Source organism: Cajanus cajan, chromosome 5 (genome assembly GCF_000230855.2).
Source record: "Cajanus cajan strain Asha chromosome 5, NIPB_CcT2T_4, whole genome shotgun sequence".
Lineage (NCBI taxonomy): Eukaryota > Viridiplantae > Streptophyta > Magnoliopsida > Fabales > Fabaceae > Cajanus > Cajanus cajan.
Window position 1 is genome coordinate 55,114,216 of NC_138521.1, and position 72,089 is coordinate 55,186,304.

Genomic DNA, 72,089 nt, shown 5'->3' on the forward strand with positions numbered 1-72,089 from the left:
AAATCGATTATATTAATGACTTTCAATAACTAATCTCTTTTGTTTGATAATGGGAAAAAGTAGACGAAGAGCAAACAAATACGTAAAATATAAAAAGGTGAGCATATTTAGCATTAAAAAAGTATATAAATAAAAAAGTATGCAAATACTAGTTATTTTTATCCACTTAATTATTTTTTCGTCTTTCTTGTATATCTTTTAAATTAAAGGCTTAATTTTTTTTATTTTTTTTATAATTTCATGATAATTACATTTTAGTATTTATAATTAAAAATATTTTATGTTAATCTCTAGTACATATTAATTTTTTTTATTTCCTATTATTTATTACTATAAGATAAAATTCATAAAATTATAAATATAGAAAAATAAAAAATAATGCATAAAAACTAAAATAAAATATTTTTAATTATATAAACTAAAAGGTTATTTTAACACGAATGAAACATTTAAGGAAGGCAAAAAGAAAAAAAAAGAATGGGGCTGAACGGAGCGTGGAAGCATCCAGAAGGAAGTGACATGAAACATAGAGAAGTATGAGGTATGTAGGTTCCAACTTCCAACTACCCCAGTGCATTTTCTTCTGTTAGGTAATAGGTGGAGTATAATAAAGAAGAATAATTGCACCAAAATGACATTTCTGAGGTCCGTAGCCACAACTGCAACTGCTGTAGCAGCTATCCCTGCAGCCTTCGCCTTTTATTCTCATTCATCTTCTTCTTCTTCTTCTTCTTCTTCTCTTCCTCGCTCTTCCCAATCCCCCAAATCCTCCAACAAATTGGGCCTTGTCAAAACATTGGCTACCCCTCCCTCTGCCCTCCACATGGCCCACGACCTCTCTTCCCAGGTTCGCCATTCTTTCCTCTCCCCCAAATTACTTAATTGCCCTCTCGTCTCTAATCTTGTTTCACTCTCTTTCTCTCGCAGCCTCAAGCTCTCTTGCCCGAGCTACTGGTCAGTTTAGTGCGACTCTATATCTTACTTGCCTCACTTTAATCAAATCTTAATTAATTCCTAATTGTCTCCTTTTTTTTTTAATTGGGTGGTGAATTTGATGATGTCAGACGGAGTACATGGTGGATATGAAATGCGAAGGTTGTGTTAATTCTGTCAAAAATAAGTTGCAGGAGATTAATGGTAGGTGTTTCGGCGAAGTGCTTTTGCAATTTTTTTTCTGCTTGCAACGTTCAATCATGAATGAATGGAACTGAATTTATTAATTTGGATGCTTTCTACAAATTAAATCAAAACAATTCACAAATCTAATGGTGATGTCCATCTTCATGTTATTCCGGTTGTTTCAGGAGTTAAGAGCGTAGAGGTGGACTTGAGCAATCAGGTTGTTAGGATTCTTGGTTCAACGCCGGTGAAGACTATGACTGAAGCACTGGAGCAGACTGGTAGAAAAGCCCGGTTAATTGGACAAGGAGTGCCAGAAGGTTTGTAGCTCGTATTCTTGCTTTATTCTAGTTTCTCATTGTAAATTTTACTCTATTAATGACTATGTGATTGCTCGGTTAGCATCCAAAATCAATTTCACGCACTGTGCTACACATTTTATATTTGCGCGTGAGATTAATTTAGACACACATGCCAATCGTTTTAATGTAAAATTAACTCTATCATAATCAATTTTACCAATATCCAAAATATATAAATCATAAGGTAAACAATTCCCAATTAATCATATCTAGAATAGGAAATCCTAAAAGATATTAGCTGTATCAAAATAACAGATCCTAACATATTCTATCAGATTCTCTCTAATTGTTAGTTTCTGCGTCCACTCTTTTCTGGTTTTGCCCTACTTGAAGACTTATAACCAACGTGGGTCTAACATCACTCCCCTCTTACATTTTCACCTTGTCCTCACGGTGAAACACCAAAATTTGAGTGTGAACAATGCCGAATGGTTCCCAAATCTGCTCAAAAGAAGGCAAGTCTGACCATTAAATGAACACCTTTAGCTTAAATTATCTCTGTCTGATGCACCCCTCTAACAAATGCTGGTTTCATCATCCACTCCATGTCTTTGGTCCGTAATGGTGGTAGGGGTTGAACCTGTGGTTCTTCCAACCTGCCCAATCTCAATTCAGTTGGGAGATGTGAAAAACATGAGGGATTGCAGCAGACTCCAGAAACTCCAGTCTGTATGACACCTTCCCAATTTGTACTGCAAGGACAATGGCCAATAATTCCTAGTGCATTAATGAGGCTGAAAGGCATGACCAAGAACTTGTAATGGCCCTCAGCCCCTCATTAGTGCAGAAAGCTGTCTTTTCCACTTCAAAAACTAAGAAATTTTCAACTAAAATTCCTTGGATTTTGTACCGTCTAGGTAAAAACCCGACTAGTATATTGTCTAGGAAAAAACCCGACTAGTGTACCGTCTAGGTAAAATCACGACTAGACTCTCTACTCGTCTAATACCCGACTGGACCGTCACAGGGTGTGGCAACTCGGCTCTAACCCCAGTTACATGCACCCGCGAGGGGATTCGCCGTTTTCCCGACAGGTCCCCTTGTAAGGGCATTCTCGGTAAAATACTGACTTGACTAACAACCACTCACCCCCATGGCTTCAGGATAAGAGTGCTTAAGGAGAATCCCGATAATCTCGGGGCCCACGAAGCCCATGAATAGAAAAGTATAAAACCCCAAACCCTAGCGCTAAGAAGGCAGATTACACTTTTGAATGCTCTGGCTCGGAGGCTTGATCTAGGAAAAAACCCTAGTCCACTCTTTGGCCAGAACATTTTGGCGCCCACCGTGGGGCTACGGTAAAACTCTTCCTACGCCCCAAGTCCCAGAGAAGAATCGGCGATCTACCATGGCAAGAGGCGGCAACAACAACAACAGCGCACAACCTCCAACGATGGAGGAGATGATGGCCATGATCAATGGCTTAAGGGAAGAGAATGCGCGTTCTAGGGAGAGAGAGGAAGCCATTCAACGTGAGAATGAGGCGATCAGGAGGCGAGCGGATGAGATGGAGGCCAGGTTAGAAGCTAGCGCCAGGACGGTAGAGGAGGATGTCATGCTGGAAGTCCCTAGGGATTTTCGACCTTTTTCGGAAGCTATAGAGGCCGAGGCCATCCCTAGGGATCATCGCATACCTCAAGTGGAGCCCTTTGACGGAACTCAAGACCCTAATCAGCATTTGATGGACTTCCGTGCTCAAATGCTGATCTGTGGAGGAAGCATGGAGGCGCGATGCAAATTGTTCATGGGCACACTCAAGAAGGCAGCGCTTGACTGGTTCAGCGGACTCCCGGACCGATCAATCACAGACTTTGACATCTTTAGCCGGCTCTTCATGGCACAATTCGCCGCTAACAAGAAGAAACCGCCGATCACGTCAGACCTGTTCGACCTCAGGCAGCAACGCGAGGAGTCGCTGAAAGACTTCCTGCAAAGGTTCAACGAGGTTGCGCTGAAGATAGCGTCGTCGGACGAGAGGATGGCGGTCATTGCATTTCAGAAAGGTTTGAGATCGGGAGCTTTCGACATCGCACTCGAAAGAGCGAACTGTCAAACGATGTCAGAGGTGAGGGCTTTCGCCTTGAGCCACATCAAAACGGAGGAGAATCAGATTATTAAAAGGGCAGCGGAGGACCGAGAAGCAGGGGGCAGCAATAAGGAGGGAAACAAGCATCTTCGACCGCGCTCAGACTGGAGCAAACGGCGTGACCGATACAACATGAAGGAGGGCAGTTACAGGCAGGCCGAACAAAGTGGTCGGGCAAGGGGCGAATGGACACGCAACAATGAGGAAGAGAGGTTCACCCCACTTACTATTCCCAGGCGTCAGATACTCCGCGATGTCAACAGCGCATCGTTGTTCGAATTTCCGGCGGCGACGGAGCGTCAGTTGGGGCCCTCGAAAACCGACTGGTGTGAGTTTCATAGGGCTCATGGACATTCTGCGGAAAATTGCTTCGTCCTAGGAAGACAGATCGAACGCCTGATCAAGGAGGGACGACTGAGGGAGTTTGTGGCGAGAAAGCAAAAAGGAAGCTCGTCCGATAGGCGGTCTAGGCGCACACATGATGACGCCAGGAGGGATAGGCGTAGAGAGAAAACTCCTCCCAGAGACTCGCCAACAAAGGTCTCGGAAACTCATCAGCAGCCCATCCATGGAGATTTCAACACCATAGCAGGAGGTTTTGCCGGCGGGGGACCTACTTCTGCAGCCCGAAAGAGGTACACTCGGTCGGTGTTAACGGTCTCGGAATTCAGGCGACCGTCTCAGCCTGAGATTTCGTTCTCAGATTCGGATTACGAAGGAGTAGCGCCTCATGAGGATGACCCCATCGTCGTGTCGGCGATTGTCATGGCGTACAATGTGAAACGTGTGTTGATTGACCAAGGAAGTTCCGCGGACATTTTATTCTGGGAAACCTTTGAGGGGATGAAAATTCCTAACGACCGACTAATTCCGTATGCAGGGGCTCTAGTGGGTTTTGCAGGGGATCAAGTCATTGCAAGGGGATATGCCGATTTGGAGACGACCTTTGGCCAAGGAGCCCAGATGAAGACGGTGGCTGTTCGATATTTGGTGGTCGATGCTCAGTCGTCGTATAGCATACTGATCGGAAGGCCGACTTTGAACAAGCTAGGAGCGATCGTTTCCACTCCCCATCTGAAGGTAAAGTACCCGTTGCCAAGTGGTGCTGTGGGGGTTCTCAGGGTAGACCAGGAGGTTGCTCGAAAATGCTACGGGGATAGTTTAAAGACACGAAGACGACTGTACACTACGCAGGTAGAGAAGGAGATTCATTCTGTCGAACTGGATCCTAGGATGGGACAATTTGACCACCGACCCGCCCCAGCAGAAGACGTCAAGGAAGTGGAGGTAATGGAAGGAAGAAACGTAAAGATAGGTACTTCGTTGACTCCAGAAGACGAGGAGAAATTGGTGAGGGTTCTAAAGGATAATGTGTTAGCATTCGCGTGGCATTCCAGCGACATGCCTGGGATCGATCCAAATTTCCTGTGTCACAAGTTGTCCATTGACCCTGGCGCAAAGGCAGTAATTCAGAAGAGAAGGAAATTTGGCGAGGAAAAGTGAAGGGCTATCGCGGAAGAGATGCAGAAACTACTGATGGCAGGACACGTTCGAGAAATCCAATACCCGACCTGGTTGGCAAACGTGGTCATGGTGCGCAAGAGCAACGGGAAATGAAGAATGTGTACGGACTTCACTGACCTTAATAAGGCTTGCCCAAAAGACTCGTACCCGTTGCCGAATATAGACTGCCTGGTGGATGGGGCATCGGGATACGAGTTACTAAGCTTCATGGATGCCTATTCGGGGTACAACCAGATCCGAATGCATCCTACAGATGAAGACAAGACCGCCTTCATAGCCGATCAGGCCAATTTCTGCTACAGGGTTATGCCGTTCGGTTTGAAGAACGCAGGGGCGACCTACCAGCGACTGATGGACAAAATCCTTGTGAATCAGCTCGGTCGGAATGTGGAGGCTTATGTTGACGACATGGTGGTGAAATCGGAAAGCGTCAGTCGGCACTTTGACGACTTGCAGGAATTGTTCGACACCATCGGCAAATACCAGCTGAAACTGAATCCTGAGAAGTGCTCTTTCGGCGTCCAGGCGGGAAAGTTCCTCGGTTTCCTGCTGACTCACCGCGGCATTGAAGCGAACCCGGACAAGTGCTCGGCGATCATCGACATGAGGAGCCCCTCTACAGTAAAGGAGGTACAACAATTAACGGGAAGGATGGCCTCACTCTCCCGATTTATATCAAGAGCGGCGGACAAAGCCCTGCCTCTTTTTCAATGTTTAAGGAAGAACGACCGGTTCGCTTGGACGACCGAGTGTGAAGAGGCTTTCTCCGAGCTCAAGAAGTCGTTGGCATCTCCGCCGATCCTGACAAGACCACGACTAGACATGCCCTTGTTGGTATACATCTCGGCATTCGATCGTGCTGTCAGTTCAGTTCTGGTGCAAGAGCGTGAAGCTTCCCAAGTTCCTATTTACTTTGTAAGTAGGGTCTTGCAGGGAGCAGAGACAAGGTATCAGAGAATCGAGAAACTGGCCCTCGCGATACTGATCACTGCGAGGAAATTGAGGCACTACTTCCAGAGTTACGAGGTGATAATTCGTACTGATCATCCGATTCGACAAGTCTTGCAAAAACCCGATCTGGCTGGTAGAATGATGAAATGGTCGGTTGAACTCTCAGAATTCCCCATTAAGTATGAGCCGAGAGGAGCGATCAAAGCCCAGGTATTGGCCGACTTCCTGATGGAGTTAACCCCTCCGGTCGAGGAGGACACGGTCGGTGAAACCCAATGGATTTTATCGGTTGACGGTGCGTCAAACATAGGAGGAAGTGGAGCTGGAATCGTCTTGGAAGGCCCGGGCGGAATCCTGCTAGAACAATCACTACGATTTGAATTCAGGGCAAGCAACAACCAAGCCGAGTACGAGGCGTTATTGGCAGGGATGAGTTTGGCCAAGGAGATGGGGGCGACGATTTTGTCAGCCAGAAGTGATTCCCAATTAGTCACCGGACAAGTGGCGGGAACTTTCCAAACCAAGGATCCTCAATTGGCCAAGTACTTGGAAAGGGTCAAACTGTTATCGGAAAATTTCCGAGCGTTCACACTTAGCCACGTGCCGAGGGAGCAAAATTTGAGAGCAGATCTCCTCTCCAAGTTAGCCAGCACGAAGAAGCCAGGAGCCACTCGGTCGGTCATCCAAGAAACTTTAGCTCAGCCGAGTATAAATGAGCCACTGGGGAGTGTTCTTTGAATCCAAGAGGAACTCAACTCGTGGATGGGACCTTATATCGCGTACCTGACTCGGGGGAAATTACCAGAGGATAAAAGGGAAGCATCGTTGATACAAAGAGAGTCTGCCAGGTTTGTGGTCATTAGCGAGAGACTTTACCGAAGGGGCTACAGCTCTCCTCTTCTAAGATGTCTGACCATGCCACAAGCAAAGAGAGTAATGGACGAGATTCACAGTGGAATGTGCGGAAGCCATATCGGAGGCCGAGCTCTAGTGTATAAAGTTGCCCAAGCAGGATATTTCTGGCCATCCCTAAAGAACGATTGCGTCAATTGGGTCCAGAAATGCGACGGATGCCAAAGACATGCCCCTTTGATCCATTCCCCGGCCGAACGACTGCATTCAATTCTGTCTCCATGGCCTTTCCACAAGTGGGGGATTGATATTCTCGGGCCATTTCCGATTGCGGTAAGGCAACTGAAATTCTTGATAGTGGCGGTCGATTACTTCAGTAAATGGATCGAGGCGGAACCAGTTGCGACCATCTCAGCAGAAAAAGTAAGAAATTTTCTTTGGAAGAATGTGGTGTGCAGGTACGGAGTCCCTCAAATGATCGTTTCCGATAATGGGACCCAGTTTGCAAGTACAAGGGTTCGTGATTTCTGTAAAGAGGTTGGTATCCGAATGGCGTTCACGTCCGTCGAGCACCCACAGTCTAATGGCTAGGCAGAGTCGGCCAACAAAGTAATCCTCTCAGGTCTGAAGAAACGTGTACAAGAGTCAGGCGCGTCATGGGTGGAGGAACTTCCCCGAGTACTATGGTCGTACCACACGACTGTCCACTCGACGACTCAAGATACTCCCTTCAATCTGGTATACGGAACTGACGCCATGATCCCGATAGAAATCGTGGAACCATCAGTCCGCACTACAGCTTTTTCGGCGGAGGAGTCTGACCAAGGCAGACGAGTCGATTTAGATTTAATCCAAGAGACCAGAGAAAAAGCAAGAATAAATCAAATAGCGGCCCAGAGAAGAGCAGCCTTCAAGTACAACACAAAGGTGAATCCGAGAGACTTCATTGTAGGCGACCTAGTTTTGAGGCGTGCTCAGCCAACGCAAATGAGGAACAAGCTATCAGCCAAGTGGGTGGGTCCCTATAAAGTGGACGATGTGGTCGGCAAAGGTGAGTACCGATTGAGGACCTTGGACGGAGGAATGATACCGAGGACATGGAACGCTGCGAATTTGCGTTTTTATTATAGCTAATCTTTGTGTATTAGGTGCACTCTTTTCCTAACTCAGTATTTTGTCCCCGTAAAAATAAGAGGGGTTTTTGCTGAGAAGGTTTTTAACGAGGCACCATTTTTTCAATTCTAATAATAAATATTGTCTCATTCTTTCATACCATGGCTTGTTAACCTTTGTTGTTTTGAAGAACCAAGAACTCGTCACTGATCGGTAAAAGACCGACTGGCGCGAGTATAACTAACTCGAAGAACTCGTCACTGATTGGTAGAAAATCTGACTGGCGCAAGTATAACTAAATCAAAGAACTCGTCACTGATCGGTAAAAGACCGACTGGCGCGAGTATAACTAACTCGAAGAACTCGTCACTGATCAGTAGAAAATCTGACTGGCGCGAGTATAACTAAATCAAAGAACTCGTCACTGATCGGTAAAAGACCGACTGACGCGAGTATAACTAACTCGAAGAACTCGTCACTGATCGGTAGAAAATCCGACTGGCGCGAGTATAACTAAATCAAAGAACTCTGTCACTGATCGGTAAAAGGCCGACTGGCGCCAGTATAACTAAATCAAAGAACTCGTCACTGATCGGTAAAAGGCCGACTGGCGCGAGTATAACTAAATCGAAGAACTCGTCACTGATCGGTAAAAGGCCGACTGGCGCGAGTATAACTAAATCGAAGAACTCGTCACTGATCGGTAGAAAATCCGACTGGCGCGAGTATAACTAAAACGAAGAACTCGTCACTGATCGGTAGAAAATCCGACTGGCGCGAGTATAACTAAATCGAAGAACTCGTCACTGATCAATAGAAATCCGACTGGCGCGAGTATAACTAAATCGAAGAACTTGTCACTGATCGGTAAAAAACTGACTGGCGTCGACTGGCGCGAGTATAAATAATTTGAATTCGACAAATCACTGATCAGAATCCGGCAAACTATGGCAAATTGCTCAATTGTAGGTTCAATTTACCACTATGAGAGAGCTAAGCAGCTGATTCTCGGCATAAAATAGTTTCACAACTTCAGCTTTAGCAGCAAGCAACTGAAGATAAAACAGATGGGCACAATCACCAGCTAATTCGAAAATACTGACCAACCACCGACTACAAATCAGTTGCTTCTATGGTGAGATTCAAAGTTCGGGTCGCCAGATCTTGAGCTTTTGATGATTTCAACTTTCCCCCCCTAGATGACTATAGTCGTCGTGTAAATGACCAGACGATTTGCTGTTCATTTCAAATTTTTTAGAAAATTCTGAGTAATTATAAACCTCCAGATTCTACTTATAACTTGGAAAACTTTTTGTCATTCTTCCTGATCGAATTTTGGACGACCAGGTTGGAGATTCAACCGTTAACCTAGAAAAATTTCGATACTTTCCATAGTCGGATCTTGGGCGACTACATTCAACTTTTAACTTCGAAAATATAGTCGTTTTTCCTAGTCGGAAATGGGACGATTAGATGACTACAGTCGGTAAAAAAAAAAAAAAAAAATTCGGCATTTAATTTTCGGCATTAGGCACGTTGGTGATTCAACCTTAAACTTAGAAATATTTTCATCAGTTGTCATAGTCGGATTTTGCACGACTGGATGCGAGATTCGACTCTTAACTTGGAATATTTTTCATATTCGGCATTTGGGCGGCTAGAGAATGAAGCAAGTTCTTGAAACATGAAAGTCAAAATGGCTACATGCCTTAAGAAACAGAGTTTAACAAGTACAAAAAGCAGGAACGTTGCAACATTTGCCATTCGACTTTTAAATGAGAAATTTTGGCAATTCTTACGCATTCAGTACATCGGTACTTGGCCGATTTGTTGGAGAAATCGAATTTTAACTTAGAAAAATATCATATTCACTCTAGTCGGTATTTGTATGACACGCACAACTCCAAACAAAGTAAAAAGAAACCGTACTTTATGAACTTCACAAGATCGTATGAACACAGTTTGCAACAATAAAGAAAAAACATGCAACAAATGAAAATGTATGAAGGACGGCATAGTTCTTATAAACGAATTCAATCATCTTCAGGGGGGTCTACGAGTTCCCCATCCACAATTTCCTTGAAGTAGCCAAGGCCTCCAAGGTCGATGTTAGCATGAAGCAACTTCACTTGGCCTGTTGCGGCGTCAAAGCCTTGCACAAACTTGTCCAAAGCATCCATCTTAGCAGCTCCGAGCTCCGCTTGCAACTTTTCAATTTCGGCCTTGGCCAGGGCGAGGTCGCCCTCAAAAATCTGCGCCGCATCAGCACTCTTGTCCCGAGCAAGTCGAACCTCCTCCAACTCTTTCTCCATCGCCGTCTTCTCGGCAGCCCAAGCTCGCTTTTCTTCTTCGAAGGTACGACGACCTTCTAACAGATTGTCTCGTTCGCTGGATACCCATTGGCCCTGCTCTTGTTCAAGCTTTCCTCCAAGGTAGAGATCTTTTTCCCCTGCACTTTGGTCTCTCTCACTAGCCCACGAATTTTGTCTTCGTTCACCACCAAAAGGGCTAAGAGGCGGTCGGTCAGCGACTCAATCCCTTTAGATATGGAGAAAGCACTCATTTTTTCTAAGTCGTCGCGGTCACCCTCCAGCAGATCAGTCCCGCGAATGTGAGCGCTATGATTGAATTTTTCATCCCAGAAAGAGGCCGCGTCGCCACGGTCGGCGCCGTGATCAACTGGTTCCCAGTTCTCACCAAGGCAAGCACTGATGGTCCTCTCAGCCGATTGAACCTCTGTGTCGCCTTTCTCCCCTTCCGAAGCCACAATCGTGTCCAAGTTGACTACCGAAATCGGCCTCTCGGTCTCTCGGCGACGCTTATGTGAAGTTTCGCCGACGCTTTTCGTCAAGGGATTCGCGGCCACAACAACCACCCTATCGGCTGTTGACTCTCCACCACCGCCTTGGGACGCCTTTTGTTGCTTCCACAGCTTCATCATTTCACGAGTGCCCAAGCTGGCCATTCTATCTGCAAAAAGCGCACCCAGTGATTAGTAACAACAACAAAGGCCAAAGATGGTAGTAAACAACTTTAACGTTCGAACAGGCGCAAAATACCTATATATATTCTCAACTCCTGGGGCCTATTTTCTAGATCTAGAAGTTTCGCAGTGTTGAAAAGGGTTTTCAGATCTTCAAGTTTCTTAACGTCCTTTCGGTCATCCTCCGAGAGTGACTCGGGACTTAGTCCACCGAAAGAAATCGGTTTCTGCCTCCAGAAAAGAGGATACCCATCAAGTATACCCTCATGCCCAGGCAGACAACGAATGCGAAAAAAAGATCTTTTAAAGTCTTTATACGAAGACTGAAAAAGAGATAGTAAGCCCCGACCGGACACGCTACCCACCGACACCCAGCTGCTACGTTTCGAGACACGGGCTTCGAAGAAATAAAAGAATTTCCTAGGAGTCGGAACGATACCGAGACTGGAACATAGAATTTCGAACCCTCTAACAAAGGCCCAACTATTGGGGTGGAATTGGGTCGGGGCAACATCCAAGGCTCTAAGCACTCCCTTTTCACACTCGGTAAGGGGCCACCTAACCTTAAGCTTAGCAACTAGGGTAACATAGCAAAAGGTGAAACATTCAGAGGCCGAACTAACACATACTGGCTCCTTATCCACACAAGGCTCGCAAACTAGGATATTATCCGGGCTCCGGCTTACGACATGTTCATTATTAAAGCTTTCCATTGCAGCCCAAGAGTTTATACAAGAGTCACACTTCAACTTATCATCTTTTACCCATTCATAAACCTCTTTATAATTTACTAACGCCATGGATTTAAAGCCTAAATATATAACTAACTAGAGAGGCAGACAAAGAACAACTACTAAACACAACAAGTATTTGGGCGTACCTACCGGGTTTTCAAAATAAAAACACTTCCTTTCCTCTAGAAAATGCCTCAGAACCACCGTAAACCACCGCGAGGAGGCGGAGAAATAGGACAAGCGATCGCCGGAGAAGAAGCACGAAAGAAAATGGGGGGAAGAAAAAGGTGAAATGATTTGTACAGAAGGGGTATTTATAAAGGTGAAAAGTTGCGCGTGGGGAACGACGCGCGTGAAACGCCACGTCCCATAACCTTTGGGATCCCCAGTGCTTCTACGACGCGCGCTAATTGACACGTGGCAATGCCATAATGACTCCTTTCGAGAAACGGCGCCACAATAAATGCACGTCCCTTCAGGAGTAAGGTGAAGGGACAGGCCTTGGAAGCCGTTACACAGACGACACATCAAACGTCCGTCGAGCCGTGTCACTACTTCTCGTGCCTTCACGGTCGGACTTCGACCACGAGGCTGGTCGACCATGGCTAAACCAACCCTCTTTATCTTGTAAAGCCTTCTCGCCTATCACACTCAGGATTTGTCGCCAAGGTAGCTCAAAAAGCGTACTCATTTTAGCCTTTTCGTCTACACTAGATAACTTTTTGCCTCATTATTTTGAGTCGGCAGTTACCAACCATGTGGCTCGGTCACATTTAAACTTAAGAAAAATTTTCATTTTATTCAAGTGAGTGTTTGGTCGACCATTTCGTTAAGTATCGTTTTGACTTGGCTTAGTTTTTCATTTATCACGAATTGGCATTCTGGCTGTTGTTCAATTCAGAATTTCGCTTAAAAAGTTTATTTTGTGCGAGACATGGGCGACCACATGAAAAATTTGATTGTTATTGTACCTTTGGAAAAGCGTCAATCTATTATTCGGAATCTAGGCGAATTCCTCTCGAAGAACGTTCCTTAGAAAATTTTCAAGTTAATTCCAATCGGATTAGGGGCGACCACCTTTGATTTTACTTAGAAAGCTCGGAAATTTGACGAATATGCTTAGAAAATGTTCATATAACTTAGAAATTTCAGTTCAATTTTGAACTCGGAATTTGACCGAGTATGATTGGAAATGTCCATCTAGTGTTTCATTTTGACCAACTATGCTTGGAACATGTCCTTTTTAACTTAGAAATGTTTTCTAATTCACTTTTGAATCCGGATTTTCGCCGTTTAGATTTGGAACATGTTCATCTAAATTAGAAAATAATTTTCAACGGGTGAATCTTTTCATACCTGGCTATTCGGAATTTTAACGGTAACGGGAACAAGTCGGCATTTGACCGACTCCCTAATACTTGGTTCAAGTGAGATTTTTAACTTGGAATTATCTACTTCTTTAATCAGAATTTAGCCGATTTCTCGACTTAAAGGAAGCTCTCAAACTTAGAATTATTTCCTCTTATTTAATCGGAATTTGGCTGAGTACTTGATCCAAGTATGTTTTTCAACTTAGAATTATTTAATTCCACTTCTTTAAACTTTCCAATTTAACTTACAGAGTTTTCCACTTAATTACACTCGGAATTTCGGCGATCATTACCGTGAAGCTCCATCTTTAACTTAGAAATTTTTCCGTTACTTTCAACTATTATAGCAATCGGAGTTTGGGCGATTATTACCTTCAAGCTTCATCTTAATTTGAAAAGTTTTTCACATTTGCGCAACATTTTTCGGTCGGCGTTTAGGAGTGGTTGCTTAAGCCCTTTCGCCTTTCAGGCTCAGCGCTGGAAGGCAAGTGTACCGTCCCGGCATATTTCCGATACGATTCACAGGAGTGGTTGCTTAAGCCCTTTCGCCTTTCAGGCTCAGGGCTGGAAGGCTAGTGTACCGTCTAGGTAAAAACCCGACTAGTATATTGTCTAGGAAAAAACCCGACTAGTGTACCGTCTAGGTAAAATCACGACTAGACTCTCTACTCGTCTAATACCCGACTGGACCGTCACAGGGTGTGGCAACTCGGCTCTAACCCCAGTTACATGCACCCGCGAGGGGATTCGCCGTTTTCCCGACAGGTCCCCTTGTAAGGGCATTCTCGGTAAAATACCGACTTGACTAACAACCACTCACCCCCATGGCTTCAGGATAAGAGTGGTTAAGGAGAATCCCGATAATCTCGGGGCCCACGAAGCCCATGAATAGAAAAGTATAAAACCCCAAACCCTAGCGCTAAGAAGGCAGATTACACTTTTGAATGCTCTGGCTCGGAGGCTTGATCTAGGAAAAAACCCTAGTCCACTCTTTGGTCGGAACAGATTTCAAGCTACAACTTTTTTCCTTGGCTTTGAAGTGTCTGGCCATTCCCTACCGAGACCTCATACCCTCTGAACCCATCAAACTCTAACCCCAATTGCTGAACCACCCTTTCAGAGATGAAATTACTCATGGCTCAGCATCTATTAGAATCATCACTGCCCCCCACCCCTAATCCTTGATTGTGTTATTTTTCTTACACCAAAAATCCTTGATTGTTATTTTGACACAGCAGGCAGCATAGTTTGTTAGGTAAATAAGGTTGTAAACAACAGTAGTAGTGTCTTTCCTTGAGCAAGATGGCATATAATGACATTCAACTTCATGGATTCATGAAGTTTGTTCTGTTCATATGTCATACTCTTTGTTTCTTGCCAAGTTGTGACAAGTATCAACTTTGTATATTCTCTTTGTTAACCCTAATTTGGCATAGGCTTGCTTTTGCTTAGATTACAGCAGATGCTTGAGCTTTTATCAATTTATTTATCAAACAAATCTTTTTAGTTGTGTGATGTCTCCTGATTTCCTTGTATTTGTTATTTTGACACAGCAGGCAGCATAGTTTGTTAGGTAAATAAGGTTGTAAACAACAGTAGTAGTGTCTTTCCTTGAGCAAGATGGCATATAATGACATTCAACTTCATGGATTCATGAAGTTTGTTCTGTTCATATGTCATACTCTTTGTTTCTTGCCAAGTTGTGACAAGTATCAACTTTGTATATTCTCTTTGTTAACCCTAATTTGGCATAGGCTTGCTTTTGCTTAGATTACAGCAGATGCTTGAGCTTTTATCAATTTATTTATCAAACAAATCTTTTTAGTTGTGTGATGTCTCCTGATTTCCTTGTATTTGTTATAGCATTTGTTAAATCATATGACAATTGTGTATAAGTGACTCAAATTCAATTAATATGATTGTCAGCAATATGCTTTTACTTCTGTTTTTATGGTTTCAGCTGTCATATTGCTTCTGATTTAGTTAAATCTTTCTTTTTCCTTACAGACTTCTTGATATCCGCTGCTGTTTCCGAATTCAAAGGTCCAGTTATTTTTGGTGTTGTTCGCTTGGCTCAAGTAAATATGGAACTTGCTAGGATTGAAGCCAACTTTAGTGGCCTGTCGCCAGGAAAGCATGGTTGGTCTATTAATGAGTTTGGAGATCTGACTAGTGGTGCAGCAAGCACTGGTAAAATGTTCAATCCGACAAATGATGAAAACACTAAAGAGGTTTGCCTTTCCACATACTTTTTGGGGCTTCTGTTTTCCTGACATGGTGTAAACATGTTTTTTTTAAGGATTAATGACTCGTGTGTATATATATATATATATATATATATATATATATATATATATATATATATTTTTTTTTATACAAAACACTAAAACAGTTAGGTTAGTAAATTTATGATTTAGAATCAGAAATTGTATGGATGCATCACGATGTCGACAGAAGTTCACAGGATATTTCTGTTGATTGAGGCTGACTGTTTTCCTCTAAAATGTGATGTTTGATATGCTATTAGTGAAATTTCATTTCATTCTTCTACCAATTGATGTATGCAAACTCTGCCCCTACTTGTTGTCTTGATGCATGGCCATTCCTCATTCATTTAATTGTATTTTGTGTCCTGGTCTATTTGTTCTCTTTACCTTTTTTTGTTGAGTTCTGTTGTTCTCTTACTGATATAGTGATGGTAATTTTTTGAAATCTAAAGTACGTTGAGTCAAATAATTCGATTCAGAAATGAAATTTTCTGATTGGAAGTTAGAAAATAGGAACTGATATGATATATGATATATATATATATATATAAATTTTCATTAATGTTAAAATAAAAACTTATTCATATTTTGTTGGATTTGAGAGCATCTTAGTTTTGAATGGTTGAATTTGGCATTTTGAAGGTAGTTAATTCGTTTAACCTATCCTAAACAACGGTGATAAAATTAGTATTATGAAGTTAATAAAATTCTCTCTTTTTAAGTGTTACAAACATAAATTTTGATTCTAAGAATCAATTCAAATTCTATTTGTCATAATGAGTTGGAAACATGGAAATTAAATAAAATTATTTTCAATTTTTCAATGATTTCAAACCCATCTTAACGAGGCCTGCTTGATTGGATGTTCAGCCACTTGGCGACCTGGGAACACTAGATGCTAATGAAAAGGGTGAGGCCTTCTTCACTGGGGTCAAAGAAAAGCTGAGGGTGGCTGATCTTATTGGACGATCTGTGGTGGTATATGCAACTGAAGATAAATCAGAACATGGTGTAGCTGCTGCAGTAATAGCCAGAAGTGCAGGAGTTGGTGAGAACTATAAAAGACTCTGCACATGTGATGGCACCACCATATGGGAGGCCAGCGATAGCGATTTTGTTACTAGCAAGGTCTGATGACGTAATTTCCCCGAAAACAAACCCTTGTAATTTACCTCTCTTGTCGCCCAACTGCATTTCCATATTTTCAGGATTCTGTACCCTTTTGGGAAAATTATTCATCTGTCTTTAGTTTACATTGAATTTCTTCACATAAATTATCAACTTATTTTTTGGATAAGATGGTTAATTTGAGAAATCTCTTGATTCTTAATTAGGCGTAAATTATCACGTTATTTGAGGTATTATAATCATCGGTTGACATCTATAAAAATGATTATGAGACATGATATGTTAAATAATAGATTAGTGCTTGATTCAAAATGAACCTTCCCCCCATCTAATTGAGTGTATAATAGCCAATTAATAGTCAAAATAATGTTGATAAAAAATGATTTAGAGTTTTGCTGAAGGTTATTGATAATAAAATCATTTTATTTCATAGACAGTTGATAAAATCCTGCTAAACGTCAATTTGACGGTAGATAAAATCCTGTTCAAAAAATGTCTCTGCCACCGTTTGACAAATCTTCCAAATAATATATCTATTTGTGAAATGCTGATATATCAAATAATACACTTATCTCACCATTCAAGTTTTCACAAATACACATAAGTAGAATGAGATTACTTGTACAACAAATTATCAACAAAAGAGACGTGAGAATTATAAAAAAAAAATCCAGAAAAGTTAATATACACATCAATCAATGCATAATAAAATAAAATGTTGTTATAATATATCAAATTTAGTGCAATAGAAATGTGGACAAAGATATGGTGTTTGTGTGTTCACCAGTTATTGATTAAAGTAAGATTCTGATTAAATAAAAGATAAAAATATTTTTGAGAGTTTTTTTTATTGAACATAAAAAGTATTTTTGAGTAAAGAAATTTTAAAAAAATGTTTCTAAACTTTTATTCAAACAGATTCTAATTAAAGAAGTAAGGAGCACTTTACTTTTTAAAAAAACTAATTATAACTAAGAGTAAACATACTAACATTGATCGGTATAAATGACAGTGATTTATCTTTCTTAACTAAAAAATTTAGAATTTGAATCCTAACCTAGTTAAACTATGTCGGAAGAAAAATATTTAATTTTAGCAAAAATTAGAATATCATGATTACTAAAGAGTGGACATGGTTTAAATTTTAAAAATATCACACCAAACCAAACAATAAAATTGGTTCAGATTTTAAAAACAAAATCATACCTTTTTAAGAAAATCGTTTTGAATTTTATCCGAACCTGTTTAAAATTAGTTTTAGGTCCATAATTGGTTTTGAAAGTTTTAAAACCAAATTTTCTTTTAAAACCTGTTTTTCCAAAAACAATGTTTTAAAGATTGGTTTCAAAATTAAAAACATCATAAATACGTTGTGTATTAGATTTTATTTTATTTTTTATAAAATCCATTTAACACATTGTAATACTCTATTTTTAAACAGATCAATGATTGAGTTTTAAGCATCTAACTTCGTACTATAATTATTGGTCGTCTTGCACGACTTAAAAAACAAAGACAATTTTTCAAGTCAATTTCGCTCTATCAAAATAAACAAATGAAGAGGGAAACAACATTTTTTCCATTAACTAATCCAGTAAATCACTTGTACAGATCAGTTTTAAAATAAGTAGATTTTGGACTTCCTACTTGCACTGTTGCACACATCACATGTTTTGCTTCCTTTATTACTAAACCATTAAATTGCAAAATCAGTTTTAAAATAAGTTCAATTTAAATTATAAAGATATTAAAATTGGTTTTAAATCTCAACATCAGTCATAAAACAAAATTTCACAACTTTTTTCAAACAAAAATTTGAGTCATTTTTAAACCTTTAAATAAAAAGAAATACTCATCTACAATATAGACAATTGTGTGAGAAATATCAGGTTATTACTTATAGAAATAAAATAAATACACTTGTAAATTAATTTTTATCAGTTTTATATTAAAAAGTAAGTTTTATGTTTCCGCAACACTCACTTTTGGATTTCCGCACGGAGAGAGCATAGAATAGGATTATAGCAAGCACCTATCTTTCACCACCAGCAAATCCTTCCATACCCGACATTGGATTGCTTTGATAACAAACAGTTCGGTGTAGTTTTATTTATAAACGGTTTGTTTGTTAATGGTGTGGTGCAGTCTAGTTTATAGTTTTTTAACAGGCGCAGACACCAACCACTAACCCAAACGAAATATAAATGTATTATTGGAACGACCACTTGATTGTTTTCCCTCCCACTAGAGTTGATTCCACGAAATTTCCAAAGTGAGAACAGGACATTGACTATAAAATAAAGTACCACGAGTGAATTCCGTCAGAGACTTCCTATGTATGTGTTGTGCATCTCCTCTTCTTGTTAATCTTATCACTTGATGAAATCATTGCATTGCCTTTTCTGAATCACGCACCATCTCTTGCATTTAGTATTTTCCTTTTGTGAGTTAGAACCTGAAAGATGGCTGAGGCTATACTTAAAGGTGTGCTTGGAAGTTTGAGCTCTCTCATTGAAGAAGATCTGGGATTATTTATAGGTTTTGATCAAGACTTGAAAAGGCTTGCCAGCTTACTCACTACTATCATGGCTACACTTGAAGATGCTGAGGAGAAACAATTTTCAAACAGATCTATAAAGGATTGGTTGCAAAAGCTAAAAGATGCAGCTCACGAGCTCGATGACATCATGGATGAATATGCCTATGAAGAATTGGGGAAGGAATACGAAGGAGTCAAGTGTTGTCTATCGGAAATGGTACAAAGCTCTTTCTTATCCTCTTTGCATCCCATGCATGTTTTTTTCCGTTACAAAATTGCTAAGAGAATGAAAATGGTAAGTGAGAGATTAGATGAAATTGCCGAAGAAAGGAGGAAGTTTCATTTGATTGAGACGGTTCCGGAGAGAAGAAGTGATGTCATTGAGTGGCGCCAAACTAGCTCATTTATCACTGAACCACAAATCTATGGGAGAGAAGAAGATAGGGATAAAATTGTAGACTTTTTGGTTCATGTTGCTTCTCATTCTAAAGATTTATCGATTTGTCCGATTGTTGGCCTAGGCGGACTTGGAAAAACAACATTGGCCCAACTCATTTACAATCATGAGAGGACAATCAACCACTTTGAGCTAAGAATTTGGGTATGTGTTTCGGAGGAGTTCAGTTTGAAGAGAATGACAAAAGCTATCATTGAAGCAGTATCTGGGCGTGCTTGTGAGGATTTGGATCTAGACCCACTACAAAGAAGACTTCAAGTTTTGCTTCAAAGAAAAAGATATTTGCTTGTTTTGGATGATGTGTGGAATGAAGAACAAGAACGTTGGCAAAGGTTGAAATCTATATTGGCTTGTGGGGCTAAAGGTGCTTCCATTTTAGTTACTACTCGTCTTCCAAAGGTTGCAGCAATCATGGGAACAATGTCTCCTCATGAATTATCATTGTTATCTAACAACGATTGTTGGGCATTATTTAAATACCATGCCTTTGGACCAAATGAGGTAGAACAGATGGACCTTATGGTCATAGGGAAGGAGATAGCAAAGAAGTGTGGGGGAGTTCCTCTTGCTGCAAAAGCATTAGGAGGACTTTTACGCTTCAAAAGAAAGGAAAAAGAGTGGCTCAATGTTAAGGAAAGCAACATGTGGAGTTTACCAGATAATGAAAACTCTGCAATGCCTGCCTTGAGGTTAAGTTACTTGAACTTACCAATAAAACTCAGACAATGTTTTGCTTATTGTGCAATATTTCCCAAAGATAAAACAATAAGAAAGAAGTATTTAATTGAACTTTGGATGGCTAATGGATTCATTTCATCTAATGAAATATTAGATGCTGAAGATGTTGGTGATGGCATGTGGAATGAATTATATTGGAGATCATTCTTTCAAGATATTGAGACAAATGAATTTGGTGAAGTTATAAGTTTCAAGATGCATGATCTTGTTCACGATCTTGCACAATTTGTTGCAGAGGAGGTTTGTTGCATTACAAATGACAATGATGTAACCACTACTTTGTCTGAAAAAATCCACCATCTCTCAAATTATGACTTGATGTTGTCTAATTCAATCCAATTACGTCAAATAAAATCTTTAAGGACCTATATACAAGAATATAATTTGGACCAACTTTCTCCTCTTTTGTTAAAATGTTATTCTTTACGGGTGCTTGAGTTGGGAGGAAGAAACCCATTGTCATCTTCAATTGGTCATTTGAAACATTTAAGGTACTTGAGTCTTTGTTTTTCATACTTCACAAGTCTTCCAGAATCGCTATGTAATTTGTGGAATATACAAATATTGAAATTAGACTATTGTCAACGTCTGCAACAGTTGCCTAACAGATTAATACACCTAAAAGCTCTACTACAACTATCTTTGAGAGGTTGTGTCAATCTATCAAGTTTGCCTTCTCAAATAGGGAGGCTGACTTCCCTAAAGAATTTAAGCACGTACATTGTTGGCAAGGAAAGAGGGTTACTTTTGGAAGAATTAGGACAACTAAAACTTAGAGGAAATCTTCACATCAAGCATATGGGAAGAGTAAAGAGTGTGATTGATGCCAAAAAAGCCAATATGTCAAGTAAGCAATTGAACCGATTGTTCTTATCATGGGACAGAAATGAAGAGTCTGAACTACAGGAAAATGTTGTGCAAATTCTTGAAGTGCTTCAACCTGATGCCCAACAACTCAAGTCTCTAGGAGTGGGAGGATATAAAGGTTTCTATTTCCCACAATGGATGTCTAGTCCTTCTCTCAAATGTTTAACTTATTTAAAATTGGTGGATTGCAATTGTTTAGAGCTTCCATCATTGGGGAAACTACCTTCTCTAAAGAATCTTATGATATCTAACATGATTCATGTAATATACTTACACGAGGATTCTTATGATGGTGGAGTAGTTTTCATGGCACTAGAAGTTCTATCACTTGAGAAGCTGCCAAATCTAACAAACTTATTAAGGGAGTACAGGGAAAACATGTTCCCATGTCTCGCCATGCTTAAAATTACCAAATGTCCTAAATTGTTGGGTTTGCCGCGCCTTTCATCTATCAATAATCTACATATAAAAGGGAATTGCAATCAAGATTTACTAAGTTCGATTCAGAAACTCAATAGTCTTGAATCCCTTTGGCTCGAAGATAATGAAGAGTTAACATGTTTTCCAGATGGGATGCTATACAACCTTACTTCTCTAAAGAAGCTACGTTTTGATGAGCTCCCCAATCTTGAGGTACTCCAAAATGAGATTATTAACCTTAATGTCATCCAAGAACTCGATATCTTGTATTGTGATAACCTCAATTCTGTGGTAGATGACATATTGCAACAAGTATCACACTCTCTCAAGAAATTATCAATTGCAGGATGTTCTAAGTTCAATATATCGTCAAGTTTTCAATACTTAACTTGTCTTGAGAACTTGTTGATTAGCACATGCATAGAGGTGGAAGGTTTACATGAGGCTTTACAGCATATGACTGGCCTTCAATCATTAGAATTACGTAATCTTCCAAATCTAGAATCCTTACCTGACTGCTTTGGTAACCTTGCCTTGCTTCACGAATTAACTATTTGTTATTGCTCCAAGTTGATGTGTCTTCCAACAAGTCTAAGGCTAAGTAGTCTGGAAAGATTAACAATTTATGGTTGTCCTGAATTAGAGAAGCGATGTCAAAAAGAAACAGGAGAGGACTGGCCAAAAATAGCTCACATTCCCTATACTAATTTCGATGAAGGTATGTTTTATTCTATACATAATGTTCTACTTCCAAGTGGTAGTTTTAATATATTTTTTTTGCAAACCATATCAACGTGTATATCCAGCTTAGTTAGTGTTATAAGAGATTATAGAATTTTAAAGATTGAAATAATAAAAATTTTTATTTTCACCAAATTTTAGTTTTAGGATTTTAAACATTCAAACCAAGTTTAAGATTTTTTTTTTTGTCATCTCCTAAGTCCTAACATATAGGAATAGTTTAAATTGTTCAGGTAATCAAAAACTTAAACAATTGATAATTCAAAATACTTTTTTCCTATAATTGGACTTCTTCTATTAGAAAAAGAAAGTATATAGCATCTATTGACATGGTTTTATTTTCCCCTCGTACTAGATTTTCGATGGTGAAGGGAGACGGATTTGGGGATACTTTTATTCTTATGCGGATTTTAGATTTTCATCTTGTTGTACTGCATAATGTGTTTTATTCTGAAACTAATAAAAGTTATACTCTTCCTTGTGTTTAGAGGTCTATCTGAAGATTCCCACAGATCGTCTTTAAAGATTCCGGTGCTTCTTCTTCTTTGGTTAAGTTCACAATGAAGTCTAGACTATAAGCTTTGTCAAACTTGTAGCATCTTCATATATTTTTATTTTTCCTCCTTTGTTTATTTTATTTGACCTCCCACAATATTTTTATCAATGTATTAAAAAAAAGTGGAATTGCATTTTTTGCTTCTTTATTTGATTTTTCCTGTCTTATCAATGCATTCAAAATTGTGTATTAAAGTTTGTTAACAACTTAAAGAGGAAATCAGAGGAAAGTTCCAGAAGAACAACATTTTCATTGCAACCATACGCTTTTAGAATTTTTTGACTCCTCAGCATCATAAAATTTATTATATAAATATTTTTCAATTAGTTTCTCCCTCAATTTCAAGCTCTCTTGCAGAAACTAGACATTGGTAAAGGAGATCTTTCTACAGTAAGCCTCACAAATCAAGAAATCTGAAAGTACTTATATTTTTATGAATTTAATAGATATACTATGAATGTAAAAAAAATTATACAATCAATTAAATAGAAATAAAGACTTAAGATTTTTAAGATAATTAATATAAAAATCAATGAAATTATTATTTATGTAAATTATGATTAGATGATAATATAATAGTTGTGTATCACCATAATATCCTTATTTTATTACATATAAAAACACGTTTTGAACATACGTAAGTTAGAAATCGAGCTTAATAATACATTCCAAATCTGAATGTAACATCGACCAAAACTGTATTTAACAAGTTATCATGTTTATTTTTAAGCCAGTTTTTTTTATAATTTATTTTTGAGAAACAGCACAGAAATTTTTGTTCATTATTTTTTGTCCTATTTTATAAAACAAATTACGTTGATCAACTTTATTTTTTTGATTCAAGTGATTTGTAAATCAAATGATTCAAAACCATCATCACCAACGTGATGTTGCAACAAGAACCATGAAATTGTATTATTGTTTAGAATATAAGAAAATGTCATCAACTTGTATAAGTTTGAATGTCGGCTCATTTTTTTTACTCCTAAACAATAAATTCTTCCTTTTTCATTTTGTGCCATAAAAATTGGGGATTTGTTCCAAAAACAGTCCCAACTTTTATCCAAATAAAGCCGTATTCTTTGGTACAGTAATACTTCGAGCCATGTCAACTACGTATCATATACCATCTTTTGAATAACAATAAACACAAAAGGTGAAAAACAATACTAACTAACATGCCAAGGGATAGTTCCAAGTCCAACAAGTACAAAATGCAATTATGCAACAATACCAATAGTGTATTTTCTTAATAGGTAGAGTATGCAACACGGATAAAAGATTAGACTAATCAAAAACAAAATTTATAAATTTCTAATAGTTTCTCTGGAAGTTTGTTTTGTCTTCGTCTGTGTAGCGCCACCAGCCACAAAGACTACCGAGTTAGGTAGACAAAGGAGGCAATAGCCCTTCTTTCATAGCCATTTCTAAGATTGCAACAGCCACCAGAACCTGGCAATCTGCTGTTGTGCGCCAAAGTTTCATATATGGTACTACACGTACCTTAATTAGCTCCCCATGTTCCCGAAGGCCAGTCTCTTTACCCTGTAGCTGTGTGATTATCTCTTTATCAACACGCCCTCTGTACAGAAAAATACTGATTTCTTCATCACATCCTCCCTTAAAAGAAACAGAAAGGGTGAAAATAAGATATCCATGTGATAAAAGCAACAAGGACGAATTCTGTCCTTGTTGGAATTGTAGTGTTGACTAGTTTCAACAGTTTCTATCTTTCTCAAGTATAACTTTGAAATATTTTAGTAGTCAATTAATTGATATAAAGTTTACTTGGGGCATATCATTTCAACAAATTTATGGCCAATAAAACTATTTTCAGTACGTAGTGGTTAAGGCTCATCTGCAGGGTTTACTAATTACTACTTAGATTGGCCTCAAATGACCAGAAATCGAACTGCATGCTAATTGGTTGCTACATGCAACATCTAAACATAAAACAAAAATGACACGATACTAAAACTACACTCATATTACCATAGCAAATTATTACAAAACTTTGCAAAGCACAAATCATGAAATTTGGGAAAGGAAAAAGGATCAAAAACATACTCCAGAAGGGAAAACTCTGCATCCAGTTGCAGGGTCAAGGAACGCAGTCAGGTCAATCATGTCTTCTACATTTAACTTGATCCCAATCTCTTCTTCAACCTACCAAATTCATAAATACAAGAAGTCATGTGATATAGAATTTAGGTGGGAAAGAGAAAGAAACAGAAAAAACAGAGAAAGACACAAAATGAAAGGGGAAAAGGGAAGAAGAACAGAATAGAGAAGATAGAGAGAAAAAGGAGAGAAACAGAGAGATCAAAGAAACTGTGCAATGCAGTCTACATTCAGTTTGCCTACAATCTGTCTAAAACACAGGCAGAGCTACTCAACAGCCATAAAATCCTAACAAACAGTAGCTGACCAACTAACTAACTAACAATCTTTTCTTATTTATATTTGCATATCATCATATATAGTTTAAGACAGTTACATCACTAGGAAAGACAATTAAAAATGCCAGACATACAAGTGAAAAAGGCCATAAACATTCCCTTTCACTACAGCTAGAGTGAGTGAGAGGTATGTATCAAAAAAAGAAAGAGTGAATGAGAGGTATCTATCAGAAAAGAAAAAAAAAAAAAAGTGGATGACAGCCAAAGAGAAATTAGACCTCACGAACTGCAGTACCAACAAAATCACCTTTGTCATCGTCCAACATTCCAGCAGGCAATTCTAAAATAATTCTTCCAACAGGAACCCTTGCCTTACAAATAAGAATATTCAACATAAGAATAACCAATAACACAAAAATCCCGTTTTAAATATTATTTCTCAAAAAAAAAAACTGCAAGGCACCAGCATCTACCTGTTCAGTAAGAACAGCATAAGTCTCACCCTCTGATTCCAGGAGTATCAGCACAGCCACAGCTGGTCCTCTTGCAAATACAATGCCTGGAATCTAATCATGGTTTACTTTACTATAAAAGAATAAAATCAGCATTAGGAGCACTAAATGTAGATAATTGAACATGAGATATTTGGTACAAGTTGGCAAGTCCAAGACCTTGATCATCGTGGATTCCTAAGAAGGATGTCTATGTTTGATCCATGGCCATGATATTACCATAGGCATCTCAAACCCCTCGTGTCTTTTCAAACACATGATGTGTGTGCACATATATGAATGATATGATACCTTTCCAAGCATATGGGAATCTCAAATGCCGAGCATATGATTCCCTCTAAGTATTTAAGAATGCCAAGTGTGACTGAAAGGCATCACACATGCCAAAGAATATAAAATATAGTACCAAGCATGGAAATGCCATATAGTTCTGCATCTTATATCCAAGACGATTTGAAATGTAAGGTAGCAACAAATTAAAATCTTACTAAGTTTTTTATTTCATAGGTGAGAAATTCTCCACTCCATAGATATTGTAGCACAACAAAAAGGGAAACCCACATCCCACGTAGTCGGAGATGCTATTTCAAGGATTTGAATCCATAACCTCCAGGTCCATAAGACAACAACCTTACTATTTCTTATAGGCTTTCCCTCAGATATTGCAAAATAAGTAATTAAATACACATTTATTGAGAAGGTTAAGGCAATATGCATACTGGTTCATAGCTCATTGCCATAATTAAAACAGGAAAACATGCTAACATGGACTTATACTGAAAAGCTTTTATGCAAATCATCTCAATACCATTTTCCCTGTTTCCTTGTCAAAAATGTCAGCTTTGAACTTGAGAAACCCAATGCGCTTTCCAAACATGTCTACGCCCTGTTTATATAAAAAAAAGTTCCATCAATTTTTTGTTAATTAATCTGGAAACATAAATAAACCTGGAAGACGAAGTGAATATCCTTTTACTTAAATTCCCAAGTAAGAATTACTTAAATGATCATAAGCAAAGTTGTTTTGGGCACGGTTACCAACCTAAGAACCAGCACAATCAAAACCCTTAAGCCCTAAAGGATCTAACCCATCTACCCAATTAGTGTGAGATACATAGCCTCTTCGATTCATCATCTCTCATAGAGTCACCTTCTAAGAGGAAACAATAACCATCTCCCAGCCTTATTAGGCCAAGGAGAAAGATTTCTAATAGCACACTCCAACTCCTCTATAAAAGCAAAGCTAGCATCCCAAGCAGGGTCACCTGAGCAAATACTTGTCCAGTTGTCCTCACTCCTTGAACCTTTGCATACTTGACTGTTGGAGTGTCCTGGAGGTTCCGTTCCATACATCACTCTTTCCTCCTCCATTATTTCCACCCATCACCACAATAAAGGAGACCTTCAAAATTCAGCCATCAGAGGCAAGATCATTGCCATTCAACCGTACTCAAAGCCTCAGCTCAGATCACATATGCTTCTTGATAGTCTATAAAAGCTTTCAACCTATATTTTATGAAATAGCTGTCTTCTATGGATTACAGTCTTGGTTAGGCCCTTGAAGGAAACAGTAAACAAAAGTATACATGCTGACAGCATCAAATAAGTTTCTTGCCATGCGTTCTAGACTTTGGGGTATGTAATTCAGAGAAAATTTCTTTCATGAAAAAGTATCATTCTTCAAATTTTTTAGTTCAATAACTTGATTACCTGAATTAGAACTTGTCTCAGAGCCATGGTACCATCAGCTAGAATCCCATTCTCAGTTTGCAAGTTACGCAACCACTGCTTGAACAAAGAGGACTCAACAGCACTCCTGCAAGGAGGGAAACATCAAAAACCAAACCTAAAACGACTAAAGCTACCTAATGTTTGTCATAGAATCAGACACGAGACAAACTAAATGAAAATCACTCGAACAACAATTATTTATACGCAAGTCAATCTTCTTTAACAATTGCTTTCATAGAAACCAATGAAAATCTAGCTCCTAACTGATTAAAACCTTCTAGTTAGTTTCTAATTTGATTCGATTTAAAAACAAAGGACCTGGATCATATTTGATAATATCAATGCTTTTCTCACATATCACTATGAAATCAATTTTTTTCTTATTAAAAGTGACACTTTATGGTTTATAATGTGAATCAACGGTAACATTAAAGGAGAAAATATAATGAGTGACCAGAAATCAGAATGGGAGAGTCCGGGAGCAGCAACGATGAGAACGGGCTCATTCTGTTTATTGGGAAGTGTGATAGAGTGAGTTAAGGGAGTTGAGTCGGTCGACATCTTGCAGCAGAAACCTTTTCTCTTCGAAACCCAATCGGAGGCGTGAAGCGGAGTGAACCTTCTCAGCGCACCACATACAGTGCGAACATTTATGGCCATTGAAGCATATGTTCGAGCGTCAGCAAGAAGATGAACCACTTCCAACAATGCTCTTTTGGGCTTAATGGACAAAGCCCAGTGGGCCTAATAATACCCAACCTCGCGGCACAGTACTCTACAAGATGGCATCTGCATTGGCCCTACCGTATCTGCCTTATTAATTAATTCCTCTCAATGCAAATCAATGATAGAATATACCAAGTGTGTCGCGTAAGAAATGTTTTAATATTTTCAAGATAATGATATGAGAATATTTTTTTATATAAATATAATATATTAAATTAGAATAACTATTGTTTATGTTTTATTCTTCAGTAATAGTATTTTAGTTATTTTTTTCTTCAATAAAAGCGATTTACTTTGGGGTATGTAATTACTATTTTAAAAATCATTAAAACAGTAATTTTTTACTGATTAACAAAATACGCAGTCATAGTAAAATAGTTAACTTTTTTGATAAATTATTTTTAAGAAAATAGAATAATAACTAAATAATTATAGAAAGCCTTATGATGGACTCGATCCCTAGAAAAGTTATTTAATTAGAAATGCTAAATCTCGAGAACAAGATTTTGCGGGAACACATGTGTCATGACATGGAGTCAAACAAAATGACATTGAGAAAGAGTCCTAAAATTTAAAGCAGCAGTCAAAGGTCTTACTTAGCAGTTAGCAGTACCACTACTACTAGTAGTCGAAAATCTCCACCCTAAGCGTGTTATTATACTAATATAAGAAAACAAATAACTTAGGCAAAAGAATATATATTAACAAAAAAAAAGAAATCTCAAATAATGAATATTATTGATTAAATTAGAATGATTATGATAATTTGAAATGCAAATGAATACTAAAAATAGTTAGTTTAGTTTAGATAATTAAAATAGAGATAATAGGGGTTTGGTTGGGGAGGAAGTGTTATGGTATTTATCCTAATGGAATGTAGAGCATAGTAATAGTATCCGAGTGGACACCGACAGGGAACCTAAACATGTGCAGCGTAGAGTTATAAGGTCTGAAAGGGAGGCATCGAAAGCGTTAAGCGTGGTCCACCCGAACAGGCAAACCCTCTTTTATTATTGTTTCCTCAATCGAACGGCCCCAAATCTGAAATCTGAAATCTGAAATCTGAAATCTGAAATCTGAAATCTGAGTGGAGTGGAGATCTAGCACAGCACAGCACAGCACAGTAGAGCAGTGAGTAGCAGCATGGTGGAGGCGCAGACATGGACGACGCGCCGAATGAGCAATCCGAGGCTGGACAGTCAGAGCGAGCAAGTGGTGGACATCCCAGCCACTCCGCCGGGGGAGCTCCGGAACAGCTTCGGATCCAGCGGCGGAGGCACCCTGACAGCGCTGATAATCGCGTCCTGGTACCTCTCGAACATCGGCGTGCTCCTTCTGAACAAGTACCTGCTGAGCTTCTACGGGTACCGCTTCCCCATCTTCCTCACAATGCTCCACATGCTATCCTGCGCCGCCTACTCCTACGCCGCCATCAACTTCCTGGAGCTGGTCCCCCTCCAGCACATCCACTCCAAGAACCAGTTCCTCAAGATCTTCGCCCTCAGCGCCATCTTCTGCTTCTCCGTCGTCTGCGGCAACACCTCCCTCCGCTACCTCCCCGTCTCCTTCAACCAGGCCATCGGCGCCACCACCCCCTTCTTCACCGCCATCTTCGCCTTCCTCATCACCTGCAAGAAGGAAACCGCCGAGGTCTACCTGGCGCTCTTGCCCGTCGTCTTCGGCATCGTGGTGGCCAGCAACAGCGAGCCCTTGTTTCACCTCTTCGGCTTCCTCGTCTGCGTCGGTTCCACCGCCGGTCGCGCCTTGAAGTCGGTGGTTCAGGGGATTCTCTTGACCTCCGAGGCGGAGAAGCTTCACTCCATGAACCTTCTTCTCTACATGGCTCCCGTGGCGGCTTTGATTTTGTTGCCCTTCTCTCTCTACATTGAAGGGAATGTGCTGGCTTTGACCATTCACAAGGCTAGAGGAGACCCCTTCATTGTTTTTCTTCTGCTCGGGAACGCCACTGTCGCTTACTTGGTCAACCTCACCAATTTCTTGGTCACCAAGCACACCAGTGCCTTGACGTTGCAGGTCTTGGGGAATGCCAAGGCCGCCGTCGCCGCCGTCGTTTCGGTTCTCATTTTCAGGAACCCTGTCACCGTTATGGGCATGGCGGGCTTCGCCGTCACCATCATGGGTGTCGTGCTTTACAGCGAGGCTAAGAAGAGGTCCAAGGTCACCACTCATTGATCAATTCATCGCTTCACACTTCACAACACCACGTTTCTATTTTTTTCTTTTTGCCTTCTCCGGGTATTACTTTCTTTGCTTTTGCATAATTTTAGTTTGATTTAATTATATTTCCGTGGAATTGGGTCGCTTAATTACAGCAATTGGACTGTATAGGGAGGAAAACAAGGAGAAAGGGGTTGGGTTGGGTTGGGTTGGGTTGGGTTGTGTTGGGTTTCTGATTTTCTCTCATGCCCGTTGTGTAAGCTCTATATATGAAATGCTCCATACATAAAACGTTCAAAGAACGAAAACTTATGTGTATTTGACCAGGGAGGAAAATTCTCCCGAGTTCCATTTTCTTAATCACATCATCTTTTTTTTTTTTTTTTTTTTCACTTTCCGAGCTTAGACTTGATTACCTGCATGGTTTGCCTCTTTCCGTTGATAGTCATCTAAGGTTGAATTCCAACTGCTTCATGATAATTCACTGATGCAGTGATATTCAAAATTCAAACATGAGATTCGATTGTGTGTGTATTTTTGTTTGTGCTAAGCAATTGCAGTTTGTTTAAAGAGAATGGTTAATAATACACTCTCTAACACTATTCTCTGTAATGTATTCATTTGTAGGTTTCACTTGTCATTTTTTAGTTTCTAATTAATTTCTCTAAAAAGAGTGTGTTGCAGAGTTTGAAATTGACACTCCTCTTCTTTTATTATTGCTTTGCACTTGATGACAAATCCTCAAATTATCACTAAAGTCAAGGTTCCAACTTCACACACACCACACATGTATGTATACATGCCTTGCAAATATTGATCAAAATTTTGCAAGTCACCAATCAATGACCTGTCTAAGAAACTTTTGGACGTTTACGTTTGCAGGACCACTAGTTCTGAATGTATTAGTAATAACTACAAAACTTGAAGGACTTGGGGCCAAATTTAGTAAAATTATTTCATGCCTTCAGGACAAAGTTTTTAACATCTGAGCTGGATTTGATTTCTCTGCTTAAAGAACCATTCATTAGTAAGTAGAATTCATTTTTAGCAGTTAGATGAAATCAAGTTATCTATTGCTTAGTTCAAATTGTATGTTAATTTGTTCAAATGTGTAATTGAACATATTACTTAGTATCCAGTTGCCATCGGAAGTATATATTTTTTGGTTTTTTATGTGAACTTTGATATATAGGTTATGCGTATGCTTAGCTGTGGTTACAAATTACGAGTCTCAATATCATTCTTTGCGAATCTGGTATGACGGAATTGTGGTATTTCAATAAATTTATACTGACCAGTGTAGCTGCCGAAGCTAAATCTAGTTTCCTATGCTCTCGTGTGCTATTTAAAGAGAAATCCAGTAACAATGTTTTCTTACATTCCCTACCTAGTTGGTACCCGATTGTGCAAGTTTCTGTTTTGCTTGCTATGCTATCGTGGCTGCTAAATTAAGTGAACACTGGCATCTCTGCAAAGACTGTCACGTTTCACACTCACTAACAGTCACTTGTCTCCTAAACTCTGCTTTAAGTTTCAATGTGGTTACACTTCAACAACATCCACCATCCAAAACATTGAAAAATGACATTCCTTGCATCCATTTGGCCTAATCTCGGAAATTGAATGCTGTTACGCTATCTTCGTCAAGCTGGTTGAAAGTTGCATTGTGTCCTTCTGAATATAGATATTTAAGATATTTAAGATATTGGTTTGTTAAATTTCCATACTTGTCAATGGGCTAGGGAGTTGTGCATTTTTGAAGCCGGTCAAATTGCTATTTAAGTATTGATTGGAAGTTGCTAATGGCACAATATGTGGCTTAATAAATTAAATTGTCACTCAAAAATTGTTTCAGGACTACTATATGGACTTAGATTTGACTTATGTACTTGGTTTGATGTTAGGTGTGTTATAATGTCACTAATGAATTTTTTTTACGCTAAAACACCATGTGACTTCTTACCTAAAGAATTAAATAATAAAGAGCATGTGATCAAACTTCAATTCGGGTATTTTTGGACACACAATAAGCACTCCTTGTTCATTTTAAATTTACATATACAGAGAATATTTTATTTTGGATGTTTATCGAGATTGGATTTATGATTTTGGTTCCGATACTATATTTTAGGAATTATTTGAGCCGTGTTGAACAGAAGAAAACAAAGTATAATGTTGCCATTCATTTGGCTACAAATTTACAACCCAATCACCGACGGCGACAATCAATTTGTCAAAATTTAATGCAATTACAAGAATAATTAAAATAAATAAATTATCACCCTTCGTTCTCGCTTAAGTTTAAATCCATGTAGATGCTGAAGATGGATGCCAACATTATATTCTTCATAATTTAGGATTTTGGGTCTAACCGTACTTATATCTGTTGGCTAACCCCTTAAGACTTAGGCGTATAGTGCTTGTAGCATGTTGAGCAATCATGTTCATGTTCATAGTGAAATATAATTCTGATGTAACTCAGATGTTAGTATGGCAAATTCAATTAGTCCGGCCAAAGGCGGATTCAATAATATTTCAAACTTCAAAAAATCTTTCAGACAAATCCTGAGTGAAACTCTGAACCAATGCCTGCCATTTGGACATGAAGTGAGTGTTTGATATAACGTTTAATACGTGTGTTGACTCAGAAATCATGTCAAAAATTTGCTTTACTCTAGACGTACGTCATGTGGGATAGAAAACAAACCAAAGACGCTAAAAGTAGAAATCAAAAGCATACAGGCTTCAGATTCACATTACAAAGAAATGATGCAAAAATAAATCTGTTCGTGAGTTGCTTCTATTGGATTCACATCCAGAGATAACAAATCTGTTTCCAAACAAGTGGATAAATATATTTTAGAGATATATTAAATTCGAATGTATTTTCTATCAACGAGGCATGTCAAGCCTGATATATTATATTTGAATACTTATTATTAAGCACTAGTTTGTCAATCTTAATAAGATAAGATAGGATATAAGAGTTAGATAATAGTATGCTAAGTTTTTAAACTATCCATTTATGTGGAAATAGATAATATATATTTTAACCTGTCTTGTATTTGAAGTAGATGAAATAATATCATGAAATGATATAAAACATATAAAAGTGACAATATTAGTTTTTTATTTGAATTATATCATCATTTCTAAAATTCATTTTCAATACTTTCTATATATTTTGGCTTAAATTCATTTTTTTTCTCTATAGTTATGTGAATATGTAATTTTGGTACTCAATTTTTTATTATAAATTTGATCTTCTAATTTTTAAAATTAAACAATGCTAATATATTATTATTATACTATTCAAAAATAAAAATTACAAATTTGATCTGTTAATTTTTAAAATTATAATTTTATAATACTAAAAATTAAAATAAAATATTATTTATAAATTCTTAACATTTAATGTATACGTAAAATTCTAAACTTAATATAATATTTAAGTTTTAATAAAGTATAACAATATCTATTAATAATAACAAGTTTACATTTAGAATAAGATGTATCAAATTAATATAATATAAATTATAAAAAAAATATTAAAAATTATAAATTAACATAAATGATTAAATTATATTTATGAAACAAGTATTAGAAATAAGTTATTTTAATTTATAATTTTTATTAAATATTATTTTTATTAAAAATATTTTAATTTAAATAAAAAAAAAACAAAAAAAAAACAATTGGACCTCAAACTGGTGTGACTAGTTTTTTTACCAGTTTTCACCACTTGGATGCAGAACGATTCTGTAGATAATCAAAATCAATTTCAAACCGGTTCTCAATCAATTCGATTTGACCAACCAACCAGTTCAATCCAATATTATGATTATTTATTACATGGAAGTCATTGTAACTAAGTAACTATTAAATAATATTACTATTTACTCACAAACGTGTCAAATATTTTCTAATTATTTTAAATGACATATTAATAGTGGAGATACATTGCTTAATTTTGCAAACTAAGAACCAAAATTTGCAATAAAACCAATTGACACTAAAATTACATATTCATGAAATTAAAGATTCAAAATTGAATTTAGGTTATGTATTTTTAAATTCTAATACATTATTTATTTTTAAATTATATAATAGTTCAATTCATTATAATTTTTTTAGAGAATATATGTTTAAAAAAATTATAAAACATCTTAAATACACTTATCTTATAAATTAGAAAAGAAGTATAATAACATACTTTGTAATATAATCTATTGGTTAAAATTTATTTAAAAAATTATAAAATTATTAGTAAAATTCATTAAATGAAAAGTGAGCCATGCAAGGTTTTAATTTTCAATAAATTTCATGCATGTGATAAACAAGAGTTTGTGCAAGAGGTTTATAATTTTCAAAAAAATTCTACCAATTACTAGGATCTTTAAAAAAAATGTTATAGTGTGTATTAAATATATATACATAAATATGAAGAGTATTAATAACATATTTTTTAGAATAATATAACATATTCAATCTATATTATTGTTAAAAATTATTAGAAACAATAAAATCATTAGTGAAAAACAATAAATAAAGAATAACACAAATACAAATTTATAATTTTTAATAAATTTAAACTAATAACTAGTAGGATGTATGTCGTAACTTGTCTTATTTACACTTATGAATTGGAAAAACAGTGTGAATAACCATATTTTTGAAAGAAAAAATAAATATGGTTGGTCATCGAATAAGTTGGAATGGGATACTTAATTAAAGGTAACTAACTATATCTCTCGATAAAGATTAGTTATCAATAAAACTAATGAATACTTCATACTAATAACATAATTATAAATATAAAAAAACCCTTACAAATTAACCTTTTTAGTGAATTTAAAATGCCTTGTAGTAAAATATATTTTTTTGTGTATAAAATTTATAAATAAATTAAAATTCTAGTAATTTATGAAAATATTTTAATTGCTTATAATTATAAAATTTAAAATACAAATCTTGTAATTATCAACAATAAAAAAATCTTCATCTTCAAAGTTTTTTTTTATCATGTTTAATTGGAGTTTGTCATCGTCTCTCTTTACAACTCTTAATTATTTTCAAGTATTCCATGATTTATGTGCACCTTGTTAGCACATAATTTTTCTGCTTATAATAATACTTCACATTACTGAATTCAAACACAATTGTGAGCTTGATCTTTTCCTACCCATTTTTTCTCTTCAAATCATTTCTTCCTTACTCAGACTCCATAAAGTGTATAGCCTTCATTATCAATATTTTCTTTTCTCATAATTTTGTCGTTTTCTCTTAGAGTATTGACCACTTCATACAACTTCAACATTATCCTTCTTACAAACAACATTTAAATCAAAGATTTATAAAACCTTGGTAGTAAAATACACAACACTTGTTCCTTATTAAAGGTTTTGATATTTGCATTCAAAAATTGACATACTACCTTGTTAAAATTATTAATGTGATCATAGAAATCTTCAACCATCTTCATTTTAAATTGTTGCAACTACATCTTCAAACATATATGATTGGACAACTATTTAGACACAAATACTCTCAAACTTTCCCTATACGATCTTTTGATGTTGTATCATTTGACACATGCTTAAAATCAGGAGCTAAAGCTAATTGAATCATGCTCATAGCCTTCTTTTGAATCTAAATCCCTTCCTTTTCATTCATGACAGTTAACTTTTCATCTTTCAAAATTTGATCAAAATCTTATTACACTTAATGCTTCTGAATGATATATTATCAAATCATGAATATGGTTTCCCATCAAACTAGATTTCAAACTTTTTTATATCCCCTCCAAACTCCTTAAATACGAACGTTGATGAAAATTTCATGAACATAACAAAACTACCCTCACATTTGGAATCTCAAATATACATTATTAAGTAACTCTATATTAGATCTAAACTATAATACAAAGTTCAAATAATATTAACATCCTAGTTTTAAACTCAAACCAATATCATCTTAAACCTAAGTGATAAAAAAAATAGTATTCTTATCTTTATTTAAATAACATCATTTGATACATAAATAACAAATTCTAACAAAATGTCTCTTAAATATCTACACAATACCCACTACATTAATTGAAAATTTGAGTTGTTCTATAAGTGAATCCCTTTTGAATTTCTACATGCTACATCTATTTAGAATTTGAATTTTTCTCCAAGGGAATCTCATGGAGATAGATAGTCGGTAACACTCATTCAAGCTCTTTAGATAAGGAGGGAATTGGTACAGAATGTCCCTCACACTTAGAATCTCAAATGTACATTATTAAGTAACTCTATATTAGATCTAAACTATAAAACAAAATTTAAATAATATTAACATCCTAGTTTTAAACTCAAACTAATATTTAGAAAAGTCCTAAAAACATTGATAAAAATCAACTTGAAACATGGTTGAATTGAATTTTAAAATTGTTTACATGTATTTATCAATATTTTATCTATATTTATTTGATGATAATAACAAATAATTAATAAAAAATATAATACAAGTTGTCAACCATGAATTAAAAAAGAAAAATATGAAATACACAAATGAAACACTTTCGTACATTCAAAATTGAACTATATTTATTTATTACAAATTATAATTATAGTATAATTTAAATATTTATTATAAGTCATAATATATAAATATTGCATAAGCTATATACTAGTTAATTTTTAATATCATATATCTTAAATGAATTATTTTTGGATAAATATTTACATATAGCTAATATATTTTAAAAAAAAATTATTAATTTTTTTATTATATAAAATATTCATTCATATTTTTCTTAGTTTTATAAATAAATGTAAATTAAAAAAATTAACGAGTTTTAAAATTGATATATACTTTAAATTTAAATGTGAAAAATCCTAAGTTTTAGTGTTATTAACATATTAAAACTAAGGGTTTACTTAGAAACTTTTAAAACAAATGAAATTTTTTTTTACCATATTAAAAACTAATTATCATATTATACTATTTGATCAACATAAATTCACAATATTGTAACAACATCAATGAATAAAAAATTAAATTACAAAATTTTTAACCATGACATCTTGAATTTTCCACTAATATAATTATTTAATTATTATTTATTTTTATAATTATTTGGGTTGGTTTTTTTTTAAAGGGATTTGGGTTGGTTTTATTAAATGTTTTATTATATATGTGATTTTATAATTAATTCATTCATTTTATTATTTGAGGGAAGGGTTATGTAACCTAAGTTAAATGTTTTAATCATTAGGGTTAGTGAGGAGTTAAGTTTTAAGGGAGAATCGGGTCAGCTTTTCACTTTACACTTCTCACATGTTGCATTTGGGTTGAAAAATTAGGAGAATTAGAACTCGTAATAGATCACCCTCAAAGATCCACATCCTTCATCTAGTATTTATCAAGGTAAGGAGAAGTGGATAATCTTGCTCTAGACATAGAATGTATGTCAGATAATAAAATTGATTCCTAATCTCTTCTCTGTTACATGTGTGTATGAAGGAGAATTTCCCAAATCTGGATATCTTGATTTTTTGTCTTCCTCGTGATTCTTTGGTATTATAATTGATGTTTTTAACATTCCTATGTAATTAATTTCGTGTTTTGGATTAATTGCATAAATCTTAGATTGTCCATGGACTCCTATGAGAATTTTAAGGAAATGCATTGATGATTGTATGAAAAGATAATATGGTATGTAATTGGTGCCTTCAAGAAGAATAATATGACTTTTAGAAGATTTTTGCGATTGAATTGTAAAAATTAATGTTGGGTAACTATAGATCATATTTCGCATTTTATGCAAGAGGTATGTGTTTTGATAGACGCTAGGCGTTGTTGAGACCAAGAGTAAAGATTGTTCTCAAGGCCTCTCACACCAAGCATGAAATAAACCATGTCAAGTGTTGAAGCTTTAGGGGCTTTCTTATGGTATTTACGTCGAATGTGAAATTGGTCACGTCGAACACAATTTAACCTGAGAGCAATGTTGCTCTTTGAAGGTTCTACACTAGATGTAGAACGCTTACCATCAAAAGCCCTTTTGCAAATCACGTTTTCTTGATTCGTAATCAATATTTGATTATGAGTAATATTCTTGTGCAATATATTGATAATGCCCAGTTAATGTGTTTGAGTATACTATCGAGGACCATGGATAAATTGAAAGATGTGTTATATTTGTATCTTAATATGATGATAAGTCTAAGCAAAACTTAGTCATGACATAATTATATGATGAAAAAGAATTGATGTATAATGATGAAATTGTATTGTCATAAGGTGATAAATGCATCGAGTCTTTTTTGACATGCATCATATGTATACTTATTTTGGAAGGAGAAGAATCCCTTATGTAAAAACTTGGGAATCAACCCTTAGAGATAGTTGAGTTTGAGAAATCCTAATTTCACTTAATGTGTGCATGGAATGGAAATCTTGCAACACAAATGTCCTAACAACTTCTAATGTAGAGTGTAATAAGAGTGTGACCTAATATTTTCTTTTGTTATATTTTTAGACAATTATTATCCTATTGTATTAGATTTTATTAGATTTTTCAATTGATTTTGTTTGTTAAAATGTGTTACTCTTTTGTTAAACTTTTGGATCACATTTAAGATAAATTTCTTATTCAATTTTATTTACTTTATGCATTATAATATGGGTGTTTAAACTATAAAAGCCTTTTAAAGATGTTTTTAACCATAGAAACCTAATTATAAACTTTACAGAACTATAAAAAATCCTTGCAAATTAATTTAACAATATTTTAATTGATCAAACCAATTACCCAACTCAGTATAACTCAATTATAGTTAGGTTAAATTATATTGGATCTATTGAAAAATTATAAGCCCCACTTAATTCAACTTTATTGTATTTAATTAAATTGAATCCTAAAGTGATTAAACTTAACCACCGCAACCTACTTACATCCCTATTGGTATAACTTAAAGACAGTGCAACACTCGCCTTTAACAATATATTTTATGGATTAGGATCAGGGGCAGTTATAGAAGATACAAGCTGTGCACCTAGACATGTTAATTTCTTTAAAAAAAATCTAAGATTCTGTGTACAAAAAAAATATACACCTATCATAGTATCATCCGCAAAGAGTTGTTAGGCGACGGTCAGATTCAACTATTGAATTAAGTATCGTCAATCTTCATGTCAGCAACAAAAATCCAAGTTTAATGTCACCGAATTCCCAAGCTCCTGGATCATATCAGTTAGAATGTCGAATATATAAATAATCAATTTTTGTTTCGTGGTGTAATTCGTATTCAACATAAAACATGAACATTAGTATCAACTCCGTACCTCCTTGCATTCATCAGACTCATGCAACCGTCATTCCCTCGAGGAATTTGGTTTGCCCCTAACATAAAAGCCTTCTCCTGCATCATGCCTCAGGTGATGAAATTTGTCATTTATGACGAATCACTAAAAGATAGTGCAGAACTTTAAAAAAAAATGATACGAAAAGCAAAGGCTCAACAGAAATCGTGTTCTTCAGACACTGCTATACTTAATATGTTATATTACCTCTTGGTTCGGACGAAAAGAATTTAATATATTTTCTTTTGAGTCCTTGCACCAAGAAACAAATAACTCAATACAATGAAAAGAGGAAAGAAAAATAGTCCAAGATCATTACACGTAATTCAAAATTAGAGGATAATTTATACAAAAATAATTGTAGAGGGTATACCTTTCTACACATCCCGGAATGCTGAGGCAGTTTAAAATTAGATCCATTATTTGGCTGGCCTTCAGATGTCAGAGACAGCTAACATATCAAGAAAAGTAGAAAGATTGAGAAACCGTGGAAAATCTTTATGGTAAATAACTACACCACTTGAAATTTGAGGCGATAAAGTTAGAATGCAAAACACTTCAATTGTATTGCAAGGCTCGAGAATTAATCAAAGAAATTGCATCAAGGTAAAAAAAAGAAAAAGGTAGCCTGAAATAAAAATTAAAAATGGAAAAGAAAAAAAAAAGCATAAATTCTTTACCTTGCTAAAGAGTTCAATTGGTGGGTTATGTTGAACCTCCTTTTCAGCCTGTAAATCAAATTCCTGTATGAATTGAAGCAAGTTGCAATATCAATAAAATTTTCTACCTAAAAAACACAGAATCATGGGGAAGAGAAAACCAAAGAAACACTATGCTTCACCATTGGGACTGTTGTTTCCTGTTTGCTGATATGGAAAACACCAACATCTCCTTTACTTGGAAGTATCTGTAGTCAGACATTTTGGAAGAATAAAAACAATTAAATACAAAAAACAAAATTATATACAAAAGGGAGAACACAAGAATCCGAACTTCAGACATCTTTGGATCTCTTTTAGAAGTTAGAAGACAGATTACTCTCATAGTTATAGTTTATCTATAATAAAGAAATGAAAATAAGATGCACTAATTGGAGTCACCTCAATACATCATACTTTCGTACAATATTTTTACTTATATTGACTCTAGGATTGTGTACAAAAATTGAGTTCTACTGGAAAGTTTTCTTGATACTCTAAAATATTTTCATGTACATCCTTGATAGGATTTTAAAATAATAAAAATATCCTCTTTTTTTCTCAAGACTTATTTACATTAATGTTTTTGAAAGAAAATTTGAGGTAAAAGATATATAAGAATGACAAGTGAAATTGAAAATATCAGTGGTTCACAAAAAATTGCATAACGTGTGTTTTACTTGCAACTTCATCATAACTAAAACTGGCTGGTAATTAATTATATTGCTTCATTTATTACTAAATTCCATCTTAAATTATGTTTTTACATCCCAACAAATCCTGACACCAAGACACAGTTTGAGAAAGGAAAATAGTATTATTTATATGTTTATAAATCAAAATGTTATATTTTAGTCAATATAATCCCATAATATTTTTGCTGTACATGATATTTAAGTAAATTCTGCCTTGAATGTGAATAGCTTTCCTTAATAAATCAGTTTTGATAGTGATATATCTATTAGTGAATGTTATACTATACTATTATAAAGGTGATAATTACAAATGTTTAATGGTTTAAAAACACTACACCGTCAATTAAAGTTTTGTTATGTTTTCATTGAAGTATAAGATTGCACAAACCATTTCAAATAGAAAAAATTTAGAATTATAGCACCATCCACCGAAGAGTATAATTCAGTTTCACATTTTACTCTTTGCCAACAAGTTATTATCATTTATCCTATCAAAAATTACTATTGATGTCTCATTACCTTCTTATTAAAAGGCCGAACTTTAAAAATACGAGTATTACCCAGTCCATCATAAGTTGGTGCACCCATGGCAGTTGGTCTATGGACAGACAGACAGAATTTTTGCAGTTAGTACCATTGTTTCATGAACGGTCAAAAAATTAAAATGAACATTTATCATGGCATTTATTACCTTCTTAGATCCCTGACTCTATTTTCTAGAGCAGAAACAGCAGTATGCTTGTCCCAACCCTGCAACCAGATAAGTTTGGTTTCTGAAGAACTAATCATATCTATTGTGTAAAACAAGAAAATGCAAATCAATAAAAAAAAAAAAAAAAAATACTAACGTTAACACTTGAAATTGTACGAACTAAATTAAATTAACCTTATCAGAATCATTGCAGTGAAGTGCAGATGATGTAGCAGATGTGTGTTGTATGGCCCTCTCGAAAGTTTTCAAGTGAAATTCCTGAAAAGTATATACAGAAGACCTGAAGTTCAAGATAAATAACACAAAAAATGATTTCCAAAATAATTGTTGGATCAGTTATATGCCTTAATGATGGGACGGCAATAAATATGGCTGAATAGAGAAAGTTACATCAGAATTCAAGCTTACCTGAAATTCAGGCAACCTTGGAGTGCTCCTTTTGGGAGGTAGCAATGAAGGAGCCTCAAGGATCTAGATTGTGAACATTATTTAGAGGAGACAATGGCAACAATGCATCAAAATTAACCAAACAAAAACAATTATATCTACAGAAATAACTAACTTTTCTATTTAACGGGCGGGCTTTGAATCTGGGAGCAGCAACTGTCACATGCTCTGCCTCTCCAACATTTTTGGGTCTGCAAAGCATAAGTATTTCTCAATGTCTATTTATCTTGAGAAGAAAATCCATCAAAAATTTCAGTGATCAATAAACATCCACAATCATAAACCTTATCCTTTGTGCTCTATGTGCAGTTTTAAGGTCAGGCTCCCTTGGAATAGTAAGCTTCAGCTTGGAACCTGAAGAGTTTTGTTCAACAGTGACAGCCTGCAAGAAGTTACAAATTTCTATCACGTGATCCTCTTCCCTGCCCCTTAAGAAATAAGACCCTCTCCCTTAAAGATATGAAAGGCTCTTGCTCTTCCCATTTCAGTTAAGGTACTTAATAGAGGATATCCTTAACCATTAACAAATCCCCACTCAACAACAGTGTTGTATCAAGGAAAATAAAATGTTTATTATTACTTCTTTCTGTAAAATCAAATAAAGAAGAGGATATGAAGGAACAAAATATGAGTACCATGCAATTCATATGAAGAGGGTACTTGACAATATTTGTATAATCTACTTTTAACAAGGGAAGATTCAACAATTCTGCATTAGGATTCATACCCTCATCGGTGTCTTGTGGAAAAAATTGTTTTGCTGCTTCATATCAGAAACCTGTCACAGAGACAATGCAATAAGAATTTCAAATGCCCTGTCTAAAATAAATGTGATGTCAATATTACTTAAGCTCCATTTGAATTCCTGGCCCATGTTTCAATTACTTCCACACTACTTCCCAAACATTGAAGACTAAGGGTATGTTTGGAAGTGGGATTTGGAGAGAACAGGAAGGGAGGACAAGTTTTTTTCTTAAATAAAGAAAGCTACAAACTATTTATAGAAAATAGAAATAAACAAAAGATTGTGACATTAAGTTTGTGCTAAACTATCATTTTATTTCTACCATTTATAAAAATTATCAAAATAGTGAATAATGCTCCCAAGTTCGATTTCAATTTGTGTTAAAATAACATTTGAATAGCAAAAGTCACGTCCCAAGAATGCAAATTAGCCCTTAGTTGTAAGTTTTAGAATTACTATGTGAACCATGTCCATGGACCAAAACAAAATAGTGAATAATGAATAGATGAAGTAACTTTCCCTCTCTTCCCTTCTCCGAAACCCAACTCTCAAACACACCCTAAATGTAATTGTACTAATGCATTGCAATGTTAGCCATGAAAATATCAACTAATCTCTCACAACTTCCTTAGAGCAATTCTGATGCACACAAATGTAACACATTGTTAGGATAATCTTCATTAAGATGCATCATTTGAAACTTAATAGGAAGAGCATAAATAGTCAAACTTTATGATCAATCTCTGACATATATCTACGAACTTCAAGAAGACAAAAATATGAATGTAGTTTCTTCAAGTGTTATAAAACCAGAGAACAAAGAATAAAACTTCTTGCAGACCTTACACAAGAGACCACCCTCTAATTTTTGCCGCTTGGCAGCTTGATTTTCTACCCCGGAAGAGATAGATAAATTTTGTTCATTCTGAGTTCGCGGCTTCTGAAATCTGAAAATGGAAGAGTTGTAGTTGTAAGGTGGCCCATTAACAAGCAATAAAATTAATGCATCCCAATTGATTTAACTAGCAAGCTGTAGTGTAGGATAATGCTATGAAATTAGCATTTAAAATGAAATGGCAGTTCATACTGTCATCCTAGTCCTACAACTACCACACCCCAAAAAACCATGTTTCTTTAAAAATGATAATTTATTCTAATCATCACCTTGAACCAAATTTTTTAGCAGGGTGATTTTGCTTCGCCAATTGACTAGCTGTAGGTTTCATTAATGTTGAACTCTTTGGCACAGCAGATTTGGCCATAGAATTCAAATTGTTGCTGATTGTCTTACTGCCAAAGGTAAGTCCTAGAAAAAGACAAAATAGATGTCAAGCAGAAAGAGAATAAACAAGTTGAGGTAAAGGGAAGAGGATGGAGGCAGATAGATAGAGAAAATGAAGCATATTGTTATGAATAACATATGCAGAGTAAAAGATAATGCCATGTGTTAAAGATATAATCATATAAAACAACTCATGTGCTTCCACCTAACAGCTTAAGCGTTTGGGAGTGTTAGTTATTGACATAGTATTAGAGCCTAAATGACGAAGTGGTAAGGAATTTGATCCCTTCCACCATAATTCTTCATAATTAAATATCAGCACAAGATAAAGTGGGATCATACATTGTCTCCATCTTTGCTTTTGGAAGAGTTAATCCTTGGCTATAATTAAACTACAGTTTGTACCAAAAATTACCATAGCACAAGAGACAATTGCAACATAAATATAAATAAGGATTGCATATCTAACAATATTATGATGATTGTATTATTGTAAATAGAATTTACAGAAAGAAATTCACGATACCAAAACTGTAGTTGAGAAACTAACAACCAATACTTTATTTCACATGAGGATTATAAGATGCTAAGCCGCTAAAAATTTACAGTCCTCAGATTGGCATCTGGATCATGGTATCAGATTGTTACCTGTAGGTACTTGCAATGGCCTTGTACCATCATTTTGCAGAATTCCGGCCAACAAGCTAGAGATATTTTCACCAGGTGCTTTAGAACCTAACAATTACAGGGAAGAGGGAATCACCAACAAGTGAAGAGCACAACTCTGACTAAAACTAAATAATATTGCAAGTGCTTCAGAACATTTCAAATTTGCTTTCAGTATAGAAACTAGAAAGCTTGGATACAGGATAACTGTATTATGACATAAGCCCATTACATAATAAAGTTTTCTAATCGCTTACAGAGAAATAGACATATGTACTGTGTGCAAGTCATTGTAGCAGTATTTTAGAAAGGACCTCGATGAAACCTTTGAGGGATAATTTAAAAATTACACTAAGGCCTGTACAAATCGAAGGCAGGTACATTTTTGCACTGCTAAATAGCAGGTGGCAAAAGCATGTCCACCATCAACAACCTTAACTGTTTATTAGATCAACTTCAACCATCAGTTAAAACACGGAAATGCAAAGCCCAAACGATTAATCAAGCTCCACGTGATTACCAGCAGAGGGAGTGAGGGACCCTACAGATGCAGATACAGAACATACCGGGGCCAGAAAAAATATTCCGTATTTGGGTGCATTTTTTTAACACAAACTACGTAGTGTTCTTGGTTCAAGTTTATTTTAGAGAAACTAATTATTTTTGCTACTTTGGTGAGAGAGCTTAAGAAAGATAAACGATTATTCGCCCAATGTTTAAGCTATAGAAAACACGCTAATAACAAGGTTTAAAATTGTGGTCATGGTTGTGGTTTCATCTCAATGCTTGACATTGCACGAAAATATGACCGATGTGGAGCTCAAAAACCTTGACTGAGGAAGTTGTGCTGAAATTGCAGTTGCAGACAGTTTTTTAAACTAAATTGTTTTTAGATAACAACTAAATACAGATCAATCGGATCACCTAAGGTGTAAATATTCAATAATTCAGTCAAAAGGAAGCACTAGCAAGACAAATAGAAAATACAAATATAAGACAGCAAGTTGATGGGAACGTCGTTTTAGTGTACTCTCAATGAGAACGAGAGTTGCAGAATGATAGAGAAAACTCAACAGAAGTACAGAACAAGGAAATGGCATTCTACAAAGTAAAATTGCCAAGCCATACCATAATTGTCGAAAGCCGTGTCCGCAAACCCCATCCCTAACCGAACACTAGATTTTTCATCATCCACATTACTCGTGCATTCCACATACTCGGACTTGGGCGAATCGCAAACGTCTTCCAAGAACAACTCCTCTCTCGCCACTAGCCTTCTCACAAAAGCTGAAGCAGAAAAACAACAGCACGAGTTTGCGCAATTTCAGCAGCAACAGCAAGAGAGAAAGTATAAACCGAACTCAACGAAGAAACCATAAATAAAAGGGGAAAATGAAGGCATTAATCAGTTTCGCAGAAGATGAATGAAAAATGAAAAAAAAAAAAAAAAAAAGCTTTGTGTAAATATTTGAAAAACATATGAGAAAGAGAAAAGGACTGACGCGAAGGAGGGTAACTAGCGGCATTTTGAAACCAAAGTTCGGCTTCGTGAGCTTCTGCAGGAGTCTCCGGTCGAGTGAAATCGAAGAAGCCAGCTGCATCAAACTCGTAATCAAGGTCAATTTCATGAGCAATAAACACGTGCTCTATTTCTGCGTCTTCGTCTTCTTCTATCATCATCGCCAGCGTCATTACCACTTTCTCACTATCTATCGCATTGTGGTAATAATCCGAACTCACTCCAAGAGTAATTTGTTCCTGTTGTTGAGTAAGAGTGAGAGTGAGGTGTTCTTGTTTTGAAGGGTTTTAAATTTTAATTAATTAATTAATTAAAATAAATGACAATTTCATTTTCTATTTTAATTTCAATTTTTTTAAAAGGATATGATTTTATTTTTTTTTGCGTCGTGAATAGGAAGGTAGGTCTTGCAAGGTGGCAAGTGGCAGCAGGAGACAAAGCAGAGAACCGTAGCAGCTTTTTCCACTTTTTTTTTTATTAATTAATTTATTTTTCAATTTTTGTTTTTATTACGCCCGGGACCTGAATACGCAAACACGAAGCGTATGCGTGTGTAACGAGTGAGTAAGGATCCAAAATTTTAATTTATTGGGATGGATTTTATAATGGTTATGGGTGCTTGAAATTTGAAGAGACGAATAGAAGCATAGAAGATGGGAAATTTCATTTGTTTTGTCTAAGGTGTGTTACCTATGAGGTGACACATTAGAGATTAGATTAAAGATTTATATGTCCAAGATTTGGGATATGTTTCGGGTAGAGATCCTGTCTACTAGAGTCCAGATGACTCTGCAATTTCGGCGCCTGTTCAATTTTACCTTTCTGTTACATCAAATTGCAAGTATTTTGCTTTCTTACAAATCATAAAATTGTAATATATGTTCTTAATTATGGTTTTAAAATTGTAATTATAATTGCATCTTTTTTATTATTTTTTATTTTAAATAATTTTTTTTTCTATCTCAATTAATATCTTATGAGAAAAAAGAAACAGGTTGTGATTTTAACTTCTTTTAGTATAAGATTAACTTTTTTCATTTAAACTCTTAATAATACTTTTTTTTAAGAATGTTGCCGTGTATTGTAACATTTAATAAAATTAATTTTATAACTTTTTCTAAATTTATATAAAATGCATTATATTATGAGAAAAAACAATATATTGATAAATAGTATTTACACCTTTCATTTTTAATAAATGTATTTTCTTTCCTTTTTTACAAGATAAAATTTATTAAATAATTTTCAAATTTATCTTTTGAAAATATTATTTTTCCTTTCACGCCTCTTTTTACCTCTATTTTCTTATTTATTTTTATCTTTTGTTGTTTGTCTATCAGTTCATCTTTCTTACTTTTTTATTTTGTAATTCATTTCTCTAGCAATGAATAGAGTGGATATTCATTATTTTTTAAGTCATACTTTTTATGTTTTTATTTTTTTTATTTTTTAAATTATATTTTTATCTCTTATTTATTATTCTTTTAAATTTGTTTGCATTTATTTTTTTCCTCTCTTTTTCTTTATAAAAATAGTAAAATTTAATTTTATCTCCTATATTGAATAAAGAATTATTGTATTATATTCTATTTTTATTCAATAATACTTTATCATTTTTAATACTACTTTTACATATCTGAAATTGACATTTTTAAGTGATAGGTTGCATATAAATAAATAAATAAATAATTTATGTATTTGCAAAATTAGGTGTTATTTTTGTTAAAATAAAATTTCAGAAATTATTATTTACACATAAATTTTTGAAGAAAAGAAGGTGTTGAAGAATAGAATGATAGAAGATTATTTGAGAAAACAAATTTAACAAAAAGGCATTTAAATAATTTTATATCGATAAAAATGTATTTAGTAAATAAGAGATGAAAATATCGTAAGTCTTTTACATTTAGTTTGTGATTAGAGACATTTTAAGTTAGCTTGAATATGCTAATTTATTATGTGTGTGGAGTAAAAGAATGAAAGCAAAAGAGAATGAGAGAGTGAAGAAGGCCCTCTTAAAAGTTGTTTCAAAGAGATGAAATAGAAGGATGAAGATCCATGAGAGAAAAAGTCATACATGTAATAATCTATCATGGTTCCTACACTAAACAACACAACTACTAACAACGAAAAAGATAACTAACTTAGGATTATAGATCTACATATACAAGAACATGTACTATATTGTATACATATAAAGATAAATAACTACATAAATGTGTGCAATATGAATATAGAAATCTCGTAAATGCAAATCATATAACCTAAGTTGCCGATCAAGCAACTTCTACAAAGTTAAATAAAACCACCACAAAAGATAGTCATCAAAAGACATCTCGCTCCTAGGCCCCTATAAGGCCCCCACTGCAAAACTTTATACAAATCCTTACCTTACTCTCATACCACGTATGATATTCACAATTCAAACCTTATAAAAACACGCAAGGGTAAGTAAGAGTTTAAAGCAGCAACATATATACGACATACAACATAACATCAACAACTTTAATACATCAACCCATCTCATTTCAACTTCAACATTATCAACATAACTTCTGATTCTACTAAAACACAATATTAGCTCAATCATCACAATAATTTCAACACAAATAAATCATCACAACAACATAATAACTACATGTGTCATCACACATATCATCTAAGAGATCTTATATATTACAAGGTAAGCAATTTAAGTAGCTTGACCCTACCGAACTAATAACACGGGTTGAACTTTTTGGACTTGCTATATGAACAACAAAATAGATATAAATTCACAACACAACAACCCAATTTCTCGAATGTCACCACTTAAACGAGGAAGTCTAGTACTATTGTCAAGGTAGAACGACTGGATATGAGTCTACCATGGCATTAGCTAGCTTAACTAAGGCTCTTATGAGATTAGCCCACTGACTACTCTCTAAATACTACGCTCTTTTGGTACTCATTTAGGAACTAAGTTTCCAACTTCATACTTTACTCAATTGGTCGCTTGTAATCAATATAGTTTAACTTGACCCCTATATTGTGGTCGCTTCATACACGCGTGCCTCGAACTTTCCCATAAACGGTACCAACTAAGTTCTAGAGAAGACTCATCAAAGTTATCCATTTCAAGGGTCGACTTCTCAATAAGGATTTTTAACAAATTGGGCTCTCGGAATACAACAACACAATATCCACACAATGGAAATGCAACTTAAAATTTTTTTCCCTCTAGTCCTAAGTTGGTCATCACAACTCAACAATACTATGCATAAATGCATGAAGCATTTTCAACACTCACCATCTCAACAACACAGTAACTTGTTACATATTCAACACAACTACACAAATAACAATCAACTCTATAACTCACAACATACATCTTAACTCATTCAACTTTTCAACTAACAACTCACTACACAATTATCGCATACAACATCATCTCTACAACTTATTCATCATTTATTCATTTAACAACTAAATCAATGAGTATTCAACACTCCATCAACTATATCGACATGTTTTTCTTCAACAACCAGCACCCGACCCTACACATCCAACACTCGATGCCATCTAAACTAGGAGTTATTTGCCTCACCCACACCCGACACTACACAACCTGCACTCGATGTGGCTAAGACAAAGATCCCTAAGTCTTCGCACTTGGCGTGGTAAAGTTCTTCGCCTAGCCCCACCCTTAGGCATAGATTTTTTGCCTATTTCATGCCCAACGTTGCCATACCAGCGCTTGACGTTACCTAGGTAGAGACCTCTGGCTTGGCCATACACCACTCAACTTTGGGTCCAACATCACCAAGTTAGAGACCTCCCAACATTATCACACCCAGCGTCATTCAAACAACGTTTGATATCGTTCCAACATGAGACGAGTCTCTCTCCTATGCCTGGTGCCATCGATCATGTGCCCGACATGATCGAGACAAAAAACCTCAAACTAAAATGACGTTTGGCACCATGAAGACAAACTTGATGCGATATCTAAATTTTGCATATGCAAAACTCGATTTTGACCCAAAACCTAAAATGTAACAAGAAATCAACACATGCAAAATGGAATATCGACTCTACCAAACACAAGCAATTCAAAACTAGCTCAAAAACCAAAATGCAACAATCAACACATAGAAATTCATCATATTCATTCTCATAAACCTCAAGCCTCAACATTCACACACTTTTCACCATTTCAATCAACTCAGCCATAGTAGTTCAAACTCCAAATAATGTTCAACACCATACTCATCCAACAAATCCAACATATGACGAAAAAAACATAAGTCTAGTTTTTCTTACCTCATAACTGAAACTAACCGAGGAAGAAGAAGATAACTCTCATCTCTACAACTCTCCCAATCAATCTTTGCAACTATTGACCTGAATCCAACAACAATACAACATTAATAAGGATAAAGAAATAAAGAGAATAAGATTTGGAGTTGAAGGAAGCTCACGAACCATAACACCTTTCTTTAAAGCCCTCTCTCTAGAATGTTGATCAGGAACTAAATTTAACTACATAAAATGACTTGAAATAATTATAACACTGTAGCAACTTTACAATGTTCAATACCAAAATAACTTCTTCACATTTTTGCAAAGAAATACAATGAACTATGACTTTTGTAACATTCATAATCGATTATGTACGTATATATACATGCACAATTAATTACATTAAACAACATAACTGATTTTATATATACATTTTTATTTTTAATTAAAAAATGATAATATATATTAAATAAAATAATAGTAATAATGACTTTATTTGTTTCTAAACTAAATAATCTCTTAAAAATTAACTTAAATTCTCTCCTACTTCTTTTTTACCAAATAATTTTATTTATATTTCATATTTTTTATCTACTTTTCTTCTTTTCTCTTATCATCTCTTACCACTATTTATTTCATCTCTATCAAACATAACATTAATAATGGACTAAAATTTTGTTAACTTATTATTGGCAAACCAAAATGGTAAGGAAACTCATGTATCAGTTATTTTTAAAACATAAAAAAATCATCAAAAATATTAACTTTTACATTTAATAAGTTAATATATATATATATATATATATCAATTTGTATTGTAAAATAACGTAATATTATAACACAATAGTGTAACGACCCGGCTGGTCACTACACACTACCCGACAATCACAGCGAACACACAGATAAAAGTAAGTATATAAATATATACACGAGGTCCAATCTGAGCTAAACATCAAGGTATAAATACAGCCCAAAGTAGCCAGAATAATGGCCCAAAACAACAAAACAGCAACAAAATAAAACTCCTCTATCTTCCAGCTGCAGACCTGCCACTATCACCAACCTAACCCTGCTCTACTCCCATACAACGTATGATCATTGCAGTCCAAACACATGGAAACAACAAAAGGGTAAGCTAGTGAAAAGAATCAGCATACAAAGCATATATATAAATTATGAACAGCTCCAGCTATCAACACAACATCGGCATACATCTCATCAACTATACAGCAAGAAACAGCAATAAGCACACAAATGCGTCGTCACGCATATCAGCTCGGAGATCTCCTACAATAGCTCAGCCTTACAGCCTACAACAGCTCAGCCTTACGGCCTATAATATTTTATATCAGCATTCAGCACAGCACAACTTAACAGCATACAGCATAGCTCATCTTGTCAGCACACAGCACAACACAACTTACCGCAATAACATCTAACTCAGCTAAACATCATCAAACAACATTATCTACTTGTCAGCACATCATATTCATCAATTTCGGCTTATACTCAACATAAACAACTTCTAACAACATATAGTGAAATCTCATCTCCGCGCCCGGCGCACTCGTGGTTGCGCCCAGCGTAGTACAACCAGAGAGCACCAAGGGGCCAGCGCGCCCAGCGCAAGCATGCCCACGCCCGGCGGGACCCAGCCAGAGAGCCCAAGGCTCACACTTGCCTGGCGCAATACCAATTGCGCCCAGCGCATGCCAGGCAGAGACTCTAAGGAGTCTCACACGCCCGGCGTGCCCAAACCCGCGCCCAGCGCGGGGAAGGCAGAGACCCCCTAAGGTCTCGCGCCTAGCGCAATTCAAATTGCGCCCAGCGCCCTCAAGGTAGAGACTCCCAAGGAGTCTCACGCCCAGCGCGACAAGGGTCGCGCTCAGCGCAGAACCAAAAAGCCCAAAAATAGGTTACAACTGGTATCGCGCCCAGCGCGGTCCAAGTCACGCCCAGCGCGAACCAGCCAGAGACCCACATTCTCAAGCACGCCCGGCGCACTCATCATTGCGCCCGGCGGGCTTGCCCAAATGGAGTCCCCTGGTGGTTTCGCGCCGTGTGCGAAGAACTGTGCTCAGCGCGAAGCCCAGCAGCAACTCACCAAGTTCAAAAATTTGCCCAAAATCCTGCAAAAATCCACTTTTCCAGCACATGCAATCCAACCAAAGTACCACATTTTCATCCAAGAGTTCAAAAACAACATCTTTTTACACATGCAACCACAAATCCAAAAAAAACCCAAATTTCTTCAAAAACTCCTAAAAACCCAAAAACTCAATTTTTCCAAAAAGATTCAGCCAACAACAACCAACTTTATCAATCAAAGAGTTTCTCAAACTCATTTGCATCCCAGAACAGCGAAAAATCTAGCTTCCCTTACCTCGGTTCAAAATTTCTGAGCTCCGGGAAGAAACCAAAGAGAGAACGAGAATGGGCTTGAACGAATGAGAAAGGAGAAGGAAGAAATCCGCACACCAGCTAGCAATCCAAACTACTCGGCACTACCACCTTGTACAGCCAAAAGAAGGATCCAAGGGAAAGAATGAGTAAGAAAAATGAAAGAGAATTGGGTGAGTGAGGGTTAGGGTGAGAAAAGGAAAAGGAAAGGGAAAAAGAGGTCTCACAAATAGAAGTGAAAAAGTAGTATATCAATTGTAACAAAATTATTTTAAATTAACTAATTAGTATATAATTAAGCAAATCAATGCTTAAATGTAAAGATCTTATAATATTTTAAATTTAAAAATAAATATTATTTTAAAATAAAATAATAAAAAATAACATGAATTTTAATTTTTGAAGTTAACTTTCTAATAAATAATACTAACTGTTCTATTAAACATTAAAATAACTAATATTTTAACTCATGTTATTTTGCAGACAAAATATTTATTATATATAATTAAATTTATAATAAATTATTTATAAATATATTATATTTAAATATATAAATCATATTTAAAATTTGTATAAATAAATATTTTTAAATATATAAATAATATTTTTAAGTTATAATAAATAACTTATATTATAGTTTAATGTTATTTTTATTTATTGATATTTTTTTAAAAAAATAAATTAAATTTATAAATAATTATGGTAAATAAAAATTAAATTAGATAACAAATTTTAAAAATTCTTAAAAATTATTTCGTAAAATAATTTTTTTTTAAAATATCTTTGTATAAAATAGATATAAAATATGATATTTTTGTGATATATTTAATTATTTAAATCAAATTAAAACTAAACTATTGTATTCTTACACACGTGATTTTATTTTTATCTATTTTATTTAGATGTGAATGCTTCTCGTCTTTTTGCAACGGTGACGGTCAGTTGGTCATGTGGAGTCCCCGATATTATCTGGGTCCCATTTTTTATACTAATATCATTGTATCAGTTCTTACTTGCCAGCTAGCGTTGAACATACAAATTTAATAAATATTTTTAAAAAAAATTGTGAATCAAATTAATAGTTATTTTCTATTTTCCCTTACGAGCTATTTTTTTTATTGGAGAGAAATATATTAAAAAATTAACTAAAAGCAATCTCCTGTAAAAAAGGTAAATTTTTTTTATTTAAATTAAATATGATCATTATTTTGTAAAAAAATTCTCCCCAAACATTTAACAAAACTATATGTGTAAAACTCAAAATTATAAATCTGTTTAAACAGAAATAACTTTGTATTAAAGTTAAATAATAAAAAATTATTTTATTTTACATTCTTTTTATTTTTCAATCAAATTAAAAAATATATATTATTCATATTGTTTTTCTCTTTATTTTTTCTTTTCGTTGAACATGTCATTAGTTTCACTTTAATTTTAGTGTTTATACCTTTGACTATTTGTATTGATTTTTCATAAATTTTAATTATTTCAATTAAGTTCTTTACATCATATTTTATATAATAAATGCCAAAATTATTATAAAAAAAGTAAGTATAATTAATTTTTATATATTAATAAAAGAAAAACTATAAAATATTTCTAAACAGAAATATCCAAAATTCAGTGAAATTCATATTTTAATTAAGCATTTAATATATCATATTCTATTAATATTATATTGTGTGCATACAAAATACAATGGAATTTATATTTTAATTATATTTAATATATTATTTTTTCTTTAATATTACATCATATGTGTGTGCATGCACACATTAACTTATATCACTTATTTTTTTAAAAAAAGTAAGTTAACAAATTATAATCATAATTCTTTTATAAAAAAAAATGCATCAAGGTACAACTTACAAATTTACATCAACTGAAAAAAATTGTATTCGTGTGTTTGTTAACTTAAACTCAATTACTTTTTTTAGAAAGAGTAAATTAATAAGTTATACTTAAATTGTTTTAAAAAAAATACACCAAGATATAACTTACTAATTTACATCAACTTAAAATGGGATAAGTATAAATTAACGAATGTCTATAAAGTTTACTAACATATATTTACTTTTTTTTTATATAAGTAAGTTATAACTATAATATTTATTTTAGAACGTAACTTTCTGATTTACTCTAAAAGTTAATGGATGTAAGTTAGTAAATATTTGTGGTGTATATTTACTTTTGTTAGCAAATGTTTATAGTTTATATTAATACACCTACCTTTTTAGAAAGAGTTAACAAATTATAATTACAATATTTTTAAAATGTACTGATATGTAATTTGCTAACTTATTCCAACTATAAAACAAGTGGATATAAGTTAAAAAATTCATATATATATATATATATATATATATATATATATTCAATAGAAATAAAAATTATACATATATTTACTACCGTTAAATAATAATAAAAGTTATATTGTGTTATTAATATTAATAATATTATTAGTATTTTAGTTTATAAATTAATAAATTAGAAAATTATAAATGTATTAGATTTATAAGAAAGTTTATTGAAAATATATAATATAGGTATGGAGTGTCTAGTCACTAAAATTTATATTTATATAATATTTTTTAATTGATATTATTCTAATATAGTTATGTTAATATATTTATATTTTTATTAAAGTATATTTATATATTATATTATATTTAAAAATTATCAATTTTTTTAAAAGTACACTAATAATATTATTTGTAACATTGTAAGTTGTAGGAGAATATATCTATTTTAAGTCGTTAAGTTGAGTTGTTGTGTAATTGAAAAACTTTAGGATCTAGGAATTTCTTGTGAGTTTTAGTAGTGTTGAGGGTTTCTTTGAGTAGAGGACCAATTTGACCTCGAGACAAAGAGTATACAAGGTTTTTATTTAGCATACAGCCTCATAAACTCAAGTTCTCATAATTCTAGAGAAAGGAAGTTATAGGGAGAAGGACTCTAGTTTGCAAGTTTCCTTTAACTGTAAATCTTCCCCTTTCTTGATTCAAAGTAAAGTGTTGTTTATTGATCTAGGTTAGTAGGAATCTCAAATTAAGTTGTTCGTCCGCTTGGAGTTGTTTTCTTCTTCTTTCTTCTCCTCTTCTTCTCGGCCTAGAGATTTCTATAGGTAAGGAAAATAGATTCTTGCTCTCAGTGGATATGTTGAGTTGTTGAATGATGTGTGGGTTATATGTTGTATAAATTCTTTTGGAAATTTGCTGCATGTGGATCAAATCGCAATGGGTTGTAGTGAGAGATGGGGTTTTAGGTTCATAAGGAAGAATGTGATGATTTGCTATGAATTATTGTTGCATGATGGTTTTTAAGCTGAATTTAAGTTATTTGTGTTAAGTAGAATCATTATTTTGTGTTGCGTGTATGGTTGCGGCTGAGTTTCAAGTGGATTTAGCCAAAATCATGATTTGCATAAGTGTAGATTGCTTGTCGCATCGAACACGCTTTCATGGCACTAGGCATCATTCCAACATGAGGCTCTTTGTCTCGATTATGTTGGGCATAAGATTCGTAGAGTCAAGTGCGAGGAGAGAGACTCGTCTCAAGTTGGGATGGTGTCGTGCGTGATTTGAATGGTGTCAAATGTGAAAGTATTGGGCGGTCTTTGACTTGGTGACATTGAGCCCAAGATTGAATGGCGTCCAACATATCCAAACCAAAACTTGTTATTTGGATGATGTCGTGCGCTAATATGTTGTCACCAAGAGTAAGTCAAGCAAAGACTCCCTATATGAAATGAGGTCGAGCATGGGATTTTTCCACACCAGGTGTAAGGTCTTAGGGTCATCTGCCTTATTCATGCTAGGTACAGGTTTTTTAGCATAGGGCATGGGTGAGGCAAAGAGTTAGTTTCCTGGATAGCATCAAGTGCTTGGTGTGCAGCGTTGGGCACTAATTACTTAAGGAAAACATGTTATTTGATTTGATGAATTATTGAATACTTGTTGATTGAGTTGTTAGATGACTAAATGATGATGAATAAGTTGTAGAGATGATGTTATATGTGATGATTATGTTGTGAGTTTCTAGTTGAAAGTTGAGATGAGGTGTAGGTTATGTGGTTGTATATTTGTGTCAAAATTATTATATGCATGAAGTTGTTATGCTGTTGAGATGATGAATGCTGAGAATGCTTAAGCATTTAGGCATGGTATTGTTGTGTTGTGATGACCAACCTAGAACAAAAGGAAAGGTTTTAAAAGTTGCATATTCTATTGTGTGGATATTGTATTGTAGTACTTTGAAAGTCTAACTTTGTTGAAAATCCTTTTTAGAAAGTTGACCTTTAAAGTGAATAGTTGTGTTGAATCTACCCTAGGACTTAGTTGGTACTAGGGACCCGTACCCGTGGGTAATACCCAAACTCGTCCCGACTTTGACAAAGAATACCCAGTTTGACTGAGTACAGGTACAGGTACGGGTAAAACCCAATATATTAAATCGGGTACGGGTACGGGTACGGGTATGTACTTACTCGCCCCGTACCCATACCCGTCCCCATTCCCATTCTTAATTTAATACCCATTTTTTATTTAATTATGTTAAAGAATTTTAATATTTTATTATGTGTGATTATTTATTATAATATGAAATAGAGAAATAACCTAATTATAATTATAATATAATAGAAAAATAATTTAAAAATATTTTTTTTACAAAAAATAAAAAATAAAAAAATTGACGGATAGGAGTACGGGTATACCCGATATTCGACGGGAATGAGGACGGGGATGAAAATTATATACCCGACGGGTACGAGTACGAGGACAGGGATGGGTTTGACTCGTAGGGACGGGGACGGGTATCATGAAACCCGTACTTGACCCGCCCCGTTGCCATCCCTAGTTGGTACCATGTGTGGGCAAAGTCGAGGTATACATGTACAAAGCGACCATAGTATAGGGGTTAGGTTAAACTATATTGATTATAAGTGACCAATTGAGTAAAGTACGAAGTCAGGAACTAAGTTCCTAATCGAGTATCAAAAAGATATAGTATTTGAAGGGTAGTCGATGAGTTAATCCCATAGGAGGCTTAATTAAGCTAGTTAATGCCGTGATTGACCTATACCTAACTTTTCTACCCTGATAATAATATAAACTTCCTTGTTTAAGTGACAACATTCGAGAAACCAGGTTGTTGTGTTGTGGATTGATATCCAAATTGTGGTTGATCAAACAAGCCAAAAAGACCACCTTGTGTTGTTAGTTCGGTAAGGTCAAGCCACTTAAGCTACTCATGCTATGTTGTAAGAGATCCCTTAGTTAAAATGTGTGATGATGCATATAGTTGTAGTGTTGTGCTTATAATGTGTTGATTAAATTGTGTTGTACATATGTAGTGCTGATCTGTGATGAAACATGTTGATGTGTTGAAAATTGAGTTGTTAATTTAATTGTGTTGTTCATTTTGATCTTGTGTTGTAGTAGATGTAGTTGTAAAGTTGATAGAGTTGAGTGTGCTTAAATGTTGATGTTGAAAATTATGAGTTGTGTTGTAAAATCTTATTGTATATGTTGAATCTTTAAACTCTAACTTATCCTTGCGTATTTTCATGTGATTTGGACTGTGATGATCATATGTAGTATGAGAGTGGAACAAAGATATGTATGGGGTGTTGCAGTTGAGGTGGCTATTAGGAGGATGGTGGGGTTTTTTATATTTTGGATGTTATCGCAAAGTAGTATAGTTGTATATGAGTTGCTTTACTAACAACTTGGGTTGTATAATTTACATTTATATAATTATTGTATCTATATTGCATATATTTAAATAATTGCTTTTATCTTTTCATGCGGGCTATATAGTACATATTCTCATATTTGTAGGTATATAACTCTAAGTTAATAGTTATTTTCCACTGCTAGTTGTTTTTCATTAAGTGTAGGGATCATGGTGGGTTGTTACATTATTAATATTAATTTAACAATAATATTATTATTACTAATAATATATATACACATACATACACACATATATAACTTGTTTATTTAGTAGTAGTAAATATAATACTTTTTGATACAGGAGTGAAAATTATAATATATAGTTTAAATAATGGAAGGCAATGAATTCAAATATGTGAATCTCTTGTGTTGAGATTCTTCTTGGTGATGTATAGGTTAGGCATGTTCTATTGATATGAACTAGCAATCACTAGTGGAAAAAAAGCTTTTAAAATCGGTTATTTTTAACTTTTAAAATCGGTTTCGTAACCAATTTTAAAAGAACCGATTTTAAAAGTTAGGTTAAATAACCGATTTTAAAAGTTAACTTTTAAGATTGGTTGTTTTATAACTGATCTTAAAAGTCTTGACTTCGTAAAAATTAAACTGGAACGGGCCATTCCAAAACTGGAATGGGCCGTTCCAGGTTGTTAAAAAGGCCTAAAATTGTAGGTTGGAACGGGCCATTCTAGCATAGTTTGGCATGAGTTAAAACCAATCCGGAACGGGCTGTTCTGATTGCAGAACGAGTCATTCTCCTTGCAGAACAAGCCGTTCCAGATTCAAAATTTACCCAAAATGAACCTACAACGAAACTAAAGACACGAGAAGAGCATGAGAAGACGAAAATGAAAACGACAACGAAATTTACCTTATGGGAGACTTTAGAAAATGAGAGCGCGAGAGAGTAAAAAAAGGAATGGAGGGAAAGATCAAAGAGAATGAGAATGGAGGGAAATATAAAAGGTTTTTGACGATACTTTTAAAATCGGTTATTTAAGAACCGATTTTGTATACTACATACAAAATCGGTTCTTAAATAACCGATTTTAAACGTAGTACTTTTAAAATCGGTTCTTAAATAACCGATTTTAAAAGTAGCACTTTTAAAATCGGTCATAAAATAATCGATCTTAAAAAAATAACCGATTTTAAAAGTACTTTTAAGATCGGTTATTTTATGACCGATCTTAAAAGTTATGTCTGATACAACTTTTAAGATCAGTTCTTTTGTAACCGATCTTAAAATTTGTGTCAGACATACCTTTTAAGATCGGTCATAAAATAATCGATCTTAAAAGTACTTTTAAGATCGGTTAAAATTTAACCAATCTTAAAAGTGTTCACATTATTTACAAAATTGCCATTGCGTAACTTTTAAGATCGGTCACCTTTTAACCGATCTTAAAACCCCGATTTTAAAACTAATTTTTGCACTAGTGAATGATACAAATATCTAAGAACATATTAACGACAATGATTAGGGGCCTAAAAGGTAGTGTAAGTAGTGATGTAAATATCTAAAACATATTGACAAAATGACTAATGGCTAAGCACTAGGAGCCTAATGATGGTGGAAGCGGCGATGCAAAATCTAGAGCATATTAACAGTGATGGTTAAGTTCTAAGGCCGTCATTGAATACTTATTGATGAAAAATACTTACGCTTGAAGGGGAGTATATCTTGTGGTAGAGATCACTTTAGGGGGGAGGGTTGTTGGTGTGTAAGTATGAATGAAAGTCTCACATTAGATAGAATTTGATATGTTGAGCAACATATAAGTGATAAGGACCCATAAACCTGATGCCTTAAGGTTTTGAAATGATGTATCAAATTCACTTGTGTGGTAGGCTCGTGGTCCATTGGTGAATCTCCTTAGAGTTTAATCCCCTCATATTCTTTACAACTAGTATTATAGTTGATGGTTTGACTAACTGACCAACTCAAAAGATTATTGGACAGTGAAATTAGTAGTGGGTCCATGTATGATGATCTCTTATGTCAAAAGTGACAATATGGAAGTCAGATTGTGTGTTCCATTGATGTGAGGTTATGTGTTCCATTAATGTGGAAGAAATTCATACTTGAGGGAGAGATTATTGGAGTGTAGGTGTAAATGAAAGTCTCATATTGGATATAGATGGGTATGTTAGTAACATATAAGTGAGAAAATTTCATAAATCTAATGCCTAAATATTTTAGGTTAAAATTCACTTATATAGTTTACTCATGACTTATTAAAATATTTCTTTTTTCGATGTTTATTTATTAACCTTCCTCATATTTTTAATAGTCATTATTGTGGTATATGCTAAACCATCTATAATGATAATCCATCTTAATATTCATATAAAACATAAATATTAGACGATTTTTAAATATTATACATTCTATATCAGAGAAAGAGCTTAATATGACCTCCACGCATACATATACACATAAGAGACAAATGAGACTATTATTTTCGTCTTAATTATAAGAAACACAAGTTTACTTTAAATGTATTAATTGGTAAAAAAAATTTGTATCCTCTTGTTCACTAAAGTTTTTTTTTTTTTTTTTTATATCAAAGTTGATGTATTTATTGGTCTACTAATAATATAAATCATGCCCATTGATTGAAAAAAAATATTCCTTAAGATGTTTAGTTGCAAAGAAAGAAATATATGATAAACATGTAAGGAGAAAAATAAGTGAATAAAATTAGAATAAAATAGAATAAAAATTTGTATACATGGTTTAAGAAAAATTAGAAAGAAATGTAACATAAATAATATTATATATGTTTAGTAAGATGAAAAGAAATATATGAGATATAATGTATATAAAAAAGAGAAAAGAGAAATAAAAAATAAAAAAGAGTAAAAATATATTAAAAAAAGTATTTTTAAAATGAATTTTTGATTACTTTCTTTTTTTTTTAATCAATTAAATAAAATATATATAAGCAAGTAATTCCAAAATAAAATTCCTTTTAGATTAAAAATTAAGTAAAATAATAAATTTGAAGTATATAAATAATTAAAAAATTATATAAAAGTTTCAACTTTCAATCGATTAACACAGGCATATAATTGAAAGTTTCAACTTTTTATAGTTACAATATTATGTAAAAGTTAATCGATTAAAATTTTCATTCAATCGATTAAATAAATTTTTAATTATTTTTGTATAAAATAGCAATTTAATTGATTGAGAGTAATATTTTAATCAATTATAAATTGATTTCTCACATTTATTTTATTTTATTTTCACACTGATTTTATGAAGAAATAAAAAAAATTTGAAATCCACACTTTTTAATTTTTTCGCGCCCCCAAACGTGTTCAGCGGTAGGGGTTAATCCACGCTTAAGCAAAGTCAGGGGTTCGAATCCTGCGTATGCGGTGATATTCCAGGAACATACCAAAAAAAAATTCTCTTTTCTATTTTGTTGTTTTTTCTAGATACCAAATAGAAAATAATACGTTAGTAGTGTGGTTAAATATAATTAATAATTATACTTTTTAATAATATGTTTTTGAAATAAAATTTTTAAATTATAATATTATTAAATAAAACCATTTAGCTACTTTAATTAATCTAATTAAGTATGTTTCTTTCATAAATACTTTTTCCTTCGACACTGCAAATAAATATCATTGAAGGGACATGTATCCTGTTGATATCTTTTCGGGTATCCCTGTCAATCATATTCACCATGTCCGGTGCTCTCACTTCCCATGTACCTTTCTTTCAATTTGCATGCTAACCAACATTTTCAAAAAAAAAAAAAAAAAAAAAAAAAAAAACCCACCTACACCTCTACACATACAACCACACAAACACGGTTATTATAAGAATTTGACTCTTCAAGAGCGTTAAGTGACATGCACTAAAAACAAAGGAATAAATTTTAATAAATCTGTGATTATTTATGTTCTTAGACTTTATTTAGACCAAATTTTTTAATAACACTATTAAAATTACCAAATTGCAGATATAATTTAGCAAAAAGTGTTAAATCTCATCAAAAAGTTTCTTTTCTTTTTATTTGAGTCTCTTCAATATTGTCAATAGCTCTGATTTTAGATGACAAACTAAAAGTAAGAATAGTGAAATTTATTTTTCATAATGCTCTCATCTATTAAATAAAACTTCAACATGTTTGATGGCAAAATTCACTAATTATATTTTTCAAACATGAAAATGTCACATTCATTTACATCCAAATTCTTGCCTTGTTATTCCCCACCCTTCTTCTTCTTCCTGGGAGAGACCTCTCCACCATATCCACAATGTGTGCCCAATGTTTCCCTTCCTTATGTGATACCATCATATTGTAATATCACATGCGAAAAGCATTTATTTGTCAGTCCTGGTAAATGCTCAATTGAAAGAGATAAATCAATGCGACACAACATAATTTCAGTGGCAAGTAAAGAAATAGAAAGTGTGTGACAAGTCAACAAACATTGATATATTTCATTTATACAATCGAATCTTGCCGAATTCAAATCATTCATATACACTGATAAATGAGATAGAAGCACTAACAAAAAAAAAAACAATTTCTGTAAGCCATAAAAGGAACAAGGAATAGAATGTTGAACTAAAATAGGTGTCGGTCATGTTAGCTTGTTCCTCCAATATCCTTGGTCAACCCTTCACACTAGTTATAATACATTTGACGGTCAACTCCCCGAATGGATAATGTTACCTCATAAAACCTCTCCCATAGTAGGGACTGCTTCATATAAGGAAACAACAAAGCCAGACTAAAACTTCTGGACTACTGCAACAATGGCTCCTCTTCCCTTTGTAACTCATCAAGCCGTCTCCTAGCATAGGCTGTGACCAAGATGGTCGTTGCCACAGTTAAGCAGAAGCCTGCCGCATTGAGAATAATTTGTGGGGCCGATAGAGAATGTTTTTCATGTGAAGCATCAGCCAATGTCCGAATCAAAATTCCCCTGTACAAATAAATAGCCAAATAGACAATGAGTTCAAGAGGGTCCAGATAGTTTGCTGCATTAGTTTCTATTTTTATAACCAGTCAACAGTTGTAATAGGTAACTTGAAATAAGGGATTACAGGTGTACGTGTACCATAAAAATACATGTCAAATGCAAGGATGAAAACAAAAAAAGCACCAACTAATGGCAAAGTCACCACCATTATTAGCTAAAATGCTTTTGCAGGAAAAATTTTCAAGAATATAACATTGAAAGGCAAGTTTTCAGTGAACTTATAGATGACTTATTTATGAACAACCACAGGTAGAGATCAAACACTAGTGCCTAGACGTTTTTCTCAATATTTTTCAATCTTATCCTACCACTTGAACAACCCTCAGTTGATTAGAACTTGCGAATTTGGCTAGTGAGAATCAAACAATCTATGCTGCACTTATATTTGATTTCCTTACAACCACCACCCGCATCTAAACATGATGAATTGATAACAAAACGGAAAAAATCTCAGTGACATTCAATAACAACTCTGCAGTGCTAAATAAATTGATGACTTTTTCAATGGTATTGTAGTTATGGTTTCACTTTCTTGAGCAAGAGCTACATTGAAACTATAGTAGCATAGGTAACAAACACAGTGATAGATGGTATTAGACAAGGGAAAACAACCAAATATAAAAGTTTTAAGTTTTGGTTTGTGCAACCAGTTGGGATTCAGAGTTTCTATCGGTATGCAATCAGACATTTTTGTATTTAGTCCCATAATTAGGCAACCATAACCATTTTGCAGACAAAAATGCCACATGTGATATAAATCTCTTACTTCTTAAGAAACCATAACCATTTTTGGTTTTTATATTAATGAATTTATTATTTAAGAAGCCACATGTGTCATGCACGGAAATAGTTAAATCTCTTACTTCTATATAAAGTCATAGAACAATTTGTGATATAAATCTCACATGATAGATAGCATTCCTAATTAAGATCTAAATGAGGGAAACAAGTGTGAAATAAGCATTCAAATGCTCCAAAAATAACAATAATCTACTTGATAGATAAATTACCAATTCTCCAACCCAACATGTTCTCCATGGTCAAATTCAAGGAAAATCAGATTTTGAGGACACAATATGAAGATGCAAAATATTAAAGATTGCAGTTCTGTCAAACTTTGATGACCATAAACAAATCCTTAAGTTTGGTTGGAAGTATACATAAAGAAATTATAATGCTAAATACAACCAGAACTTAAAAAATACAAAGGCAAGAAAAACTACCCACAAAAATGGAAATGAATTTTGAAGGCATATCTCATTTCCACCAATATAACAAAGATTCATCAGCTCACAAATCAACTTCAGATCTATTTCATTATGAAAAAACAGGAAGGAAACATATTGCAACAAGAGGAAACATGAAAACATGACAAGTGGTCACCTGACATTATTCTTAGATATACATAACATATTTCAAATGCAAATATTAGATATTCAGGAGAGAATCCACCGAAGCATGTATATAGCCAATTTATTTAAACACACGATTTCCTAATACAACTAAAAAAGAGTGAATGGGAGGGAGAGAGAAACCCTACGTATAGATTGCAACAAATATTTCTGGCACCATTCCTACCAAGGATCCCACTATATAAGGCCCATACTTAACATTTGTTGCCACAGCACAGTAGTTGTAGATTAAGTATGGAAATGGGGAAATCCTGATTAAGGCAACTGCCCGGAACTGATGAAACCAGTTCCCTGCACCAGCAGATCTTAGAATAGAAGCTTTCTTTGGATACTTCTCCAACCAACCCTACACGGATTCATGAAACATTAGATTAATATAAGTAAAGGCGAAGCAAACGCCTGCACACAGAAACCAATAACCAACTCTGCTTCAAGACAAAGCATGTACCTCAATTTTATGGTGGAAGGTTTTGCCGATGATGAAAGGGAGCGATACACCAATAGATGCTGCGGATATAATTAGCAAGAACCCAAAGCCATAACCAAATGTCATTCCAGCCACCCACATGGAAGGTGTAGATGGCAACAGTAGGGTTGGGAATAATGCAACAGAAGCAAACACCAAAACAGATAGCACAGGAGTGCTGAAAGTCCTTGTCTCCCAATTTAATATCGGAATAACCTCCTGCAAAACACAAATAAACAAAAAAATTGAAGTATCCACTATAATTCAGAAACATTACAATGTATGTATCATGTTAAAGGCAACAAAAAGATAATGCAAAACACATTATCCTGCACTCTGCGGCATAAAGAGTGCACAATTGAGCAATCCTACGCTTCATTTTCACTTCAAAATCAAAACTTTATAGGGAACAAAACCCCAAATCCAGTAATAGCTAGTGGGGGGGAAAAGCACAAACCTTGTCCATAAAATAGGGTCCGACCCAGACGAGCACAATCACAGCTAAGAACCCCAAGCATAAAAACAACACCACCAATTTCACCCAATACCACACGACGGCTCCTCTCGTCGGTGCAGGAGACTCCACCGCCTCACCCGGCGGAGAACCGTCGCCGGGGCTGGCCCTCAATTTGACATAATCCCCATTGTTATCTTCGGGCTGGATTGAAAGGGAGACATCCGGCACCACCTCCTCTCGCCGACCACCGTCATTCTCGTAATACGTCATGGGAAAATGCTAAAAAGAAACCAAATTTATAGGGCACACGAAAACCCACCAAGCAAAAAAGGAATTTGTTTTGTTTATGAATGGTCGGTGGCAACGTTTTAGAGAAGCAGTTTGAGCCCCATCATCACCACCCGCAAGGTGAGAATCGATTAGGGCACGACGACGATGATGATGATGAGGGGCAGGGAGGGTCACGAGAAACTTGATTAGGGAATGAGGATTTTAATGTGGAGAATGAGAACGTGAAATTGGCAGCTCCTTTTTTACGGTTCCGTTTCCCTTCCCTTCCCAGTTCCCAGGTGGTGATCTAATCGCGCACTGCAAAAAAATCACTTCCTCGAAACGACGCCGTTTCAGCCCAAACGACACGCGTCTGCTGAGAGAGCGTTGGAGTGACGGGTGTGGCAACGGCGTGGATTGCTTTCAAGTTTCAAGAGAGAGGAGGCGTATTGGTTTTCCTTGATCCTGCCTTCGCCGTTACTGCTACGTGGCCCTCACTCATTGGCTTTTTATAATTACGGTTAGTTATAATTTTGATTTATTTTATAATTATGCTTTTATAAAGGTGCTAATAAGTCATGCTTAAGTATCTTTCTCTGGGTTGGCTCCGGGTAAGTTATGTTGTTTGTTGTTTGTTGTTTGTTTGTTTTTTTCTTTTTCTTTTTTGCGAAGATAAGGAATGAATCGTATTATGTAGCTTAGCTTCTATTATGAGATTTTTATTTTTGTTTAGAAGGAGAGAGAAAGATATAGTGACATTCGGACCCGACATCTTTGCTTTGTTTGGGCGCGTATCCAATTGGATTTGGACACGTAACCGTGAGGTAGCACCGACCCGGAGCGTGGTGGCACAAGCAACTACCTCGCAGCTTCTTGGGTGGAATTGGAGGAATCAAGTGCAGTATAGGAAAATAAGCATATTCCTTTAAACAGGAGAAATGAAATAGAGAAACTGTTATCACTTTTTAATTCCAAAACTACCATTTTTTTTTTACAATTTATTTTATATTCTTAAAAATTTATACAGGAAATAAAGAATGGTTAGTTAATGGTTTCTCCCCTTAGCTAATTACATTGAAGACTTATGCTATAAAAGAGTAAGATATAAATTTAACTACACATGGACAAATTTAGCATTGTAGCGACGAAATAACCTATTAATTTTGTGATTTAGTAAAAAATAAATTCATAATTTTTTTTCCCAGAACAGGATCCTCCCCTATTAAAATATTTAGCCTCACTCTATGTAGCATATAATATGATAATGTAAAAATAAAATATTTAATCTCAACCCTTAAATTAAAATAAACAACTTAAATTAAAAAAAATTACAAATAAAATTATTACATATCATTGTTATTACATTTTTTTCTATTATTATTATTATTGTTATTACTATTATTATAAATGGAACACCTTTTTTTTTAAAGTAAAATATGTCTTTTTAATTAATTAAATATGATTTATAAAATGAGTTAGGCCTTTAAAATAATTTAGTTTTTATTTAATAAAAGAAAGCTTTGTGAAAAATACAGTATTAGTTATATAAGTTATTTTTTGGAGTTATATTGTTTTATTAATTTTTGTTTTAATTAATAAGGAGGAATGGATGTATGTTTGACTTGCACTAAGTTTTATAACCCAAGGATTAAATGTGAGTTAGAAGTTATTAGAAGAGATTTAAACTACAGTTTTATTTTTATGCTTTTTTATTTTTATGCTTTTCTGTTTTTGCTCTTAACTTAGAACAGTTCGAAGAATTGAAAGTTGTAGGAGATCACTTAAAGATTCACATTCATCGTCAAGTGTCTTTTGAGGTAAGTGAGAGTGAGTTATCTTGCTTTGGATGTGAGGTAACTATTGGGTAATGGGATTGACCACAATCTTGTTGTATGCATTTTGGTGTATTGTAGGGGGATTTTGGGAATCCACTTTGTTTGACTGCGTTTCATGAAATATTTCATATTATATATGTATGCTTCCTTGTTGTTTCTATTAATGTGACTCGTGTTATGTATGGTGCATTTGATGATTATTGATGAAAATTGTGAATCTATGAGAAACCCTTGTATTCATGTAGGAAATCCTAAATTATATAGCAAGATGACGATCAATGTAATTGGATGATATTTGTAAAATTGATGTGTAAACCGAGTAATTGAAGGTATAACCAAGTAATATAAGACTTTTATTGTGAATTTAATAGATTGAAATAGATTATAGAATTGAGAATTCAAACTTTTGTGATTTTCGCACATCTTGTAGGTGTATGAAAATTGACATCATGTCGAGTAACAGTTGGGTGGCTCTGGACTTAGTTGTTGTAGAAAGCATAGGTTGTCCTTTATGGCTTGTGTGTTAGGCATGGTGGCGATCATGCTAAGTGTGCAAGCTCTAAAAGCTCTATGGTTAATTCGTCAAGCGTGAACATAGACACGTCGATCATGGGACCTTTAGAGGGCAACATGTACTCTTTGTGGGTCTAGTGTCAAGTGTTAGATGAGTCTCACCGAGGTACTTTTGCTAGCATTTAGATTAGGAATATGATCATTGGCATTTAATGGTAGTGTGCAAATAGTTAAGTGATGTATTTAGTGCCTAGTTAGGAATATGATCCTTAACACTGATGTAGTGCTTATGTGTGTATCTTATGAATGTTGAAAGTTTGGCCATATGTGCTTGGTCGTGATGAAGTTGAAAATGAACATTGTTATTATGTGAACTTGACACTACATTGAGTTTTGTGCGTGACATGCATCATGTGCATAAAGTTTTTTCTGACCAGGTAACAATGTGGAATACAAGACAGGGAAGGCTCCCTTGTGATTTTGGAGATTCATGGCCTTGGGGACATAAGAGGTTTGAAAGCCTTAGTTTTGTCTAGTGTGTGCATGAAATGTATCTTGTGTGATACTAAGACACGCCCTAGTGTATCTTCCCCCTAGTTAAGAATGTTTATGTGTTGGACACCTTGGTCGAGTGTTTGTCATCAACATGTCCTCCTAGGCTACCCTATAAGCCTTCGAGCGACACATGGTTTTTGAATGACGTTACATACATTTAGAGTTAGTTGAGTCAGTGCATTTTCATATGATAATTATGTATGTGAATGTGGATATATGTGTACATTTTTGTGTGATGTTAATGTGAGTTATTCTATATTGTTCCTATGAATGAAATTTCTATATATATATATATATATATATATATATTGTTATGTGTTGCTTATGCTTGGTTTATAGCTGCCTATCCTTATCTCACATTGAGAGAGCAAGAGTAAGACATATGACGCTCTCCCGTTTTGTTTGTATTGTTGTTTTTGTTTGGCTGAAGGCCATTGTAGGGGAGGATCACTAGGGGGATGATATTAGTGATGAGACTTAGTCTTGTTCTCTTTGGGAGGAGCTTTAATAAGATGTGACATATCGAAACATTGGGTTATAGTTCTTTGCTTTATGATGTTAAGATTGATTTTATTACATCTTATCAAGGAAACTTCGTTAGCTTATTTTGAATTTGTAATGACCTTTGAAGAACCAATTTGATTTTAATTTGTTTTATTATTCATGTCATTCATGTTTTAAAGCTTGCTTTGGAACTTGGTTTAGTTTGGAAAGCAAATGTGAGTCTTCTATCCATGGGTGCTTTTATGAACCTTTTTTCATTATTTATAATTAAAGTTTCTTATTAAACAAAATCTTTATTGTTTTATTGTTATTGATGAATATTAGCTAGAGGGGTAGAGGTTGTCATAATAAATGTCATCACCATTACCATTGTTGTGAATGTGGATTAGATTATGGTGAATGATTGAATGATTTAAATGGTATGTAATTGGCAAATTGTTGCAAAAGGTAAATCGTTTGAGTATGTACACTGATCATATGCTACTACATTGAATCTTGTGTGACATGTATCGTAAGTGCACAAATCGACAAATCATTACATATATACATTGTATATACTTTGACTGACATTGCATGCATGCAAATCATAATCTATGTCCATCGCATCTCGTGTATGAATGCATTATTTATTGAGTGATTGAGATGAATGAAATATAATTGTGAATAATGTATTGATACCTTATTGTGAATATTTAATTGAATATATATATATATATATATATATATATATATATATATATCTTATAAGGATATATCTGTTGTGTTCTATGCGTTTAGCTATCTGACCTTATTTTACATTGTGGGTTAGAGTGAGATGTTTCTCACTTCCCTTGTTTTTATGTTGTTTTTTTTATTTATGTTGATGCAAGTGAGACTTATCCGGATGTTGTTGATGATAGTAGTTACGAGACTTAGTTCTTGTGTGAGAGTACTCTGATAAAATATGTGATATCGGGACATAGTTTTAGGGTTGTTCATTTTATTGTCATTTACTCTAGTACAAGATATTGAATTACTTAATTATGTGTTATTTTTTTTTTAAAGTTTTGTTAGAAAATTTGTTATGAGGAGTTTGTTATGTGGTATCTTCTACCATATTGAATTTTATTTGGTTAAATATTTAAGCATGAACTTGGCTATTTGGATTAAAATATTTTTGTTCTATAGTTAATGTAATATAAGGTAGAAAGTGTCACATGATAATTAATAATTTTTTAAACATATTTTTAACTTATAAATAAACTAGTTTTAATTTATAATTTTTATTCTGAGAACTTAATCTCTACTTATCCTAATAACAGGAATGTCAAATTGATAACAAAAATGTCAAATTTCATATGGGACTACAGGGTTGCCCTCTAAGTCACATCTTACACTGCTGCTACCGCAAAAGCCTATCAATTTTATACACAATTTTAACATGTAACAGTTGGTTCTTCGTCCTCGATGTGGTACATAAATATTTGACAATTGAATTATTGTATGATATTGAAATCAAAAGATTAAATACTCTGGGCTCTGGATAGTTAAAAATTAATTTTAAAGTAGAAGAATGCTTGCTCCTGGAGATCCAGATACTATTGGCATATTAGTGGCAACTTAGATAATATTCTTTAAGTAACATGTCCTTGTTACCGATTTCAACCAAATAAAACATGACATGCATAACAAAAGTCAAAACTTAAAAGTATCAAAATCGAGTGAATAGATATTAAATTTGACAAAACAAATTGCCCCCTAATCCTAATTTTTATATAAAAAATATAAAAAGCAACACATTTTAATAAGATTTTATAAGCATTTAATTTTAAAACTTATATTAAAATTGCTAATAAACAATTATAAAAATTTCATATAAATTTAAAATAAATAATTAATACTTTATCACACCACTTTATTTCAATATATATAATATGTTCTTTATAATTATGTTACACATTTTTATTACTATTGTAATGACTTGTTTTGATCCTTGTACTATATGACACAATTATTAACAGTGAAAAATATCTAGCTTAAGACTATAGACTCACAAATACGAGAAACATGTATTATATTGCATGCATATAAAGATAAATAACTACATAAATATATGCAATATAAATACAATAATCCAGTAAATATAATCTATACATCTTAAGTTATCAATCAAACAACTACTATTATCTTTACAAATCTACCTT

At 34.5% G+C, this 72,089-nt stretch overlaps 6 protein-coding genes across 10 annotated transcripts; 3 read left to right on the plus strand and 3 right to left on the minus strand.

Moving 5' to 3' along the window:
- The first annotated feature begins 475 nt into the window (after positions 1-475).
- On the plus strand, positions 476-16,691 carry CCS (copper chaperone for SOD1). The gene is made up of 6 exons (XM_020369336.3): positions 476-847; positions 928-954; positions 1,065-1,137; positions 1,305-1,439; positions 15,102-15,325; positions 16,232-16,691. Exons 1-6 carry the CDS (start codon positions 632-634, stop codon positions 16,493-16,495), a joined length of 939 nt encoding a protein of 312 aa, XP_020224925.2. The 5' UTR covers positions 476-631; the 3' UTR covers positions 16,496-16,691.
- A 1,507-nt stretch (positions 16,692-18,198) lies between these two features.
- On the plus strand, positions 18,199-22,955 carry LOC109806837 (putative disease resistance protein RGA3). The gene is made up of 2 exons (XM_020369357.3): positions 18,199-22,228; positions 22,740-22,955. Exons 1-2 carry the CDS (start codon positions 18,952-18,954, stop codon positions 22,772-22,774), a joined length of 3,312 nt encoding a protein of 1,103 aa, XP_020224946.2. The 5' UTR covers positions 18,199-18,951; the 3' UTR covers positions 22,775-22,955.
- Positions 22,956-23,964: 1,009 nt separating this feature from the next.
- On the minus strand, positions 23,965-28,149 carry NUDX14 (nudix hydrolase homolog 14). Its single transcript, XM_020372733.3, has 7 exons — positions 27,904-28,149; positions 27,429-27,534; positions 26,527-26,604; positions 25,680-25,772; positions 25,485-25,577; positions 24,875-24,973; positions 23,965-24,427 (listed from the first exon to the last, which is right to left on the minus strand). Exons 1-7 carry the CDS (start codon positions 28,107-28,109, stop codon positions 24,191-24,193), a joined length of 912 nt encoding a protein of 303 aa, XP_020228322.1. The 5' UTR covers positions 28,110-28,149; the 3' UTR covers positions 23,965-24,190.
- An 864-nt stretch (positions 28,150-29,013) lies between these two features.
- Positions 29,014-30,716, plus strand: LOC109808374 (Nucleotide-sugar transporter family protein). Its single transcript, XM_020371361.3, has one exon. It carries the CDS (start codon positions 29,319-29,321, stop codon positions 30,366-30,368), a length of 1,050 nt encoding a protein of 349 aa, XP_020226950.1. The 5' UTR covers positions 29,014-29,318; the 3' UTR covers positions 30,369-30,716.
- Positions 30,717-39,336: 8,620 nt separating this feature from the next.
- On the minus strand, positions 39,337-46,735 carry LOC109806832 (protein TPX2). Of its 5 annotated transcripts, none has more exons than XR_003805103.2 (18): positions 46,452-46,735; positions 46,078-46,236; positions 44,932-45,018; positions 44,166-44,307; positions 43,843-43,948; positions 42,984-43,034; positions 42,541-42,638; positions 42,372-42,447; positions 42,218-42,280; positions 41,984-42,067; positions 41,789-41,847; positions 41,617-41,695; positions 40,546-40,611; positions 40,385-40,447; positions 40,078-40,155; positions 39,912-39,956; positions 39,687-39,774; positions 39,337-39,581 (listed from the first exon to the last, which is right to left on the minus strand). XR_003805103.2 is itself a non-coding variant. In XM_029273646.2 (18 exons), the coding sequence occupies exons 1-18, from the start codon at positions 46,639-46,641 to the stop codon at positions 39,563-39,565; spliced, it is 1,542 nt and encodes a 513-aa protein (XP_029129479.2). In that variant the 5' UTR covers positions 46,642-46,735; the 3' UTR covers positions 39,337-39,562. The 5 variants fall into 5 exon arrangements, 2 of the variants coding, with proteins under 2 accessions (XP_029129479.2, XP_029129480.2); XR_014434115.1 differs by having other exon boundaries at positions 39,687-39,809; XM_029273646.2 differs by having other exon boundaries at positions 39,687-39,763.
- A 16,587-nt stretch (positions 46,736-63,322) lies between these two features.
- Positions 63,323-66,957, minus strand: LOC109809082 (uncharacterized). The gene is made up of 4 exons (XM_020372305.3): positions 66,230-66,957; positions 65,755-65,991; positions 65,435-65,652; positions 63,323-63,837 (listed from the first exon to the last, which is right to left on the minus strand). The coding sequence occupies exons 1-4, from the start codon at positions 66,497-66,499 to the stop codon at positions 63,657-63,659; spliced, it is 906 nt and encodes a 301-aa protein (XP_020227894.1). The 5' UTR covers positions 66,500-66,957; the 3' UTR covers positions 63,323-63,656.
- Between the last annotated feature and the right edge of the window lie 5,132 nt (positions 66,958-72,089).

What these genes read in the sequence shown, in the direction of transcription:
- CCS (XM_020369336.3), top strand. Translation starts at nt 632, where the DNA reads ATGACATTTCTGAGGTCCGTAGCCACAACTGCAACTGCTGTAGCAGCT. An exon ending in CCCACGACCTCTCTTCCCAG is followed by an intron (nt 848 to 927) that starts GTTCGCCATTCT and finishes TTTCTCTCGCAG; the next exon opens with CCTCAAGCTCTCTTGCCCGA. An exon ending in TGGACAAGGAGTGCCAGAAG is followed by an intron (nt 1,440 to 15,101) that starts GTTTGTAGCTCG and finishes TTTTCCTTACAG; the next exon opens with ACTTCTTGATATCCGCTGCT.
- LOC109806837 (XM_020369357.3), top strand. Translation starts at nt 18,952, where the DNA reads ATGGCTGAGGCTATACTTAAAGGTGTGCTTGGAAGTTTGAGCTCTCTC. An exon ending in CTATACTAATTTCGATGAAG is followed by an intron (nt 22,229 to 22,739) that starts GTATGTTTTATT and finishes CCTTGTGTTTAG; the next exon opens with AGGTCTATCTGAAGATTCCC.
- NUDX14 (XM_020372733.3), bottom strand. Translation starts at nt 28,109, where the DNA reads ATGGCCATAAATGTTCGCACTGTATGTGGTGCGCTGAGAAGGTTCACT. An exon ending in TGAGACAAGTTCTAATTCAG is followed by an intron (nt 26,605 to 27,428) that starts GTAATCAAGTTA and finishes TTATATAAACAG; the next exon opens with GGCGTAGACATGTTTGGAAA. An exon ending in ATGCTGTTCTTACTGAACAG is followed by an intron (nt 25,578 to 25,679) that starts GTAGATGCTGGT and finishes CTTATTTGTAAG; the next exon opens with GCAAGGGTTCCTGTTGGAAG.
- LOC109808374 (XM_020371361.3), top strand. Translation starts at nt 29,319, where the DNA reads ATGGTGGAGGCGCAGACATGGACGACGCGCCGAATGAGCAATCCGAGG.
- LOC109806832 (XM_029273646.2), bottom strand. Translation starts at nt 46,641, where the DNA reads ATGACGCTGGCGATGATGATAGAAGAAGACGAAGACGCAGAAATAGAG. An exon ending in CGCTAGTTACCCTCCTTCGC is followed by an intron (nt 46,237 to 46,451) that starts GTCAGTCCTTTT and finishes TTTCTGCTTCAG; the next exon opens with CTTTTGTGAGAAGGCTAGTG. An exon ending in AGGAAACAACAGTCCCAATG is followed by an intron (nt 40,448 to 40,545) that starts GTGAAGCATAGT and finishes CAATTCATACAG; the next exon opens with GAATTTGATTTACAGGCTGA.
- LOC109809082 (XM_020372305.3), bottom strand. Translation starts at nt 66,499, where the DNA reads ATGACGTATTACGAGAATGACGGTGGTCGGCGAGAGGAGGTGGTGCCG. An exon ending in GACCCTATTTTATGGACAAG is followed by an intron (nt 65,992 to 66,229) that starts GTTTGTGCTTTT and finishes TGTGTTTTGCAG; the next exon opens with GAGGTTATTCCGATATTAAA. An exon ending in ATATTTGTTGCAATCTATAC is followed by an intron (nt 63,838 to 65,434) that starts GTAGGGTTTCTC and finishes TTATTTGTACAG; the next exon opens with GGGAATTTTGATTCGGACAT.